The sequence below is a fragment of the Calidris pugnax genome, unplaced genomic scaffold (genome assembly GCF_001431845.1).
Source record: "Calidris pugnax isolate Ruff unplaced genomic scaffold, ASM143184v1 scaffold68, whole genome shotgun sequence".
In the NCBI taxonomy this organism is placed as follows: Eukaryota; Metazoa; Chordata; class Aves; order Charadriiformes; family Scolopacidae; genus Calidris; species Calidris pugnax.
This window is the reverse complement of record NW_015090921.1, coordinates 4,559,643-4,630,868: the sequence shown is the minus strand read 5'-3', so window position 1 is coordinate 4,630,868 and position 71,226 is coordinate 4,559,643. Positions and strand designations below refer to the sequence as shown.

Here is a 71,226-nt window from a genome sequence, read left to right as displayed (position 1 = left end):
AAATCCGGGCTGAACATTGTGTTTGTGCCAAATTTCTACTTGTAGGGACTGTTAAAAAGCAACAGTTAAAGGCACCAATGAAGGGAGGCAGAAAAAAATGGGCTTTGGTGTATCTCAAGGCAGCTGTGGAGAAGGACCCCCATCCAGTAAGGCAGAAGGGGTGACAGTTTTCTGAAGTTGGGGGCACAGCCAGCCAGAGAGGTGCCAGCTGGGCAAGCCAAGCAGCCCAGGAGCAGGAGCATCAAACTGAAAAGCTGAGTCAGACGAGGATGGAAAACAAAGACCTGGCAGAGCTCAGCCTGTCAGATTTGTCTGCCATCCCCGTCTGAAGTCACCTCTATTTAATAAATACATCTAATACCCGCTGGGCTTTGGGGCAGCCTGAAGATCTTAATGAAGGTTTTTAATTTATTTTCTTTTCCACAGACACTCTGCTTTTGATGTTGAATAAACTGTGATTTATTTCGTCTAAACCAATCCCGACTGTTGCTTGGGTTATGGCTGCAAGCAGTCCCAAGGACCTGCCAGTTGGTTCTTCTGCCTTTAAGGGATGAAGTTGCCCTTGAGGGTATGTAGCCCCCAGTTGCATTCAGGCTTTCGATGCGGAAGGCACAGGTGTGTACGTCCTCCCAGCTGCCATCCTGGTTGGAACAAGATGATCTTTAAGGTCCCTTCCAACCTAAACCATTCTATGATTCCATGATCCTGTCAGCCTTCTGGTAGTATCTGAAACCTAGGCATGGGGAAAAGCCTAAAGATGAAGGAGACCTGGAGAAGGGAAAATGAAGGTTGCTATCCCTGAGATTTAAGCTTTGGAAATGTCATCTCTCACCTGATGCCTTTATTTCTACCTCTCTAGCTTCAGATTCAAGGCATCAATCCCTGTTATCAAGGTCGTCTTCACAACCTGAAGGAACAGGGAAAAAAAGGAAGCTTGAATCCCAGAGAATACAGCAAAATCTATGCAAAGAAGCTCATTTTTTAATTTCAGAAATGCAGAGGATCAGTGTCACTAGTATGAGCTGCCTGAAGGGGCTATTTTTGTTCTTTAGAAGCTTTCCCCTCTATTCTAACACAGATTAATTATGAATATTTATGTATATAGCACCAAAAAAATGTGATAAGCAGTTTGCAGGCTGGCTTGCAAAATATGTATACCATATTGCAAAAATTAGCTCTCTCTTCTGGGCTTAGTGCCTGGTCACTCATTCTTTCTAAATGGCAAGCAGAGAACAGAGACAACACGCAGTCGTAGCGCTGCCGCCTCTATTCAGAGCAAGAAGGAGCCGGTGCAGGCAGGAACTGCAGTTTGTGTGAAGATCAGCCCCCTGTCACTCAGAGCACACTGCTCTTAAAACATTGACAATCCTTTCTCTGAGCTCGGCTGGGCCATTGCCCCCCTTTAACAGGCAGGATTTTGTTCTGCTCTTTGGTGAGACGGGGCATTTCGGCTAAATTTGCAAAGACCTGGCACTGTTTTAAGATATATCTCAGAGCTTGGTGTGTCTGTCTTTCGGGTGAGACAGCTACTGAGCTCCTGAGCCTTTCTGGCCATCAAAACTTGCAGAGCGCTTTATGGAAAGAGGAACATTAAGCCTTCTGTCCAGGCGAGACTCCTACCAGGGAAATCACAGTATGACGACTTCAAATTACTCCTCTGCTGCTCCAAAAAATAGCACAAATTAATATATGCTGTTAAGAAATCGCCACATGCTGCCCTGAGGCGGACAGTAATGGAAAGAGTGTTTTTAATACAGATGGTTTGTTAGTTGTCTAATGCAAATAGGCATATTGGAAGAGAGGAGCTATTGCTAATTATAAAGTAAGTTATACTGTCCTATGTCTTGTGTGAGCTGCCGAAGAACTATGCAGACTATCCATAAGGAGCAAGTACAGTGATTTTAACAAGCTTTCAATCAGGCTTTTAATATATATTGAAAAAAAAAAAAAAGAAAAGCATATTCCGAGTTAATAATAAGCTCTGCCTTTTTTAAATTACAAATTCAATCATCTATTGGAGTCACAAGTGGCCTTTCCTTCACTGTATCTGTTTATGAGTCTGCATAATCCAAAACATGTCTATTATCTTTTGCAAAGCCTGTAAAGAGAGAACACTGCAGTGCTTCGATATTAACATTTAGTGCGATATTTGTGAATTAAATTGTGGATATAGCCAAAGAGAATCTGTCTGGACCATTCACAAAACGAGCTTTGATATCCTTTTAGTAAGTAAAAAGCTGAAGGGAGACATCAATAATTTATTAGCACTTGGATTACATCCTCCGGTGCTTGTAGCTTGCTGCCTTCTTAGAGGAAAAGAGGACAAAGGCAATATTGTCTCTTGGGTTGTAAAGTCTGTGCGTACTCTAATATGTTGGTGCTGACAAAGGATGCCTCATTTCGAGGGGCATTCTGACTCAAATAATACAAAGGACTCTCAACTTGATGGTCATAGCACCAGGGACCGCAGGGGGATGAACAACCAGCCTTCTCCCGCCATCGTCACCTCCTGGTACTGCTCATTGACCTCTTTTTACTTCTCAACCCACCTCTGCACTCCAGGTTTTTTGCTTCCACACAGTCTCCCTCCCATTCTCTTAGATGTCCCTGCCCTGCCCTGCCTCCTACCATCTCTTTCCTGGTGGCAGTGATCCTACTCTCAAGCTGTAGGCTCAGTAATGTTATTGCCACGTTGTGCAGACACGCCAGAATTTGCACTGACGTTCGCTCATTCCTTGCAGAATGAAATGTTCTCCTTTCCCATCCATTTCTCTGGCTTGTGCCTTTCAAATTTGGCACATGTCTCCTATTTCTTTATTTTCCTTATCTTGCTCCTTCCGATGTGCTATTTTCAGTACCTGAACAATCACCATCCCCCACAACTTCTGATTTCCCAGCTTTTTCAATCTTTGAGTCCTGAGAAACCTCTCCTAGTTCTGAGTTCTGTCCCCATCACTGTCACCAAGAGCTGCATCTCCTCTTACTGCGCTCCCTCGAGTCATTCCCAAGAAGCACTTAGGAACAAGCAGAGGCTATTCCTCTACTAACTGTATCACAGCAGAATCCAACCTCTCTTTTGCTGCTTCCTCAGACTGTTGTTCTTCCCGTTTGGTGAGGGAGGACATCTCCAACCTCCACTGACAAAGAGAGGACAGATACTGTCCTCTCAGCCCTAGGAAGGACATGAAGGGTAGGACATGGGCAGCATGAAGGACCTAGAACTGCCTCTGCCCCCTTCTCTGTGCACAGGAGTTTTGTTTTCTCCAGATGGTGACATTTCCTATTTCATGTATGCTGAACACACCTGCATAAAATTGGACAGATGGATGCTCTGAGAGTCAGGCAGCAGCAAAAGGCCATGCCTACAACAGGCCACCAGCATCCTCTGAGATATTGTGCCAAGCCTGAGCTGATGCACCCTGCTTTTCAGTGGGAGCGGGTAGCTCAGCTTAACACTACCCAGGTCCTGTCCACAAAATGCTCTGCAGCAAATGAGGACAAAGAATTTTAAAAAATACTGCGGAAGCACCCCAGCTTTAAGGAGGTGCTATAGACAACGACGGTGACTTTGATTCCCCAGACTAACTCTCCTCAGCTCTGAGGGGCTTTGTAAATCACGGGGAGTAGCAATGGAAGAATCTGTTCACAACACGTTGTTATCTTAAATAGGAAAGAGAAGTCCTTAGACACAGTGGCTGACCAGAGGAGCAATCCCAGGCTAGGCAAATCACTGGTGGCTCCAGGCACCAAAATATGGCATGTATGGCTGGAAGAAGAGCAAACACCTTTGGTCCTTAGCAGGAATTACCTAAATATCATGAGGCTTGGCCAGCTTCTTTCCCAAGTTAAACTCGGAAGCCCCAATCTATCCATTGACCTCCACGGCTCACGACTTCTGATGCAGAACAGCCATCTGGGCAGTGCCACTCCAGAGCCAAGTCGATAATTTGGAGAGTTCCCAACGTTTTCCCATGGGAAGAAAGCTGGGCAGTTGCTGCTGCTGTATGTCTCTAGAAGGCAGCCTGCCAGCGCTCAGGGCTGTTGTCCAGTGCCAAAGAGGCTCTTAAAATGCGTGGCCCTCAGTGACAAACCAAAATGAAAAGGTGCACACGCGCATCTGAGCAATCAATGCTCCCACACAGTGACATTGAGCAAGCACTGGAGTGATCTCTGCTGCTTCCCCTGGAACTGTGTTGCTGAAGAAAAGGGCTTTTAAATGTTGGTGTTGTGAGTGGTACTGCCTGCCACTAACAGGAGAGGGGCTCTCTGCCCCGTGAGCTTTCCTCTGGCCACCGCCAACTTCTTCGCTGCTGACATAGGCAACTGTCATGAGATCACGATAGCTGTAAATACCTCTGAAAATGAAATAAAAAAACCTCATCCAACACTGGAAATAACGCCACCGCCAACTTCTTCGCTGCTGACATAGGCAACTGTCATGAGATCACGATAGCTGTAAATACCTCTGAAAATGAAATAAAAAAAACCTCATCCAACACTGGAGAGAACTTGTTGTCAGACAAATAATGAGCATCAGAGAGCACTCTAGAAAGATGCTTCCACATCAGTCTGGTAGAGAAGTGTGTACAGCCGAAGCCTTCTGATGACTTCACTTCCATCATGAAGTACCACCAGTGAGGGAACAGTCCAGTCCTGGTGCCACACATACACCAACCTTCACAAGCACCGAGCCTCTGGAAGGAAATGGTGCAGGTTCCTACCCTGCAGGAGACTGGAGGACTTGCATTCTATGATTCTATGATTCTATGTCATGAGCATCAGAGAGCACTCTAGAAAGATGCTTTCACATCAACCTGGTAGAGAAGCGTGTACAACCGAAGCCTTCTGATGACTTCACTTCCATCATGAAGTACCACCAGTGAGGGAACAGTCCCGTCCTGGTGCCACGCATACACCAACCTTCACAAGCACTGAGCCTCTGGAAGGAGATGGTGCAGGTTCCTACCCTGCAGGTGACTGGAGGACTCAGTGTATGAAGGTGGCAATAGAGTCCATACATATAGACTCTAAGGACTTCTTCAGTGTATGAGGTGGCAATAGAGTTCAAAATGGGCACTAGGTACCAGTGCCACATCTAGGTATTAGATACTCCATGTGATATGACAGAGTTCTGGCAGTTTCCTTAGAATATCCCTCTTTCAGGGGTTTCTTCCACCTTGCTGCTCTGTCCTTTTAGACAGCTGTTTCTCATTGGGCTGCTTGTCTCTCCCCAGCCAGAAAGTTGGATGAAGGGTTGTGTGCTGCTACTTGAGAAGCAGAAATACACACCACCAGCAGACTCCTCTTGGAACCCACAGCTTTTCATGTCACTCCTGAGGAGATGGGAAACCAGTTCTGGCCTCAGAAGAAGACTCCGTGGGCAAGTACTCATGAAGATGAGGCACAGCTACCCAACACTGCCCTTTGCATTTCCAAAGATGAAGGCAAAACCTCTGTGCGACTGCAGTTAGTTCTGCCAGACCACTTAAATCATCAGCACATTATCACCATTAAAAACTCTTGGCAGATCCTGCAGCATTAGCACAGCTATTCAGAGTTAAGTACTTCAGGCTCGGGTCCCCTGGCAGGAGGAGACAGCTGCTGTGCAGGCACCGATGCTGAATATTGAGCTCCCTAAAGCCACTGCATCGCAGAGGCCACGCTTTCCATTCCCAGGGGGTGAGAGCTGGAGCTTGGGAGAGGTGAGCTTCCCGTGGTGCTCCTTTCAGCATGTATTCTGGCTAGTACAGATGGGATTTGGATAAAGCACGCGTGCATCACTCTCGTCCTGTCCAGGTGCAGAAGTATAAGGGGTTTTTCCCCGCGATACAACAGTAAAAAATCTGAAGAGAAGAAAGGAACAAATCCTGAATTGCCAACAAAGCAGCCAGTTCTTGGGATTTGGATAAAGCACGCGTGCATCACTCCCGTCCTGCTCAGGTGCAGACGTATAAGGGGGTTTTCCCCACGATACAACAGTAAAAAATCTGAAAAGAAAGGAACAAATCCTGAATTTCCAACAAAGCAGCCAGTTCTCCAGGAGATTTGCCACGGAGGATAATCATCTGAGCACATCCAGTGCTTTAAACTGTCTTAAATTGCATGAAATATCAGGCTTAGGCACTTTGACAGGCTTCCTTTAAAATCTATGACAGTAGACTTGAGCGCATCCACCACATTGCTCAGATTTTGGCAGACACGAGAGGCACTGTCCTCAGCCCAGAGAAGCTGAATTTCAGAAATTCTGCTCTCCTCAGCGGCAGGAGGGGCAGGGGGCACTGTCAGGCAGGGTCAGCTCGGAGACCGTTCTCATTTAAGCCTTCTGTGAAGCAGTGATTGTCAATGAGGATGCATTCACCATCTGTGCAAACACTGATTTTCACCTGAAGCACTCTTCAGAGGTGGTGTCTGAATGACCGGACCCGAGAAACACATTTGCTTGACTGCCCTTTGTGATTTCCACAGCAGCTCTGCTCTCTGGAGTCTCAGCTGCGCGGCAGTTTGCTTTTTAGCTTTAGTTTTCCAGGAGGAAAACCCAGTTTGATAGGGATACTGAGCGAGACTGATATGGACTGAGCGAGAAATATATTTGCTGAAGATGTGTGTTATGGCAGGATATTCCCATTTAGTCTGATAAAAATGGCATTTCTATAGAAACAATTGATAAAACAAACAACACAGAGGAAATCCCATGCTAACTGTCAAAAGCCAACATAATGTTCGGCAGATGCATTGCTAGAGATGAGTAAATACTCTGCTGGTTTGGGCTGTTAAACCACACAACCCTTCCTCCTCACTTACACGGTTAAATCAATTCACATTGGGCATGGATGCATGTTTTTTATCGGTGAGCACGTAGAGGTTTGATGTAAAACATCCCTGCCTCACCTAGTCCCAGGGATGGCCAACAGCTTTTGCTCGGTGAGATGTTTCTGCCACAGAGTCCCAGGGCTCCACCCCAAAAGTGGACCAGAGCTGCAGAAAAAGCCACTGGAGGCTCTGTAGGTGGATCTCTGAGGACATTTGGACACACACCCATCTCTGCTCACCTATCATGTTCCCCCACCAGCAAGAAAGCCACCATTGATGACTCACAATCCATTTTTGCTCTCATGCACGGACATTTATTTAAGAACATGTGTAGTTTTTTCACTACTATGGACAGTCCTGACATGCTGTGCATGATGCTGCTGTGGGTAAGTCCCTGCTTGGCTGGCTCAGGGCTCTCACTCTGCCCCATTGATTCCTGCAGATGTTGGTGTTGATGTGCAGTGCATTGTCAAGAAATGGTAATACATCGTTTGAGGGATGATGTATTACCATTCCTCCTGAGTTCAACACTTAGCTCCTCTCAAAGTTGAACCTTTAGCACATGTGATAACTTGCGACTGGACTTTTTGTCCTACCAGACTCAACTCTTTTTTACAAGGGAACACAAGTAAGTACTTGTATCTTAGACCGACCCCTTACTATCCTCTGTTCTCCATTCCCAAGTAGACCTGAGTGTTGCTCACCACCCTGCTCTCAAGCTACTCTGTCTTCCACTTCAGTTTCTGTCTTCTGGCAACAAACCACTAGGATTGTCTCCTTTGTCACCTGCTTCTTAGACAACTTGTCCTAATATTTATTACCTCTGCAACACAGATAATCATAGAATCATAGAATGGTTAAAGTTGGAAGCGACCTTAAAGATCATTGAGTTCCAACCCCTCTGCCACAGGCAGGGACACCTCCCACCAGACCAGGTTGCTCAAAGCCCCATCCAGCCTGGCCTTGAACCCCTCCAGGGATGGGGCAGCCACAGCTTCTCTGGGCAACCTGTTCCAGTGTCTCACCACCCTCAGGGTAAAGAATTTCTTTCTAGAATCTAATCTACATCTCCCCTCTTTTAATTTAAAACCATTACGCCTTGTCCTATCGCTACACTCCTTGATCAAGAGTCTCTCCCCACCTCTCCTGTAGGCCCCCTGCAGGCACTGGGAAGGCCATTAATACTAATACTGTTGCATTTATAGATTTACCCTTTGTAATCCCACCAAGGCCACCTCCATATTGTCTCTGTCATTCTGATTCCTTCCCTGTTACACTCCAGCGAGAAAGCTTTTGCCTGTGGCTCTCATGGCTCTCTCTGCTATGGAAGACCAAACCCATCCTCCAGAAAGTCACGTGAAACTGTTTGGTTGTGGTGAGCTAGAGGAAGGGGGGGGAGAGAGAGATTGTCCAGGCTTGTGACAAGACCGACAACCTTTTAAAATCTCATAAAATAGCTTTCCTTAAGAGAGGAACGTTTGAGTTCACCTCCAATGACTCTTAGAGATGCTCTGGTGGGAATTTCTTTGCTAGAATAGATTAGCAGATCTACGCAAGTGTGTTCGTACTTATAATTTATAGGATAAATATGAAGACGCACAAGCATGATTTATTGATAGAGCATAAGCTATATATAGTGCCCTTAACTCTATTATTAAAACTAAAGGTAAATAATTAATGGAATGAAGAAAAGATACATAAAATTCTGGCAGTTTTGATGGGAAGCATTCCTGTCTTGCAGTAATTAAAACTGAATACATTCTGAGTGGTTTTTTATGTCTTTCAAGATTATTTGCCCGCTTGAAATGCCTGCTGAGAGTGACTGCGTGTGGCCACAGAACCCGTGCAGCCAGAGTGAGAGAAACCAGGGAGGAAAAATGCTTATGGCTGCCAGGCTCAAATGCCACCCCGAGCTCAGGGTAGGATTACCGTTCGTGGGTATTGATCAGTTCTGCCTGATTGACCCCCAGATTAGTTTCAGATTAGCTATAACTCAAATAGCATGTGTTAGTTTTGCTAAATTCAACACTGACTGTTCACATGAGAAGTAATACAGAAAGGTACAGGCTTTCTTCAGCAGAAAGCAAGAGGCAAAGTTAACATTTTTTATAATTAGAATCAGAGGACTACTCAGGCAAAACAAAATTCAGCTAGCAATGGGTGATGTCTCCATAGGCACTTCTACTGGGCTTAAGAGGAAAAACAATGGGCAGACCACCTCAAAGAACCATAGCTCAAACAGGCCCTTTCATGACTCAGGACATCTAGTTACTGAATTGACTCACTTAAAGACACATAGGGTTAATTATCCTATAACACCTTTAGGATATCTTTTTTCACTGGACGAATAGTCATTCATTTACATAATTTCCATATTAACAACATTAGTAAGGTCAAAGTGACCTCACAACTAGTTATTAAATTCCCTGGAGTCAGAACAGCTCAATCTCCTAAGTGGTTGTCTGTCAGTCTAAACAGTCCCGACACTTAACCCAAACATGTTCCAACACAACCAGTGCCAAGGCCTCCCGGTCTTATGGTCCAGGTAAAAGAACTCAAATGTCTTCATTGGGGTCCACGGAAAATTGTTCCTAAATTCAGCACCAGCAAAGCCTCAGAGAGCCAGAGGTTCTTCTGCTTGCACCAGTGCCTTTGCCAAACCCTCTGTAAAATCAATGGTGCTCCAATGGTGGTCTGAAGATGAACAGTGCAATAAACTAAAATCCTAGTTCCACCTTTTTCCTCAAGCAGAGGCATAATTCATTGATTTCAATAGATTTTGGAACACTCCTACGTGATCAACAGAGTCCTGGAGCCACCAGCAACGTTGGGCGGTTCCACAGGGAAAGGAGTAGAAATTGCTGCTCTTGAGGTTTAATTGCAAGAAACTTGAACAATTGTTTTGAAGTGTTTCTTACATCCCAAACCAGCAGAAACTGGGAATGACAAAATTAAGTGGCAGATGGTGGTGGTAGGGTAACAGTTGATGTCGGTGAAGTGGAGAATTGGACATCACATTTCTCAGCAGTCAGTGCTATTCCTGAACTAGGTTTGACTTTAATTTGATTCCAGCTCCTTTAGGGCGCACAAAGCAGAGCTCCACCAGCTGATGAGCTGCAGCCTGGCAGGGCAGCGTCAGAGAAGCACTCCAAACACTCTCGGGGCTCCCTTCTGAGAAATCTCCAAATTTAATTAAGAGCAGCTCTATTTATTCCTCCTGCTAGGGGCACCTATAAGCACCAGATGTAATAGCAGCAACTGCTCAAGCACCTGTGCCAGAAAAAACGTCCACTCACAAGGCTAGAACCAGAGTCACTCTTGGCTGCTTCATCAGTTGGTCTAATGGGGCATTTTCAAGTGATTTTGGTGGTTCCTACTTCAAGAAGTGCTCGACGACCTACAATTGCGCGGTCATCAACTTCACCACCTCAGAACAGCCTTGCTCATTGGAAGATGCACAGCTGAAGGAGATGTTTTCTGCCCAGCATTTTCACCCGAGAATCTCCATTTTGCCCAAGTTCAGCACACCCCCTGTTCCATGATGCTGTGCTTAGGACTGGCTGGCTGCTGACAGGATAAAAGTTTATCTATATAGATTTAAGCGCTTTCAATGCTCGTAACAAATAAAACTTGTGCCTGGTTTTAATTCTGCTGTAGCATCAGTGTTTTCTGAAGGGATAAAATGAGTAAGTCCCTCCCGGTGGCCCACGGGGTCCATCCCAAGCCCCCTGACCCGTGTCTGTGCTCACCCCCACAGAACCCATCTCCCAGGTAAGAAGGTTGAAAAGCGACCAAGCGCTCCAACTACTAATGACCAATATTAAAATCAATGCTTCTGCAAGTTATGACAGCTTTCCAGTAGCTTTTAATAAAGCCTGGCATACATAATAAATGAATAATCAGACATGATTAACAAATTACAGCTGCATTTATATAGCTTTATGTATCTGCTCTCACGAAATGCCTCCGGTCTCAGGCACATCAACGCCCTCTCATAATGAAAAGGCACAGATCGCGCATTTACATAAGCATATTTCTATACGTGCAGACACACTCTATGCGATCCCGGTGCCTTGTACTTAGGCCTGTGTGAACTCGCACAAGCCGAGGGTGACCCTGGGGAGGTCGCTCAGCAGCGAGTCCTTCTCCCCCCGAGCACCAAGGCGCCAGTAGCGGCGGGCGGCCCGCCCACGCCTTCTCCCCGGCCAGCGGGGGAGCCAGAACGGGACCTGCCACGGAGTCACGGCGGGACCGTGCCCGCGCCCCCACTCCGCGGGGAGACCTCCACATCGCCGCACGGCCTGAGCCCCGAGGGGAGGAGAAAATGGCGCCCCCCAGCCCCCCCCCGGCAGAGACAAGGGCGGGCGGAAGTGACGCCTCGCCGGGCGGAAGTAACTGCCGCGGGGCAGGGCGGAAGTGGTGGCGGTGAGCGGCGCGGCCCGAGCGCAGGTGAGGTGCGGCCTGAGCCGGGGGGCAGCGGGGCCTCCCCCCGCTTGGGGGTGCGGGGGCCCCAGGGCCGCGGCGGAGGCAGGCCGAGCCTCGCTCGGGGCAGCCAGCGGGGCCCCAGGGCTTCCCCTTTACTATGTGAGGAGGAGCGTGGCTACCGGCGCCGTGTGGTCTCCGGGGCAGCGACTGTCCGCCCCCGCCCGGGCCCGCTCTGCTGCGGGGCCCTCTTTCGCCCAGTCCCTCCGCCGAGCGGTTCCCCGTCAAGGGGCTTGGCCTACGCGTGTGTCTTTCAGGCTTCGATTCAGACTCGTTTAGGGAGAGCCCGTGAGGGCTGTGAAGGTGGTGGGAGTGTCGGGATGCATCAACTCTTTTAGTTTGTTAATGGCAGCTTGTTGCTTTTAGGTTTATTTTGTGGTGTGCTGGTGCTTCTTTATTGCAGAGACTCTTCAGACAGGCTGGGGAAAGCAGTGTTTCCTGAGACAAGGCCCTCTATGCATGTACTTGGTACGTGCCTCATGGGCAAAGAAACAGTCACAGAACCTTACGTGAGCAGTGTGGGTTGTGGAGCACCTTTGAGGAGACATTCTTGCAGCCTTTGACTGGGTTTTACCTTCTGAGGGGAGAGTCTTTACAAAAATCTGCCTTTTCTTTAGCAGATTAAAGTTGCCGCCTGTCTTTTCAAACCTAGATGTTTTAGACTGTCAGTCATTACAGTATTGTCTGCAGAAAGCATTTTTGTGACAGAGCAAAGCGTGTACATCACCACTTTGCAAAGTAGCCAAGAATCCTGAATGAGGCTTTCATTGACTGCCAATCTACAGCGGAGAAATTGTACCTTTTCATTGACTGCTGAGCTGTTTTAGGGAGGCTGAGGTGTGACTCTGCTTCTCCTTTTAATTTCTTACCTTAACCTAGGAGGTGTGAAGAAATGTGTTAATTTGAGGCACTGTTGTGATAGCAGGTCCTTGTATTCTTCTTTGACCCAAACCTGATAATTTTAGCAAAAGAATATGAAGTTGGAAATTTGAGGATTGGGGGGAAAAATGTCAGAGTTCAGAAATCAGTAGGAACTGGAGATGATTCTTTGCTTTCACATGTACTTGCTACCTTTTCTCTTTTAACTGTGTCTAGTTGTGATGCAAGTGTCTCCTTTGGGCTGTAGGCCTCTACTGCTGCAGAAGAAAAATGGATTGTACATGCAGATGAGCTAGAATAAAAGAAAAGTCATAATAGTATCGGATTATATCAAGTAAGTACAGTTTTTTATAGCCTGGTGGCACCTGTAAAAACGTTGGACAGGAGTGGAGTGGTACTTTGCTCAAGCAGATGCTGGACCTGATGCTTATGTTGTTTTATGTCTGCTGAGAAAAGTGGCAGAGGTTGGTAACGTATGCCTCAGGCTTAAATGCTGCTTCTGGAAAGCATTGGAAGAGTATTATAAACCTTATTTTTCTGTAAAGGAAATGCCATCCTCTGTGAAACACTGGTGCTGCATTAATTGGTGATTAGGCACCCTTACTGTCCTGATTTGCCTCCCTTCTTAGGCTTACACTTCAGCTGAAGTTGGTTAATGCAAAAGTGTCTCTTGGCACTTGAAGCAGTCTGTGGCTTTATTGCCTTCCGTGCTCTCACACCTTTTATTCTGTCTTAGACCACTGCTCCCAGCTGCATTTGTAAAACTTCCTGTGGCACTGACAGCCTTTTCAAACAGTATCTGTGGAAAATTCAAAGCATGACAGAAAATGATTTATTGAGACTCTTAGTGCAGACAGGGGATACAACAGCAGACAATAGTGTATTCACATAATCACTATGCTGTGGTGCGTAGAGGTGCTCTTGGTCCTCTGACAGCATTTCTGATCCCTTATGTGCTTTCCTGGGACAATATCCTCAGCAGGTTGTGTGTGGTGGTCCCTCTAGGCAAGCCATTTGTGTGTGGTTAGCTTTTAAGTAGTCAGCTGCAAGATTGGAGATAACCAGACCATATGATGCTGGTGTTGGTGCTGATCATCAGTAGTGTGTTAGTTTTCTTGCGCGTTTCCTCTGAGCACTGGTGGATAAGAATTACTCCTTACAATGGCCAAGTGAGCATTGCCAATGGGCTTAGGTGGCTTCCAGCAGGTGTGGAAAAAGGTACCATTAGAAAGAAAACTACTTTCACTGCATTGTGTCTGTCTGCAAGTGCCATATGTAAGTAATTTCTAGCTTATTGGAGTGCAGAAGGACCAAGTCAAAGGCCTTGACTGTACTAAATTTCCAGACCCAGTTAGAACATGGAAAGCACACATTTGAAGCTTTTATCTATTTTTGCACCACGCTGATGCCCACCTCTGTATTACCATCTTGTAGCTCTTTCCATTTAGTTGGCCTCTATATCCATGTGGAGGAAGAATTGACTTTGAGGAAATGATTCCTGGAACAACATCTAACCTCTTTAGGCAATGAGTGCAAAGTTGGCTTCGTGTGCCTGACAGTTCCCCAGACAAATGAAGACAGTTTCAAGGCCCGCTATGTTTTTGATGAATGTTAATAATATGCAGAGACTCGGACAAGTGTATGTACATCCCTGTGTGGAAGAGGCTTATTGCAGCAAGATTAGCAGCACGCTTTGCTTATAACTGTGTGTTTTGTGTCTGGTAATCCTAGCATCATCCTCATTTGGGTTTTGAAGCTTGTGATGATAGGGCATGAAACACTTGGCTTCTGATGCGTGTTATGCTACTTATGCATATCAAAGAGGGACCTATCGACTGAAGTGTGACTGCTGGAGCCCCTGTTGTGGCAGAAAGCTACACAAATAAAGCAAGTAGGTGCACATTTCTGCTAGGAATGCACAAAAAAGGAGCTGCCTGTGGAAGTTGCAATCTTCGCTGTGCAGTTGTAAGGCAACTGGGCTGAAAGGGAGTGTTTCTGCATTCTCAGTGTCAGTCAGAACCACAGTGACATCCCAGGTGTTTTTGTGTTAAGTCCTTCTGCGACAGTGGTGAAGCACCATAGCAGGGTGCTCCCTTCCCTTCCTGCCCTGAAGTAGCCTTTGCTGGTGGCTGTGTTCCACAGATGTCCTTGACTGTGTTGGCAGAGAAGTCTGGCTTTTTCCCTGTGTGCTGGGGGAGGGTTTTATTGTTGAGAAGGTACAGGGAAGTTCCCCTTGCTGCTGCTTGTGCCATATGTAAGCTTGGTGTAAATGGAAGTTGTTGTTCTGAGACTCTTGAGCTGACAGCTTTCATTAAGGCCAGCATTGTGAGATGTCTGAAATTGAGCAACTAATTCATGATGCTGGCATCCGATGAAGGTCTGGTTCCTCAGTCATGAAGTGCTGAAGTGAATGGAGACCCTGGAAACCTCTGAAAATCCACTTTTTTGGTGCACAAAACTCTTAAGTCTGAATGGTTTTAGTCCAACTTTTGCACAAAATGAGGGGCAGGAAGAAGAATTTCACTGGGTCTTACCTGACTGGTGTTTTTACACTTGATTTAAAAAAAGCCAACCACCAAATATAAAACTCCCTGGACCTCTTTGTGCTCTTGGAACCAGCAGCATCACATCTAACCAACCTTGGTCCAGAATGAGATCCCTGAAAATGCTATAAACATTCCAAATGTAGATCATCAATACTGCATGAGGCAATTCTTGGGTCTGTTAGCATCCTTCCCACAAGGTATCTCCCCACATATTTTACAATAAAGTATGATGGTAACGTAAGACAAAACATTGGCTTCAGGGCAGTGACTGTGCCTGCACAATGGCAGAACACTATTTTGGTCTAAAATTAAGACAGATTCACTTCCAAGCCTTGTGTTTTTTCATGCATTTCTCAGCTATTCATGTGGCAGATAATTGTAGTTTTAAAAATCCATATCCACTTTCCAGCTTCACAATAAATCATCATTGAGTCCTGATGGGCTTTTAAAAGTGGAAGAGATCAAATATGTACAAAATATTTCACCATACCAAGTGTGGGAGGGTGTCAAGTCTGTAGCGTTAGTGCTGATCAGTGATTCAATTAGTGTGAAACGTATTTGCAAACACTTTACTGGCTGCCTGTGAGAAATGGATTGACAGTCCTAGGCTCTGGGAGTAGGACATGAGGAGTAATACTCACAAATATTTTCATGCCCGGTAGATGGGAAGTGGAATGGGTGCCTTCATAGTAAGTTCTCATTTGCATAGAGGTAAAAGTCTGTATAAATGACCACCTTTGGCTTTCAACCCAAAGCTGGCCTGGGCAGTGAATGAAAATGCTTGGAAAAAGCATGGGTTCTGCCTATAAGAGGGCAGTGAAAGAATGAGAGAGAACTAAAGCAGGAGGAATAGATAAAAAAGAAAAAAACTTTTTTCACTGGGGAGATTTCAGTGAGGGTGAGTGGACAGGCTTTTGCATCTTGACAGGGATAGTAATGCTGTCATCCTGAAAAGACTGTATGCTGAAGCGGAGAGGTTTGCGTGATACTGGGCCTCTGATGTTCTTGGTTGGAGTTGACATCAGAGTAAGTCAAACCTGTTGTCTTGGACCAGGTGCTTCTCTGGCTTTGCAAACCCACAGCCGTGTTGTTGGCATTCTGGCAGCGATACACTTGTTGGCTGGCTTTTTGCTGGGTGGATGCCATTGTGCTCCCAGCCGGCTGGTAGACCAGGTGTTGGCTTGTCTAGTAGTGTGTTGTTTGGCGCTGAAGAACAAGGTAAACAGTTTGTCTGGGACTCTGGTACAACTAGTTGTGTCCTGGAGTGATCCTGAAGTAGAGCGGCTGCGGTATGTACAGGAACAGCAGAGTGGGACAAAAATGAATGTTTTTTCTTTGCTGTCCCCATCCTCTTCCCAGGAAATCCAGTTCTGTAACGGGTTTTCTATGTCTTCAGTAGGTTCCATGTGAACAGCACGCAGGGCTGGGCTGCAAGAGCAAGAAGGCAGGATGTTGTCAAGACCAAAGCCTGGGGAGTCCGAGGCAGACCTCCTGCATTTTCAGAACCAGTTCCTGGCAGCCAGAGCTTCACCTGCAGTGAAGATTGTGAAGAAGGCCGACAAGAGGAAGGGGCAGGAAGGGAGCACAGATGCTGAGAGACCCCCACTGCAGGACTGCAAGGATGTAGTCATGTTGGATGGTAATTTCCCTTGTGGAGTTCTTTGAATTACTAGAGTTCTCTGTCCCTTTCATTCCTCAGTACTTCCCTTTTTACCTCCTTCTCAACCCAGTGTTGCTTTTCCTCTGCACGTGTGTCCTCCTCGCAGTATTGTTTGTTCATAGCCTCGTGTCCTGGTTTGAGCGACACATGATTCATTTATCTTACAGTTCTTTTACTTTTCAGTAAGGTCTCTTCTAATGCTAGGGGAAACTGCACTTTTAGAACACTCCAATGTCTGAATTTGTAAAAATATTTACTTATGAGATACCTATGGTATGCAGGTTTCAAGGTCTTGGTGTTTTTGAGCCTTGCCCGGTGCAAGGATGGAGAGGAGCAAGACCAGACACTTGACCCAACAGGATTATTTCATACCATGAATATCATGTTCAATACAAATAAGAAAGTTTGCTGAGGAGTTCTCTTTCTTCCTTGATGGCTACTATCGTGAGAACTTCTTGCCTTTGCTGGACCCCTGAGCCTTTCCCTTCCTCCATAGTGCTTGCAGTGTCTGACATTTGCTGTCCCCTGCTGGGAGTGCACAGCTTCCTGCTGAGAGAATTGCCTGAGCATAGTCCTTGTATATTTTATATTGGGATCAGGATCAATATTGGTTCTTCACTATTGTTAATGTTAATTATTTAACCTTATTCTATTAAATCTGTTTTTATTTCAGCCCTTGGGTTTCCTTGTTTTTCCTGATTCCCTTTCCCAGGTGGGGAGGGGTCATCAGGTGATAGAATAATTATCTAAATGACAATAAATAGTTGTGGGTTCTTCAAACCATAACACCTTGCTGGAAAACACACTTGTCTACCTTTCCAACATAGTACCATTGTCTACACTTATCAGCTGTCTGTGGTACCTTGCCAGCCTCAATGCAAGAGGTGTTTTCTGTGATTTGTACCCATTGGGCACTCAGTGCTTATTTTGCCACCTATCCAGACCCTGTTCTTAGTGTCTTTGAAGTTTAACTCTGCTGACGGCTCCAGCTTTCAGCCGCCAGATCTGGCTTGATAAACCTCCTTCCTGCGGTTTTGTTTTCCTCTGTGAGTAGTAACTGTAACACTTCTGTCATCTGCTTAATAGTCTGAGAAGCTCAAGGTGCTTTCTTAAAAGCAACAACTTAAGTCTTGGTTCCAGGTAAGGAAATGTGATCCCAGTTGACAGATAGTGAAAAGGTGGCCTTGACTTGCTCACGGTCGTACGAATCACTCACCGTTACAGCTGGCAGGGGAGATGTGCTTTTCTGTGCCTGAACACAACCTGCAAGCACATTATTTGTTTCTGCACAGCCTTACTTCTTCCCTTAGTGCTTGCAGTCAGGCCTCAGTACCCTTTCCCGCTTATGCAGCTCTTTAAAAAGACATTGTTGTCAATAAATAAGTAATACAATTCTTGAGGCTGTTTCTCTCCATTACCCAGCATAAATCAGAGACAGAGGACCCTTAATTGTCTTACTTCCTCATCTTCTTTATTTCTCTTCAAAGCAACAATAGGTGCTATTAGAGAGCCTTTGGTTTAGTACCTGTTGCACAGTAGTCATATTTGAGTAACTTGACTGCTTTTTTTTTCTTATTATTTCCTCTCCGCAGATTTTCCTGATACTCTCCCAGCTCTAACTCCAGCTCCTCCAAAAAAGTCCAAGATCAAAAGTGCCTGTGTCCGCTTTGAGGATGAAGATCCAGAGGAAAGACTGGAGAGTCATGATCAACACATTACAGCAGTCTTCAGCAAAATTATTGTATGCCTGTTTTGGTTTTTTTTGTGATGGTCTAGTGGGGTTTTTTTGAATGCTGTGAACTAAGCAGTGTCACAGTGGACAGGGATGAAGGGTTCTGTTGCTGCTTTTTATTTCTGTAATGAAGCAGTTGTACCACTGTAGACCATTGTCCTGGAGCACCTTGAAAGAAAAAGCTCTTTGGGTATTTTTTTTTGTCAGTTAAATACGAGTTTGAACCTGCTCTCCCGTCCAGGCTGCCTACAGGTCACACTGCTTGCATGCAGGCATGTGTTTTAGTGTGGATTTGGCTGAGTTTATGGACTCAGGAGATGGGGGAGGTTCTCATTTCTCTCCAGTGGCCCAGGTTTTCCTTTAGCTGATTATTTGAGTGGTGTGTGGAGTTTGGCAGCCCAGCCTTTTGGAAAATAGCTTCACTTTGGCTCTAAATAAGCACAAGGTACTATGAGCCTGCCAGTGATGTAGCAGAAAGCTTGTGAGCTGCAGAGCTGAGAAATTTTTGAGTCCAGTCTTAGCTAAATGGTATAAATATGTCTGGCTGTTGCAGAGGTTTCTGCATGGTTCAAATTTTTTGCTGCAGGAACGAGACACGAGTGCAGTAGCAGTAACCATGCCAGTGCCCACAGGAGACCCGTTTCCAAGGACATTTCACCGCTCTGAGATAAAAAGTGAGGTAAGATTGGGAGCAGTTGTTTTGTGCTACCATCATTAGCTGTTAAAACTTCCCCATAACAAAGCCTAATGCTTGGTGGGTGGTAGGGCTCAGAATCAGTGACTTGGCATGCTGGAGGTTAGGAGCTGGCTCAGCTTATCTCTGGCATTACCACCTTAGTGTAGGAGAGAGTTCTCCCACCAAGCTGCCATCGAGTAGGCAGTCCATGCCCTGCAATTAAATAACATTGAAATCCTTCTGGTTTTGGAAACAAGGCAATCACCTTCTTTAGTGAGGTGGATCAAATCTGCACCGTTGTGATAGAGTTGCTACTTGTTTTTTCTCTGAGGAACAATCTCTGTTAATTTGTCCACCACGTTTGATTAAGCCTGTACTTACTGAAGTTGCACCTGATTCCTCCTGGCATATTTGAGTGTGGTTACACAGATTATGTTTTGCACCTTTTTTGGATTTTGACAGACTCTTTTTTTTCTGAGGCTGTAAAACTGGAAGCCATGGCTGCTCTCATGAGCCATTGCTGTAGTAGCGAGAGCTGCTGGCTGAGTGGGAGTCAGATGCTGGGAACTGGTATGTATTTGGTAGCTGTAGCTTTGAAGAGGTGTTTTGAAGGACAGGTGGGGTTTTTTTTATTTTTTTTAAGGAAATAATAATACTTTTAAAACTACCAGTTCTGTTTACCTGATGCAGGAGTGCACAGAGCAGCTACCAGATGTTCAGACTGCCTTTTAAGCTTCTTCTCTGGACTGAGAACATACAAGAGTGTTTTTTCTTAGTCTGCTGTGGATTTCCTGTGCATCCTGTGCAAGGCTGTTTAGAGCCCTGCCCTTCCATCGCCTAGGCAAGCAACAGAGTAATTTAGTAAGGATTATTTTAGCACCACTTGCCCACTTCTTACTGTGTAAATCTCTTCACCCTGCTGCTCTCTAATCACCTTATAAGAAGTCTTTTCCAAGCATGTGGTGAGCGCAGTACAGTACAGCCTCATTTATCCTCAGAAATGCAAAGTATTAAGCTATGCAGGGTTTCCAAACAGCAGGAATCTTGGAACTGTTGTGTTGGGTGATATTTTAGGTGTACTTGCTTGACTTGAATTCTCTTATAATTAATCATCTTCCTTCTCTAGGTAGCAAAAAAAATTCATGTTTCTGTCTGTGTCCTAGCATTAAACTGTGGTAAAAAAGGAATAGCACAAGTGCAGAAAAGACCATGTGGCTGCCGGTGGCTTCTCTGTATCATGTCCCAGAGTCTGATCTGAGGGTGTATTTAGGATCAGGTCTATACGTTTTTTAGTGACAGGTGTGAGGGGGAGTCTGAAGAAGAAAGTGGTGACATGTGACTTCCCTGTTTGCAGGTGAAGGTGGGATCTGGAAGAAAAAGCATCTTTGCACAAAAAATGGCAGCAAGAAGAGCTGCTGAAAAGGCAGCAACAACTCCCTCTGCTGCCGAGTGCCTGCAAATAAGATCAGCTGCTCCAGATGCCCTGGATCCCGAGGGATCATCAGGAGAGACACCTCTCCCCAGCATCAGGGAGGGTAAGTGGAGAAGGTTCTATTTATTCAGCCTACTGTATTTATGTCACCTTAGTAATCCTAACATCAGTGTGCCTTATTTTCAAGTTAGGGTTGCACTGTTGTCCTCAGTTTAGGAATCTCAAGGTCACTTGGAATATCTGTGGCATGACAAGGATTTGAAATGTCTGAGAGTCAAAGTAACATTCAAAAAATTGAGGCAGATTTCTCACTATTTCCTTTTTACTTCACGCAGGGCCAAACAGATTTATTTTTTGAGCTTCTTGTCTTCTTTTTCCTCTATTTTTTTTCTTGTTTCATCATTGATTTCCACAATTTCAGGAAGAGGGTTCTTCTTGTATTTTGAGACCACTGTGATGCAGGTTCCCACTCCTACCTTGGAGCTGAAAGCTCAGTCTTCCGTCACCGGATCCGCTGCCGTGAGGCTGTGGCTTTTCTTCATAAGGAATGCTCCGAGGCAGTGCTGATGAGTCAGTGCCACCTCCAGCAGTTACTTGTCTGACAGCAACGTGACACAGAAAGATGAAACCAATTCAACCTGTACCAGCATCTTCAAGCTTGCTGTTTTTTGGGTTGTTTTGGTCTTGGGCAGTCCTGTTTGCTTAGGACCGCAATGTGTCTGGGTTTTTTCACAGTGTCCTCACATTGAAATGGAGGCCAGGTGTCATTTGAGGGTTATTGCTGTTGGGCTAAGGTTTCTGTCTGCCCTGACCCCTGTCAGAGAATTGGTAAGAGAACCCTGAGATGTGCCGTGCGTGCAAAAATCCACCATCCAAGTCAATATACTGTGCTTATTGTGTATCCTGTTACGATTGTGCGTGCGTGCTCCTGTCTGAGAAATCTCAAAGGGAAATACAGCAACCTGGTAGCTGTGATCCTCCTGAAGCAGAATGCTTCTAAAATGCAGTAGCACAACAGAGGGATCAGAAAATGGCTTGGCCTCCTCAGGAGGATTGTTGCAGCAGGATCACCAGAAGGAAGAGGAGAAGAGGGGGGCCTCAATTTATTGTAGTAACGAATATTTGTGCCTGGTAACCCTCAGCTCAGTTGTTGACAGTGGGGAAACTTACTGAATCTTTTACCAGGTCACTCTGGCTTCTCATCTCTTTCTGCTCAATATGCAAGACGACTCCTGTGGAAATGACATCGAAGCTTGCTGATGTTATGATGAATGTCGTTACTGCTGTTTGAGCAGGTGCTTGATGCTTTCAGGGTTGGCTGGTTTAGGGTCATAGGGGTGTACCGAGTTATTATGGGGAGCATAGGAACAAAACATAAGGAATGAGGCCACTAAGTCAGGTCCTTGTAGAGTGGGCTACAGGACAGCTGGAGGGTCACTCTGATCAAAGGAGCATGTTACCCTGCTGTGACAGTTAGATGAAATAAGCCTTTTTAAAGAATTTAGATCAGGTAATAAAGGAGACTTGATTTTGTTCAGGGTAGGAAAAATGTGCCCTTGTGCTGGAACTTCTGATGTGTTTAACCCTTAAAGGTGAGTGCAGGACATTGTTAGAAGCAAACATGCTGTGTTAAGAACGAATCCTGTATTGCTCTGGAAACTGGGTTACATAATATTTTAATTATTTGTCTCAATCAACAAATATTTACTAGGTCATGGTTCATCTGACATACCAAAGTGCATTCACGTTTTCTTGTGCAGAGAAAGAACCTAGAATTCACTAACTTGGAAGAATGCTCTGACTCACCAATTGTGAATTATGCTCCAGTTTACTTTTTCTTGCTGTTGCTTTGCATTAAAGAAACAAAATTCCTTTCCCCCATCCTTCCCCTAACTCTTAAAGAAACAAAGTGACAATGATGTTTTGTTGTGACATGGGGTGAAAGCCCAAGTAATTTAATTCTGTTTGAAACTAAAATAAATGTCTTTACTCTTATTTTAACTTGTCTACCAATGTAAAAAAAAAAATTAAAAAATAAATTATGCAAGCCTGGTGATGATAAAATTGAGATTATTTGTATGTTGTAGAACTTAAGTCACTAACTGCTTTCTCTGTTGGATCTTACAGATAAAGCTGGTGACTTTTTTACCTCTCAGCGGCCTTGTCTCATAACGGGAGAGGGTCTTGGAAGCCAAAAGAGTGAGCAGGAAGCTCAAGCTATTCACAGAGAGAACCTGGAGAAGCTGCAGTCCATGTCTGAGGAGGAGATACTGCAGGAGCAGGAAAAGCTTCTGGCTCAGCTGGGTACGTGCTTCCCAGGGTGAATTCTCCTAGAGGCATGGAAGTGTACTGAATGTGTAGGTGTCCTGAAGCCTTACCAAATTCACAGATCAAAAATGGGAGCTTGGAATTCCTATCCATTGCATATGTGGATGATCAGGCTTCTGTAGACATCAGTAGCTTAGGAGTAAGATTAAGTGTGAAGGAATTAGAGAGCTTGTTCCTCATTGAGAGAGGGCTTAACTTAAGTCTGTCTTGTCTCCCTGTTGCTGTGGGATAAGATGGTCCATGCACTTCCTTACTTTGCACATCAAATACCTGTTTACATATATGTGTTTTGAGGTCCTAAAATGTATTCTCTGAAGCAGACAAGAAAGCAAAGCTATTCTTAGGATGGCTGTAGCAACACGAGGTGAGAGAGACCCCTTGGTCTTCCCCTCCAAAATACCTAACTCTTGGGCTGGAACTGTCAGTACTTGGATAGGGGAAATGTGTGGAAGATTTAAAGTTAAATCTGTATTTGGTAGAGCAGAAAAATTTATAATTAGTCTCAAACTTCTTGAAAGAGTGTTTTAATTACCTGGCTGTTGGGTGCAGGGGTCTGGTCTCTGGTTTGGAACCCTGTCTGCAGTGATGCTCTGGGAATTTGTCACTGACAGCTGATGACAAGGTCAGGGAGAACGCTGAGTGTGGTATGTGTGATAAGACTTTGTGATCTAGGGCACGGTAAAAGTTGTTGGTATTAATTTAAATGATTTTTGTATGCAGATTTTGATTTTGATCATTGGTTTCAGTGGTTTTGGAAGAGCCGACCTACAGATGTAGGTGGCAAAGAAGGGTTTTTGAAATTCTCATCATTTCAGATTGTGAAGCATCAAATTTAGGTGTGAGTGGCATTTTAGATGCGTGTCTCTTGTGTGTTTAGTTTCAAGATCATATTAATGGTCTTGACCTCAATTCAAGCAGCATGGGTATAACTGGAAGTGTGGCAAAGGACCTGTGCAAAATAACTGTAGACAGAATCTTTAGGTAGATCTTTCATTTAGAGAGCTGAGCTCTCCAAACTGCCTGAGGGACATTGTGATTGATTCTTTGCTCCTTGTCCCAAACGCTCTATCCTTTGTGATATTAATGAAGTGAATACTTAGGGAGTTTTAAAAGGATAGGATTTATTTTAAGTATTTTTGAACAACAAATTATTTTCTAAAACAATGCATTTGTTTATATGCCCTATGGGTTTAAATTGTCGATCTTTTAGTCCTTGAGGCCTTAAGGAAACTGGGAGTGGTTTTGGCAGTCCCAAAATATCTGTGGTTAGGGAATTATGCACAGTGAAGCAACTCTTAAACTAAACTGGTGGCTTACAGATGAACTCAGAAACAGGACAGGCACAGAGATGTGGATCAAAGAGACTTTTTCTCCATGTTCAGGAGTGTGAATAATTTGTGGGTGTTTAATGCTGCCCAACCTCTCAATTAACCTCTTAGTTATGAAGCAGATGAGACTTGATGGTGTGGAGTATGAGGGTGGGTAGGTGATTCCATGCTGGGCAGTGTCTTCAGGGTCTTACTGCTGATACTGTTCTGGTTTTGCTCCTAGAGGCTCTGGGCAGGAGCACACTTATTTTCTGACACACTGTGCACAGATTGAGATGATCAGTGACTTGTCACTGTGTGAAATAATGAAGTAATGAATACAGTCTTTGCTGTGTACAGTGAAGTGTGAGAAAATGAGAGCTCTGCTTGCGTTCACAAAAAAATATGGGTGCTTTAATGGGACTGGACTGAATGCCTCTCCCTCGCCACGTGAGGTTTAAACTGCATCATGAGGAGAATGTGGGATAATGTGTGTGCAGTTTCAAGTGTGGGATAGATCCCTGCATCATCTTTAAACTGTTTCGGAGACATGGGAGTTGTTTCCTTTTTGGGATGACTTCTACCTGGTACAGCACATTTCTGAATTACTTGACCTTTTGTCCTCCAAAGAATAAATAACCAATGTAGGTGTTATATTCTGTGGCTTTATGCATCTCTGACACTGCTTATCAGAGTATCTTTGTACCTTTAAGGGGCACAATGCACAGTCTCTTACTGTTCACCTCTGGAAGATGCTGTTGGACACTTACCCTAGGTGGAGAATATTCAGAGAGAAAGTGCGCTCTGTCAAAAACGATGTGGGATATCTGTAGTAGATCTGAAAGGAAAATTATGATCTTCTGACATTTTCCTATTTTAGAGCCGTAGGAATATTATCTGTCCTTCAAAACACCCCTACCTCCCAAATGTTCCTCTTTTCCTCCAAAGCATGAGGAGAATGGCTGCGTCTGTTTTCTGTATGTTGTCAGACCGTAATTGACTCTCAAGATGGAGAGTCGGTTCAGAACTAACGATCTTCTCCTAACATAATACCTAGACCATGCACCGCAGCTCTAGTGCAATTCAATAAAGAGCAGGTAATTCTTTTTGTGGTGTCTGTCCAGTGTATTCTCAGAGCATTCAGATTGATGCCACTGAGCAGGGCAGGCAAGCTGTGAGACCTGGGTTCCTCCCATAAACCACAGACAAGAATTCTCTCCACAATGAATAGTCTTGTTTAGATGTGCCTTTTCAGTGACAGCAAGGGGGGGAAGAGACAATTACCTCCTTGTTTGTAAGTTGTGAGAATAACTAGAATTTTTTTTCTTGCTTTGCCTTGAAAGACATTTATCAGCTCTTTCTGTACTGTCACCTCACTGGTCAGTTGTACCAAGCTTATGTGCTGAAGAGGTCATAAAGCAGTTAAGCGTCTCAGTTTGAAAAGAAGTGACAGTTGGTACAGAAGAGGAGGCTTGTGGAATGGGAATCAAAAGGCTAAAACATAAATAGCAGGAGTTATAGGCGCATCAAGTATTTTGAGACTTTCTGTCACTTCTCTGTCTGTCGATACTTGCAGATTCCAGTTTAGTGGCTTTCTTAAAGTCACGACGTGGTGGCAATGAAGGCCAGAAAAAGGAACTAAAAATGGAACAGAACAGAGTGGAGGAGTTTGTGGGATCTCTGCCTGTGGCTCAGCATGGTGTAGGATCATGTCTTTCCACGCAGGAGTCGGGTCTGGAAGAATCTGTAAGAAATGAAGAAAACAGGAAGGTAGAAATCACAGGTAAGAAACGTAGTGCATGTTGTCAATGTTTTGAACATAAATGTCAAGTTTGTATGGCGTTTGCGTCAATCCAGATTGGAGTGATATGAGACTTTCTTAGTTATCCAACTTGGAATTTTATCATGGTATTTAAAAAATACATGTATTTTGGGTTCAAGAAAGAATATCTCTGTTATTTCTAGCTGGGCTCTGTAGATCAGAAGAGCAATACTCTGTGTAATGGAGTTGAGCTATTCAGCGGGAGGTCTTTGGTTTTGAAATTATTTCTGAGGTCCCTGAAGGGAAAACGTTAAACTAGGCATCATTGCTCTTCTCTTCAGCTGTGTGAACAGGGGAACCAGAAGAGTGTGGTAGTGAGATTCATCTGCTGCTTGAATAATTTCTTTTAACTGGGATGTGTTGGGGACAAGAGGGTGTTGGGTAGGTGGGAGTTAATAATTTGCTCACAGGATAGCACAGGGAAGACAGTCAGCCTCACCTCAGGGAAATTGCTCATAATTGCATCTATGTCTTACCGTGACACCGCTCCTGATGGCCCCGCTCTGTGACAGAGCCTACGCGGTGATTTCCACAAGATCTAGTTCTTTTCTTTATGGTGTGGATGGAGGTGTAGAGTGTTCTTCTGCTTTTTTTGGAAGAATTGTACAGACCTGTTGCCTCTTGCGACAGAATTCCTTAATGAGGAGAAAGCTGCTTTATCCCCGGCAGCTAAAGTAACCCATATATTCTCACAGCAGAAAAAAAAAGTGTTTTCTCCTTAACCTTCTGCTCTTATTGTTGCTTTCCACACTGCAGCTTTGTCTTTTGCCATTTCTTTTTCACTGTGGTGACTTTAGGCTGCCGTTCTCATCTTCCCCACCCTTTTGTTTATAGCTTGTCTCTCTCCCTCATTTGCATGCTTCCCCTTCAATTTCATGTCAATTTTTGTCTGTTTCCATCTCTGTATCCTCTCTTCTGATGTATTTTTTTGTGCCCCAGTGCAATGTGCAGACTGATTAAAGTCGTCTCTGAATCACTCCTGGATTTCAGCTTGGTGTTTGCAAGAGATAACAACTGTTTACCATTTTCTTGATGAGAGGGATGAGTCTGTGAGTGTGTGTGTGTACAAGTGCAGGAGAAGGAACGCTGATTAGCCTCTTTATTGAGGAAAACACTTCACTGAACAGTCCTTTTGCTGTTTCTCCCCAAGTTTTACTTTTCCACAAATCCATCTTAATCAAAAGGACTATTTTTAGTTCTTTTTAGTTTCAGAACAATCGAGTGCATGAGTAGCACCAGGTTAAGTGACATTCTTCTTACTCACCTGGGAGCAACAGAAGTAGGTTATTCAGTGGCTGAACAAGATTGTAGTAGTGCTTTTGGGAATAGCTCAGTGTTCAGAGTGTTGTGTGCTGACAACGTCTTTTGCTTCCCATGGACGACTGCACAGGAAAGGAGAAGAGGAGTTTTCCCAGGATATTTGAAAAAACAAAGAAAGGATGAGCTGCAACACAGTTATAAAACCAAGGGGAGGCCTTTTCAGCACCTGAGTTTATGCCTTCAGCCCACCTTGGCCAAGAGCAGATGTAAAATATTAATTTGACGTTAGCACTTAGTGTTGGGATTTTGCACCTGTTCATGCTCAGAAGTAAACTCGTCATGAATAACCCAGCAGAAATGGTTATTCTGAATTTCCCCAGGGAGAGGATGACGACACAAAGCAATGGGATTGCTCAAAAGTCAAACCTGCCTCTCTAATGAGATAAAAGGCTACTGTTTCTAATAAACAAGATGGTGAAGCCTTTTTCCAGCAACTTGCAATCTTATCAAATGAAAAAGTAAATTCTGGCACCGAGACTAAAGGTGCTCAGCAAAGCAGAAAGGGAAGAGGTTGGCTGATAAGCCATTAATCTAACCCAAGTCTGAAAAAGTTCAGTGCAAATGTTGCATTTACACTGGCAGCTTGTGTTTCTGTAAAGGGATTTCTCGGTAGCTGAACAATCTGCTGATGCCTTGGAATATATATCAGTCTTTTCTTGTTGACAAGATCATAATACTAAGGGGTGGTGGTAATATGTGTAATCCTATTCATAGAATGATTAACTCAACCCTATCAGTGTGATTAATGGAGAAAACAATTTGTTGAATTACAAATGTCAATGGATTTCATTCTTCTGCTGATTTTATTTCCTCCAGTTTTGCACCTACCACCCACAAACATTCCAGTTCCTTACATTTCAGATGCTTTTTCCTTCTCTTCAATTAAAAAGTGTGCTGAGCCTTTGGCTGAAATTCTGCAGAACAGCTTTCTGGCTGAGGAAGATAACTCTGTGCTTGGTTCCTTGCCTGACTCAATACCACATTGATCATAAAGGGTGAAGCTTCATCCTGGAAAGGCTGAGTGCCCTTCCTGAAAGTTTATCTGTTAATTGGAGGAAAGTAAAAAGGTTAGGTTTCAGGCCACTTATCAGCAGGAAAAGATCTGATGAAAGAAGAGCATCTCAGTGGGACTCCTTGTTTCTTGCAAGAGAAGACCAGAGCACTAGGATGAATAGCTGCAGTGCAAATGAGTTCTGGGCTGCTCCAGCAGGAATGATGCTGCTGCTTTTCTTGCCCTCAGACTGCCTGTTCCTGTCCTTATGTGTGATTTCTCTTGAGATAGCAAAGACTTCTTACCTCATTTCTTCTGGTATGGGACAGTATCCTAGTAGCAAAGCATTTACCTTTCCTAGAGTTCACATCATTTCCGGTTACATCTTTTCTGTCCTTCACTTGAGAGATTCTTCCCCAGGCTGATCTGTCTCTTTCCTAGGGCAGCTCTTGTGATGTCAGGCATAAATGTCTTGTTTCTCAAATTCTTCTACTCAAAGCTCTTTATAAAGTTAAATCAGTAATTTCTTCCTTTATTACTTGCACCTTTGAAATTCTTGTTCAACTGTCCAGTTTCCTTACTGAGCTGTTGTTTCTCAGGCAAGCTCTGTAAATTTTCAGCTGTTTTGATCTTTTCTTCCCAAGCTGATCTCAAGCCTTTAGAGGGGGGGACACAGACTGAAGAGCAACATAGCAAATGTGACAAAAGCCCGAATAGTAGTGTTTGTGCCCTCGCCAGTGTATCCAGGCTGAAGTCCTACTGGCCTCCAATAATTTGCTTGGACCTCTCTGCATTGATACTTTTGAATCATTTCACATCTCCCCAAAGACACTCCCCCCCGCCCCTTGGATTATATTAGTTTGCTTTCTCAAAAGTAGGGCTGATACTATTTTTCTGCCCTGATTCTGATCATTTGCCTTGTTTATGTCCCGACTTCTGTTCAACTTCTCCCAATTTAGCCTTGTCTGTGAATTTCATTACTGTGCTGTTTACTTCCTCTTCTAGCTTTCTTGAAAGATGAAAACAGCTTTAAACCTTTGATGTTTATGCATCAGCCAACAGTCAGTTTGAAAACAGTTTTATTCTAATTTTACATGAATCCTGTATTTGATGCACTCTTTAAGCCAAGTAGGTTGGCAAAGAGGGAATAGTATTTTCTTCCATGCCTTGGAAGGTAAGACTGACCTTTTTCCCCCCCTCCCAACAAAGATGATGATCTGCCTGTGAAGCCCAAGAAGGAATGGATTCACATGGACAATGTGGAGTTTGAGAAGCTGGAATGGATGAAAGATTTGCCCTCGCCCCGGCAGAAGAAAACCAAAAAGGTTTGAACACAGAAACTGATATTTTTCATGTTTGTGTCTAGATCATGCTTCTCAGCAGTAACAAGTTTTGAAAGCTTCAAAAACTAGTCATCTGGTTACTCAAGATTTCATCAGGCTGAGAGATTCCCCAGTTTGTTCTACAGAGTGGGATGTTACATCGTCAGTTCAGTTTATAGTGCTCAAGACAGCTGGGAAGTAAGAGTCTAGCAATTGTAATCTGGGATGAAAGGTCTGAAAGCTAAGAAAAAAAGCAAAGGAGGGAGTAAAGTTTTTTGGGTGTGAATTTTTTTTTTTTTTAAGAATTTGAGGCCTGACCTGGGGAGTTTTTGAACTGTTGCCTTCTAGCAGTTGATGTAAAAAGTGGTATTTGAAGTGATGAATGGAGTGGAAGGCAATAGAAATAATCTTTTTTTCCCTCCACCCATTGTAGGGAATGCAAGCTCGATTCAGTTTAAAAGGAGAATTGATTCCTGCAGATGCTGATTTACCGACACATCTAGGCCTGCATCACCACGGAGAAGAGGCAGAGGTAGGTGTAATATAGTAGAAAGGGCACAGCCATTTCCATTTTCTATGTTGGATTTGGCAGATTCCTTTTGTGTTGAGACTTTTTAGTGACAAAAAAGCTTAGGAAAGTGATGACGGGTGATTTTCTTTTGAAACTAGCTCCTGAAGAGAAGTTGGGTCTGCATGCAGTAGCTGCTTTGCTTTGAGAAAACTCCATTAATGTGTTTTCTCTTTAATGCCATTAAGGATCTGTGGTGTTGGAAAAAAGTTCACATACATCCTTTTCTTAAGAAGTTCAGTTTTCTCCTGTCACATCAATGATTAGACTCTCTTTTGCAATTGCCACAAAGCAGCTAACAACATTGCATTTCAGTTTATCTCCTGCTATGCAGTATTTTACATTTAGTCTTATTTTCAGGGGCCTGATTTTACCTATAGCTGAGCGTGGGTGTGTTTTGTTTTGTTTCTCCCGTCCCCACATTTAGAGGGCTGGTTATTCTCTCCAAGAGCTCTTTCATTTGTCTCGCAGCCAAGTTATTCAGCAGAGGACGCTGGCTCTGCAGGTCTTGGGTCGTATTGTTCAAAAGGTAAGTCATTTTCCATGGAATTTCTCCCCATAATTCAAGTTTCTGGTGGATCAGGGCCTAGATTTTCTGGTACTAGTTGTTTGCCTTCTTTTATTCAATGAAGGTGAGCAAAGTCACCAGCTGGGCATTCTTTTTCACTGACAATCTCCTTCCTGTTAGAAAAGTTAAGTTTTGGGACATAACAAACTGAGTTTCAGGTTTCTCTGGAGGGAGATGCTTCCAAGTGTTGTTCAGCAGCAGCGCTGCAACTTCAGTTCTCTTGCTGCTTTGGCCACAAATTATTTTTATGGTGTTAGTTTTGTGATAAACGAGTCCTTGGCAATGACCCTTTCACTCCTGTTGTCTGAGCCAGCTTCATGATGTGTGTTTTCTGTAGGACGTGAGAATGAACCAGCCGACTCATAGAGTGATGTGCCAATAGCATAAACTAAAATTAATATTTATTTCTGTGCACACTTCCACCTATCTCTTAGGGGAAGTGCTAACCTTCCCTCCAACAGCAGTGGAGGCAGAGAATAAGAAATACCGAGTTTTTGGGAAGAATGATGGGGCAGGTGAAGTCAGAAGATGGGTTCAGATTTTAGAATGAAAGGTGTCCTGCATTAAGGAACTTTAGTTGCATGCATCTATAGAATGAAAGGAGGACAAGATGAGGAAAAAGGTTTAGCTGTTTTGCAGTAGAACGGGAAGAGACAAACATGCAGAATGTGGAGATGTACCTGATTGAGATAAAACAGCTTTAACACTGGCTCTGTGTGGCACACGTTTCAGGCCAGGGCTGGAGAGTTTGCTTCCTCCTTGAAGGGCAGCGTTCTGCGTCTGCTGCTTGATGCTGGGTTTCTCTTCTTGCTGCGCTTCTCGCTGGATGATGCAGTGGATAATGTCATGGCAGCATCTGTTGGTGCTCTCCGGGCTCTGCTGGTGTCACTTGATGATGAGGTGAGACAATCATTAAGTGCCTGGGTTTGATTTCATGCTGAGCTGTTTACAGGAATCAGAATGAGAAGACGTGGTAAGTAGCTTGAACAAAGGTTTGCTGGATAACTAAGCTTAATTGTCAATAGAATGTCACTGCTGTGCTTTGGGACAGACAAGGGAGTGTGTTATCCCAGTCTGACAGATTGAAACATCATTTCTCCTGCTTGAATTAGCTCTGCCTCATGACTCAATTCAATGCAGGATGCTGAGGTTCTCTTCCTTTTAACATATTTATAATCTAGACCAGACCACTACTAATGTATGTGTACAATGTAGTTGTTTTAGTATGGCTTCTCTTGTCGTTGGCTTCTTGCTTTGTAGTTTTCTGGTTTCTGAGCAGACTAAATATTCTCCTTACTTTCTTTTATGCTTCATAGTAAGAGGGGAAATGGCCTCAAGTTGCGCCAGGGCAGGTTTAGATTGGATATTAGGAAAAATTTCTTCATGGAAAGGGTTATCCAGCATTGGAATAGGCTGCCCAGGGAAGTGGTTGAGGCACCATCCCTGGAGGTGTTCAAAAGATGGGTTGACATGTTCCTCAAGAATATGATTTAGTGATGTGGTTTTTTTATTTTTTTATTGCTTATTTCTTATTTATTTTTTTGTCAGAGTTAGGTTGATGGTTGGACTAGATGATCTTTAAGGTCCCTTCCAACCTAGACGATTCTATGATAATTATGCTGTTTTCTTTTTCTCTTTTGTTAGAAGGTTGAAACTTCTTTTGGGTGTTTAGAGATACTAGAGAGCCCTTAGCAGCAAGATTAAGATTTCTTCCTGGTTGGACAGAAGCAGTCCATTATAGAAAACGCATGCTGTGGGCTGTGTTTCAAGTTACTTCCATGAGAGCTGCTCCTGTGTCAGGTTGCAAAGGGGCTGGTGTTAGAGAAGAGTAGGTAGATCTCAAGAAACCCCCTGCAACTTCTCCCAGGCCTTTAGAGCTATCCCTAGTGGGGAGGCAAAATAAATGAAGGACTGGGTAGCTTTTTTTCCACATCTTGCTCCTTTCCTAAGCTATGAGCCTAATGGTGTTCTGCTAGAGGAGTCCTGTCCACTCTTGGTAGGTAATTAATGCTCTGAATCAGCTTCTTAATGTGCTTTTCTTTCTTCTGATATTACTCTGGTGTATAACTGTCTGCAGTGCTCTGGTTCTCAGATGAAAGCTTGTGGCGTGATGTGTTGTGTAAGCAGGGATCACTGACTCTCAGTGCCAAAAGCAGCACTGTGATTGCTGTGTCAGTCTGTTTTCTTATTTGGAGAGTCCTTCCTAGAGTCTCGTGCTGCTCAGTTTTAAAAGGTCCCTGAGGAGGGGACAGGGCTGGACTTCTGGCCTTTTGCTGCAGGATTGGTAAGACAAACAGGATTTGTCCCACTCTAAACACAGATCAGCACGCATAAACATGCTGTCAGAAGGTTTCGTTAATTTGTCAATGGCTGTAGGAAGGAAGTACCTTTCTCTGTTGCCCTTGAAAACCCGGATACTCTGTCTTGTGCTTTTCCTTCTCTTGGTGTGAGGAAGGCTTTAATCTCAAACTCTGTATTCCTGATGGACTCATGGCTTCATCCCCTGAAGTCAGGCCTGTTCTGACTATGTTATTCACTCACTTTGTTTAATGTTTCTTTTTTTTTCTTTCTTTCCTTCCTTTCTTAATTTTCTTTCTGAAAATAACTTGTGCTTCCTTGGCACTTCCATTTGAAATCTTTCAGAACAGCTCAGGGTTTAGTTGAAGCTTACCAGTTCTTCTCTGACTAATGTGGTAGTTATTTCTGATTGCCAGTTCAGGAAATGGAAATTTAAAGCAGTTATTAAGTAGTGCAAGCACTACATTTGACTGTCTTTTATATTCTAAAACATTTTGGGGCAAGTAGTTTTGCTATGGGAGCAATTCCGTCTTTGAAGAGTTGAAAGCTCACTTGTTGCAGTATTACCTTAGGACTTGAGAGTATCTGACACTGTCATCAGCTGTGAACAAAAAAGGGTCTCTTTTATTTGCTGAAGCAGAGGGGTGTTCAAACAAACGCTGAATCAAACATGAACAGATATACCAGGGAGTCTTTATTTTAACATACTGACTTTTATGTGATCATTCTGTATTATTTGTGACCCAAGTTCCACACAGGTCCACAAATGGCAATAGAGACAATAAAAGCTGAATGGCAGTTTAACTTCTGAAGTCTCTGTGGTTTACTTATTTATTTTTATCCTAAATGTTTTTCACTTAAGCTGTACTTCTGTTACTTACGTAGTGAATTTAATTCACCTCACAGTTTCTGCTTTTTGTTTCCCAGTGTGTGTGGGTCATAGGTTAAAATCATTTCCCTGAAGAAACATTGCATTGTATTTGTACATTTTTAGAATAACCTTTATTGTTCTCCTGTTTTCCTGGGATTAAGTGAGAATTAATAAAGCATTCCGTAATCAAGAGCATCCTTGAAAATTTTGTCTTCCATGATTTCTTTATGAAGAATTTTATTTTATGTGCTTTTACTCTCCTTCTAGAAATATCTTGATTGGACTTTCTCATGGTACCAAGGGATGGCTGCATTCCCCTTTGTCCCCAACAATGAGGAGGAGGAAGACGAGGAGGAAGAGGAAGAATTAAATGGAACAGAGAAGTCTCAAGATAAAAAATTAAAGGAAGAAAACAAGCCAGATCCAGATGTGGCCCGATACGATGTTGTAAAGGTAAACACAGAGCTAGACTTGAAATTTTTTAAGAAAATGGGCTTTGAAGAATGGCTGTGTGTGCTGTTAAAACGTCTGCACACCTGTGTGTGCTGTTAAGAATGTTCTGAACAAGAACTAGAACTCTTCCCTGGCTCTTGGGTGTTATGTTTCTGTCATATATTAGCGGGAGGGTAATTTCATTGATCTCTGAAAATGTTGAGACTTGACCTGTGTGATTTCAGTATCATTAAGTGTCTTGAACTTCCTCTAGGGAAATTAGCAACAAGCACACTGGTGACCTTGTGAGGCTTGCTGAAAGACTACATACAAACATGATTTTCAAGCTTGTTTATTTGAGCTAAAAGTGAAAAGGTTCCAGACACTATTAAAGTGTCTGTATGCACTTTTGTAAAGTTAAACATGGACATTACAGCTTGATAGTTCAGAACTAGTTACATTTGTACAGTGACATTCTTTTGGTATTTGACATAAGGTGGCTACTTAGCATTTTCCCAATTTCATTCTTCATGTTTCTATTTCTCAGATTTCACTGAATTTCACTGAATTTTAGAGTTGGAAGGGACCATAGAGATCATCTAGTCCAACTCCCCTGCTGAAGCAGGATTGCCTAGAGCTAGAGCATGTTACTCAGGACTGCATCCAGGCGGGTCTTGAAAATCTCCAAAGAAGGGGACTCCACAACCTCCCTGGGCAGCCTGTTCCAGGGTTCTGTCACCCTCACCGTGAAGAAGTTTCTCCTCATATTTGAGTGGAACCTCTTATGTTCCAACTTGTGCCCGTTGCCCCTCGTCCTCTCACTGGGAACCACTGAAAAGAGTCTGGCTCTCTCCTCCTTCAACCCTCCCTTGAGATACTTGTAGGCATTGATAAGGTCTCCCCTCAGCCTTCTCTTCTCCAGACTAAAGAGTCCCAGCTCTCTCAGTCTCTCCTCATAAGGGATAAAGAGTTACAGCATTAGGAAGGAATTCCTCATGTATTTAAGCCTAATCCCACATTCCTGAGATCTAAAAATAACAATCTTTGTTATCTCAAACCCAACCTTGGTGGTGCTAATGCACCTCTCTTGCCTGCTGCAATCGTTAAAGACTGTGATCCCATCACTTGAACACAGCCTCAAGCACATGGGTTGAATGGCACTTGTTTAAAAGCTTCACTGGGAAAATGAATTCCTGTACTTGTGCATCTGGTCTCATTAAGAGGCTTCATGATTTCAGATGTATTCTACTAGGTGACACTTTAAAAAGCTTAACAAAAGAGTTGAAGACAGAAGAGATGAGATCGGTTTCTGATTCTGGAAGGAGCTGCGTGGTTCAGTATAATAGATTTTAAATTGTTCCAACGGGCCTGAACTTAGAAGATATTTGGGATCAAAATCTCCACTGTTATAATTGTTGTAAAATTCCATTTCACACCTGCTTATTGGCTGTTACAACCCAGTACTCCACACAGTTTGAAAAGGAGTATTTAAACTAGCAGCTGAGCTTGGTCAGGCCTACAACTACAACCTCACTTGGCAACAACTTTTTAAAAGTGTTGGTACTACGACCTTAGGTGTTTTGGAGTTGCCTTTCCTTAGAACTAGGAATACATAACCATGTCATTTAAATTGAAGATTTGTTTTTTGGCACCACCCCCCATCATGGTCTTCTGCTTTGAAGGTCATAAAGTAAAAATCACATCATCTCTCTTTGCTAACTGCAAAATAACGATTGGTGTCTGTTCTCTGCCTCTGTCAGCCTTCACTGACAGACAAGCACTATCAGACAGGGTGCTGCATTAGGTGGAGGTGTCCAGCCAAAGCAATTCAAGGAGCAAGAGAGCCCTTTTCAGCCACATTAGGTTTTAGTAATCCTTTATAGACAAGGTTGTTTTCCTGATCCCTGTTACTTTCAGTTTAATACTCTGGAAGACACAAATATCCAAACCCCACCATCTGGGGATTCAGAACAGAAGTTCAATCGTTCCTGCTCTCTGGAGCTCTTGCTCATTTGCTGGCCTACTGGGAAATCCACGGAAACATCTCTTTGTTTCCCCACTGGTAATTTTAAAACCTTCTCTCTGAAGAAGATGTAATTGAATCTGCTTTTGTCTTCCAGCAACTGCAGTTCAGAGAGCAATGGTCAAGAGCATGATGGGTTTCTTTTTTTTTTTTTAACCTCCTTTCAGGGACTTCTGAAGACACGGATCCAGCACCGGCTGAGGTACATCCTGGAGGTGGTACGACCTGTTCCAACAGTAGTCCTGGATATACTGCACATCCTCACCCACATAGCAAGACACTCCTCTGAAGCATGCAGCCAGGTAAAATCTCCTGTTGTACAGGAGCTCTGGAATGGTAGAGAAAGGTTTGAAAAAGGGAAGAAGGAAACAGGAAAAGCTAGGGCAAGGAGAATTATACAAACTTGTGTCTTTTGCACGTGTTCTGCATGTCTGTGTGATTGCATACCTTTAGTTATTTGTGCTGCCTGCTGTTTCTCTGCAGCTCCTTGACTGTCCTCGGTTGATTGAGACCATTGTCAGGGAATTTCTCCCTACTCAGTGGGATCCCCAAGTGGCTGAACCAGGGTGTTTGCTTGCCAGCCTCCATGGAGTTCCTTGTGCCACTGCTATGAAGTTCATCAGAGTGTTGGCATCTGGAGGCCGAAATGCAACAGCCAGGCTGGTGAGTGATTCTCAGAAGAGCTTTTTTGATTGCAAAAGCTTTTTTTTTTTCTGTGCCTTAACTGTCTAAGTAAAGATAGAGGATTAATTGGAGATGACTCTGAGCTGAAGCTGAAATAATCATTGTGAAGAAGAAAAGCATATGTGTATTTTGAAGGAATCGTTGACAGCATCATAATGATGATGCCTTCTGCTGTGTACCAGTAGAAGAGCTGTCTCTAGCTTTTCTCTGCTTTTTTTGTTTTACGTAGCATATTTATGCAAAATCACAGCACAGCTCAGTAATACTGACCAACAGCAGGTGTTTAGAGCACACGTTGGTGTGTGATGCTCTGTACTCTCCCGTGTTCCTGTGATAGGCACCTTAGGATTGTATAAACCAGAGATTTAGTCACTATCCTTTTGTCTTACAACCCTAGTTGAACTTTCCTGCTGTTCATTTGTCTTAATAACTCTGAGGTCATTTGTCAGTATTTCCATCCCCTCTTATCTACTTCTGGACAGGTTTTCCACTTCAGAGATAATTGTGTTCACTCATTTAGGTCATCACACTGGTGCTATAAATGTGCAAAACTACCAAGAGCAGCACCCATTACAGTGCAACGAGCACCTCGTAGAGGTTTTGGTTCAGTATTTTTAATAGCATCTAATAAATTGCCATCCAGGAGACTGCTCACATCAGCAGAAGAACACCACTCTGTGCTGTAAAATACATAGAATAATGTGCTGATAATGGATAGTGGGGTGTTTAAAGGCTGTTAAGTGGTGCTAGGAACATAATAGAAAATCTCTAAATTTTACTCTCTTTCAGACTTTATGTATTCCAGGTGTTTCAAGGCATGTAAAAATGGCTTACAAGGTTCCTGCCACTCAGACTTTGGTTCTGTTGCACTCTCATCTGGCATGTTACAGGCACTTAGGCTTGGGAATGGAAGATAATAAAAAACTAAATCAAAATCATCAGTGTAGGAATTTATTTTAGCTAACAACAAAATTCTTCCATCTTCCTACTCTGGAAGTAAATTTGACTTTGCCCCCTGTTCTGTAGGAGGGATGACAGAATTCAGTTTGATTCATCAGCTCCTTTGCTTTCTTGCTGGTGTGCATTGATTTCCCTACAAGATGTCTCTAAAGCATTTGAATTTTAAATTATCTATAATATGTCCTTGTGTTGTGAAAAAGACATTGTTATCTCATTTGTTTAGACAGAGCACACACCAGCTTTTGGATGTGTGGGAGAAGGAAAGAGAAGCTCCTTTTTTATGGTTAAGCAAAAATACGCAGTTGTTGGGGAGGATAAAAATTATTTCTAGAGAACTGCAAATGAGTCATGTCATGCTTAATTCAATATTAGAGTAACCTCAGAACATTTCCAAGGCATTAAAATTCCATAATCTTATAAAAGTAATAGGCAGGAGGTACTCTTTTTATAAAATAAATAGAATAATAGAAAGATTTATGTTGTAGGACCTCTGAAAGCCATGTAGTGTGACCTCCCAAAAAGACTATCTGCATCAATTCAATACTTTTGTATACATGTTTTTTCATAAGATACATTTTATAAGTGATCTTGACTAATAGAGTTCTATTTATGACTATGTAGAGAAGGATAATTATATATTTTTTTAAAAAGTCAGTTAAATGCTGCAGAGAACATACAAAACAAGAGCGTGTGGGAGCTAGGGGAACCTCAGTCAGTAGTGATTTAGGTGTAGTTGATTTGTGTTAGGAAAGGATTAGGCAACACCTAGGCATTCCTTCCAGTAATGCTTCTCTCTTAATAGCCATTCATCATTTATTGATTCTTCGTAGTGTGCTCTTTAAGGTTGCACAAGACAAAGACAGATTTGAACAGAGCAAGAGGAGTTTAAAATGAGCTGAATTGAAATCTGCGGCTCTTTTGGTGTGTCAGAGTAATGAGATAATGATGCATGCGACTGTCTCTTAGCCCTTTGTCTTTTTTTTTTTTATTATTGTCTTTTGAGTTTGTTTTCTTTTTTTACAGCTTAACAAATTTGAAATGAAAAGCCGGTTAAGTCGATTTATAGCTGAAGAGCCGCTGGATCTGCTCCTGCCGAGGGAAGAGGCCATCAGGCTGAGCACTGAAGCCTTCCGATTGTGGGCCGTGGCGGCTGGCTACGGTCAGGCCTGTGATCTCTACAGGTACAGGCCAAAGCTGGAGAAATGGGGGTGGAGGGGAAAACAGAGAAAATGGACATCCTCTTCCAGAGGGGCAAATAATAGGGATTTCCAGGCTTGGTCTCTTCCTTCAGGGAGTCTTATCTTCCGTTCTCTGGCCTCCTGCAGTAAAACTCACAGTTTCTGAAGGTATTTGTGTTAAGTACTGTCTTTTTTTTCTTTTTTTCTGGTAGTTATTTATCTCCTGTATTTAAGGACTGTTTTTTTTTTTATTGTTTCTCCTCTGTACTGTGGGAGACCACCATAACTTTTTATGCCTGCATCTTTTCCCCCTTGAAGGCATGAATAACCTGTGCTTATGTGATGTCGAGACACATAGTCTGCAGCACGGCTAGGACTGAATCCAATGACCAAAAGGCAGTCTGTGGGCAGCAGTCCCCAGCACACGTGCTGTACTGGGATAAGTCTGACCTACCTCCAGCATTGAATCTTCCTCCTATAATTGCACTGACTTGGAAGCACAGAGATTGGCTGCACAGTTGCTCTGAAGAAGAGTAAAAGGGAGGTTCCTATTAATTTTCAGAATGGAAATTCTCTTTCCACAGTAGGTTGGGCTCCTTCAACAATTGGGTTGTTCTCCAGCCCAATCAGGTGCATTGGTTAATGAACAGTAAAAACTGTATATAATTTTTTAGCACTGTAAATAATGTTGAGGAAAGAAAAAACAGCAGAAGAGTCCTCAAATTTGCATGATTATAACTGCAGATACTTTGGCGGAGAATTTGAGAACTAAGGAAACAAGAATAAAATAAAAGTAGTTTTTCCAAGAGATTGTCAGAATGCTTGGAGGCAGAGTATTAGATAGGTCCCATTTGGGTCAATTTGGAATGACAATATTCTTCCTTTGTCATCTTTTTTCCATGTCTCCTTGTTTTTGTTATTTTGGTGGTGGTAACGGTTCTAATAATTTCATTTTAGCAATCTTTATAAATACATGATGGGAGGGTGTAAAGAAGGTAGAACTAGGATCTTCAAGTGGTATGAACTGAAAGTACAAGAAACAATGGGCACAAATGGAAGAACAGGAAATTCCACTTAAGTGTAAATAAAAAAAAAAATACTGTGAAGGTGATCCAACACTGGAGCAGGTTGCACAGGAAGTTCGTGGACTTTCCAGCCTTGAAATACTCAAAATCCATCTGGACATGTTCCTGGGTGAACTTGCTCTAGCTGACCTGGCTCGTGCAGGGATTTGAACTATATGTGATCTCCAGAGCCCCCTTCTGACCTCATCTATTCTGTAATTTACTATAGGGATCTCTACCCTGTGCTGGTGAGGATACTGCAGTCCCTGCCTGAATTGCTCAGCGCTTGTGGTGGGAAGAGCCCTATGGTTGAGTTGTTTGTCCAGCGAGCTACGGCAGTAGTTACTCTCCTGATACATGTGACGCAAACAGCAGGCTACACGGCAGAGCTGCAGGCCAAGCTGAGCAGGTAGGCCATCTCCATCACCACTTGTGTCTACCTGAGTAGTTGGCATCCTGTCTTCCCCTTCTTTGGTTTGAAGACCTGGCTATCACTTTTTTACTTTATTTTGGATGGTTTACTGTCCCACACATGAATCGGTGCACGGTGGTGACACATCAGAAGGCATATCTAGTCTGACACCTCTATAACTGCTAGTCTAGTAAGAGGCAGGAGTAAAAATCTGTGTTCAGCTACATCCTGTCTTCCCCTTCTTTGGTTTGAAGACCTGGCTATCACTTTTTTACTTTATTTTGGATGGTTTACTGTCCCACACATGAATCGGTGCACGGTGGTGACACATCAGAAGGCATATCTAGTCTGACACCTCTATAACTGCTAGTCTAGTAAGAGGCAGGAGTAAAAATCTGTGGGGCAGAAGGGCAGTGTTCAGCCAAATGACTTGCTTAAAGAAGCTAGGAAGTTCCTTTGACCTTCCCTTTGGGGAAAAGAAAGTAATTTCCCTGAGGTTTGGAGGAAAGAACCTCTTTGCAGATACCAGGATGAGTCAGGATTAAGAGATTGTTTTGATTGACATGAAAGCAACAGGATTTGCTGAAGACACGGGTACCTTTTTTGGTGAAAGGCAAGAAACTAACTAAAGGTGGATACTGAGGTGGTGTGTCTGAGCTGTATATAGCTATAAAGCATAGCCCAAGGACAGAGTAGTGTAGGTGAAGAAACTTCAGCTTTTATGAATAAATTCTGCATTTGTCCTTTCTGCGTAAATTGGTCTGGTCTGTGGGAATGTGCAAAGACTTTTTTTTTTCCCCTCATGGCTGTTGTGGGGTGTCACCTTCCAGACTACATACAATTGGAAATCTTGCTATTAAAAATCATAATTTGGAGAGACAGTTGTTTTGAAGGTGTATTCACTACCCTGTGTTATTGTTCCACTGTGTTTCACATGAATAAATTCTGCATTTGTCCTTTCTGCCTAAATTGGTGTGGTCTGTGGGAATGTGCAAAGACTTTTCTTTTTCCCCTCATGGCTGTTGTTGGGTGTCACCTTCCGGACTACATACAATTGGAAATCTTGCTATTAAAAATCATGATTTTGAGAGACAGTTGTTTTGGAGGTGTATTCACTACCCTGTGTTCTTCCATTGTGTTTCGGTAACAGCTCAGAAGACAGTGAACAGGTTCCACCTCCTCCAGTAGCATGGAATCAAGTGTCAGGCTTACAGCCCTTCCTTGAGACCGGTCTGAAAAAATCCCTCCAGGAGATATCCCAGGCAGAAACTTGGCAAACTCTCCAGCCTCTGACCACAACTTATCTGATCTACCTGGGAGTTTATTACAGCTCTTACAGCCAACAGGTAAGGCCTGAAAAATGCAGGGTGGCTTTTTACCTCACCAGCGTCACGTTGTATATTACCTCTGAAAAACTGAACTTACAGGCAGTGCTGAAAAAGAGAGATGCTGAGGACTAGACTTTGTTTACTACAGCTCATATCTAGGCTGTGTGGTGTTTAGGGTCAGATAAGTCAGCTGATCCTTCACATTAGTGGTACCAAATATCACAAATATCTCAGTCGAGGTATGTGGTATTGCTGTGACTTTTCTGATTTACTGCAGAGATCCAAAGCATGAAGCAAATATGACCTAATTTAGTTTGGCAGCCCTTTCTCCTTGTGACCTAAATCAACTTGCACATTTCTTGCATTTGCTGCGGTCTGAGAGCTTACATGTGGACAGCTAAACTGCAGTAATCTGGTTGGAAAATTGAGCGTTTGAGGGTCATGCCGTATGAACTTCGGATAGGAAACAATAAAGATAAATTTATTTGCTGTTCCACTGACATTCAAGGTCAAATTCTGTAACCCAGTTACAGTTGTAGCATGTGACCAGAGAATCACAGAATCTTTTAAAGTGAATTTTCCAAAGGTGACACATCACTGCGATGCTGTTGCAGAATAATGTATTATACTTTAGCTACCTTAAAGATAAATGGATGTTTCTTCTTTTCGGCCAAGCTGACGTGCCCGAGTTCTGAGCTGGGAGAGCTGTCTTCAAAGTGTGGGGGTAATTTAATGGCTGTAGTTAGTCACACTTCTGCAACTCCTCTGAAACTTGTCCTAAGTGACTGAGTTTGTTCGCTGTGTCTGGGGTGGAAAATGCCAGTATCTTTCAAATACGTCTTCAGTGCACCAAAGTTTGGTAGTACCTTTCACATGCTGTCATTAGGCACTGAGCATTAGAGGACCAGGATAACCAAGAGGTTAATATTCCTTTTCAACCTCTATAGATGTTCCAGAAGAGTGTCTGACAAAATAATTTAAGTCCTTGAACTACAGCATAATTTTTTTTTTATTTCCACTTGAAAAGAATTTCAGTCATCTACCTGTGATTAGCTAATCTTGATTAATAAAAATAAAGTTGCATTTAGCATGTTTGAATGGATGTATGCAAAAAAAAAAAAATAACTCGTCTAGTAAATAGAATAGTGTACTCTGGCACCTCATAATACTTTTGTTAGGCTACTAAGAACAAGAACTAAGGTTAACATCTTCATGCAGATTTTACTGAGTTCTGGAGGAGGATTTCACCTGGGGAAGAATTAGATTTTAAGTTATAGAAGTGAGTATTTCTAGATCCTAAAGCAGCATTCTAATGAAGGGAAAGAACATTAAAATTTTCCAGCATGTTCTTTCAACCTGGAATATTGCTTAATAGGGTTGAAGAATTCGGATGGTTCTCTAAAAGCCACAGATCCTCCCCTGTGCAGTGTTCATCCGCAGTCATGCTTTAATGGGTAGGTCAATTGCACTTTATACAGTGGATTTTTAATTTTTTTTGAGACCCTCATGGTGTCACTGCTTTCTCAAGGTAGTTCTGATCACCTCTGTGTCATCTTCAAGTGGAGAGATCAGTATGTAGATGGTATGGGGAGGGGGTGTAGACCCTTAGGGCAATCAAGACCTTACTTCCTGCCAAGTAAGAAGTCTCTGTGATGCATTTTAATACTTGAGTGTGAGAGCACCTTAAGGTGCCAGCTCTCAGCTTCCACACTGCCAGCAGTGAGGCCAGCTCTAACCTAGAGCAGTATCCCTGTATAGATGATGTGTTCTGGCAAAAAGATAATTAACACAGAGAAAGCAATTAAATCAACTTGTCTTTTTACCCTCACTGGAACGCCTTCATTCACCATCTATTCCTGTCTTTCTTGATGTCTTTTGCAGCCATCAGTCAATCCAATTGACTGCTTAGAGGAACTGGAACGTTTGACATCTGAGGTGCTGCAGCCCCTTCTCAGCCAGCCAGCCGTGCACAGCATGTGGGACTTGCTCAGGTAAAATCATTTCACTGCTAAAATGCTGTTGCCAGAAGCCAAGGGAGCCTCATTTCTATCCTGTACTGTGTGGCAGTTCTCCCTTTCCTTTTCTTTCCTCTGTACGTATGTGCCCCATGTGTGTGAATTAGTGGGGCTTTCTCTACCCTGCTGTGTCCTCTCTCCTCACAGCAAATATGATGATCACAGAGGTTCTCCAGTTCCTCCTTTCCTGCTGGTGCTGCTGCAGGGTCTGCATCTCTGTCCTTCCATGTAGCTGTGTTTTTCATACCAATTTCAGATTGGCTTTGGTTCTTCTTTGGCTTTGTGGGTTTAAAAAAAAAAAGAAAGTAAAAAACCCTTCAATTTGAGTCCATCTTACACTAGGGAAGTGAGTGTATGCATGTGCATCTATCATTCACATGCTCTGAGTGATGTTGTTTGTATAAAGTAATATAGACTCTTGTCTTTAAGCTCCTGCAGAGCTACTCTAAGGCCTTGAAAGCCCCTGTAGGAAAATTTAAGGCCAGATACCAAACTGTTCTTTCAGACATTTGGTCAACATAAGCTTTGTGTCTGGCTCTAGAAACTATTCAGCACTGCAGATATTCTGTCTTTCTGCTGTAGAGGGAGCCTGCCGACTAGCTTGTGATCAGCCCTTTGAGAGAGGGGGAATCTGAAAGGCTTAATTAACCTGTTGTCAGGGAGACATCCTGCTGCTTCTGAGAACATCTGATATAAGGGCCCTTGAACTCTTGGATTTCAAGTGGTATTTGGATGGTCACCAAACAGTTTGGCCCATGTTCTTTCATGACTGAGATATAAAGCTTTTAGCACCAAAGCTTCCAGCACAAGGGCACTCATTAGACCCTTTCCTTCTTGTCCTTGAGGTCTGGAAACAATGGATTTGGTCAGGCTGTAAAAGCCCATCGACGAGATGGCTGTTCTTAACCCTGGCTGGTAAAAATGAGAAGTCAGCTAATCCCTGCCTTAATATTTTGACAACCTTGTCTAAACAGTCTGGTCAGGTTAGGGCCAGGAGTTCAGGGTGCTCTGTGAGCCCCACATGTGTTCACGGGACTCCTACATGGATAATGCCAGTGGAAGTAAGAGCAATGCATTTAAAGAGTTAATTCTGTCATAGTATAATGATATGGATTTTTGACAGGATTTGCCCTACTGCTTTTGCCACTACTATTGAGCAACATTCTTGTGGTCGCTCTTCCTTGTAGCGGTCTTGCCTGTACAGACACTGTATGTCTAGTGTGGGCCCCTCAAGCACTGCTGGTCTGGAGAGTTCTGATTTAGCTGTGGAGAGTGAGCACACACACCAGGAGTGTTATGCACGGTCACCTTCATGTACTTTTAAATCTAGATTCTTTCTGAATAGACTGTAAAAATACACATTTCATGAGTACATAAGGGGCAGCGTTTTTGCAATGTCAATTTTAGATTTAAGCTGGCTTTTTGACTTTGCCTGCTGGTTTATTATTGAAATGTCTTGAGTGCGTGGGAGGCTTCATTAACTTGGTTTACGTATGTACAGGGGGGAATGTGTATTTCTGCTAATCAAAGGCCCAGTGCTTTAAAATGTTTGACATCAGAGATGTATCATTGCATCAGTATTTCTGCACGTCATGAACAATTTAGCTGAAGATTAGAATTCCTGACAGTTCACTAGTATTGGCTTGTGTGGTGGTAGTGCTTACTTGACCAGCAGTGATACTAGTGTTTTTCTTGCACAGTCTTTGGGGCTTCTGTCGTACTGAAGTGTGTGACACAGTCCAGGTAGTAACATTTCTACAAGATAATTCTTCAGGAGTATGAGAGCCTTTGACCTGATCCCTCTCTCTTTATCTGTTCACACAGGCCGTGTTCTGCTTTGTGCAACCCTCTGTCCTGTTCCCCAGCACCGGAATCTGTCTCCAGCATTGCATCTCTGAGCTGCACTGGAGGCAAACCTCCTTTCAGCCTGGTTGGCTCCAAGTCACCTTTCCCTTTCCTCACTGCCCTCCTGTTTCTCATCAATAGCATCACTCACATTCACAAAGGCCTGACCAGCAAGGTGAGAATAGACTTCTTCACTGGAAGTTCTAGGTGAATGATGATACACTTGCAAGGGAGGTTAGTATTTGTATCCTCCCAGGCTTAAGAGCAGTGTTAGTAGGACTATTAAAAAGGAATTGTTGTGTATTTTTATTTTAAAAGTATCAAACTACTATAGAGAGAAATACCCCCATTTTCAGAACAGGTCCTCCTGGGCTTAAGAGTGGTGTTAGTAAGACTATTAAAAAGGAATTGTTGTGTATTTTTACTTTAAAAATATCAAACTACTATAGAGAGAAACACCCCCATTTTCAGAACAGGTGGGACAAGGATCTGAAAAATATCTGTCTGTGAATTCTGATATCCAGTTGACACTGGGAAGATGGATTTATAGAGCAGGTGATGAATGATGATGACACCTAAAGGCTGGATTTATAAAGAACGTTGAGAGGGCTTAAATAACTGTTGTTTGGCTAAAAAGAAAAAAAAATAACTGAGTGTCAGAGGAGAAAAGGGATGTTTGAAGCATATATAACAAAGAAACATGGGACAAAATTAAACAAGCAAGTGGGTGCTATAGTGGTTGAAGAGAACTTCTTAAGCCACTGGCCAGACTCCTGCCTTACAAAGCACTATGGAAAATGTAGGCAGTGATTATTGGTACCTGTGGTGGGGATGGTCATGGTGGATGCAGGTGAGACCTGAGGCAGAAAAGCAGATATTTATCAGACTATTTTTAGTTATTCCTTTTGGAGTAGCCAACAGGAATTCTCATGGGAGAAGTTATGGGGTAGGCCTTGGAGAGGGCTATGGCTTATTTTCCTCCAGCCATGAACTGTCTTAGTAGTATTTGTCTCCACTTCTGATTCCTTTATAGTACAGCTCTGTGCTGGGCTTTGGAGGCTTGAAGGATTATCTGCATCAAAGCTGGCAGAGTGGACCTCCCTCTGTAACTCCCTCATCTGCGTGGATCCTGCGCCATGAATATCATCTGCAGTACTTTGTGTTGGCGTTGGCGCGCAGAATGGTATCGTTATTAGTCTTTTCATTTCTTTCACCCAAGGAATTGACTCCACCTGGCCTCTCCCACTCAGTGTGTCAGACCGGTGACTGGTCTTTGCATCCATGTTCTTTCTCATGGAAAAGTCACTGGAGGTCTGGTGACTCTTCAACTGTCTCTTATGCCCCATTAGCAAATAATATTTTTACGGTTAATGATGTGGGGATTTTGATCCAAAATACTTTGGATGGCAAAATTAGATTTTTGCCTGTCTTTGGGCCACAGTGAGAACAAAGTTTTCAAGTGTGCTGCTAAAACAACCTGTGGTGGGGATGGTCATGGTGGATGCAGGTGAGACCTGAGGCAGAAAAGCAGATATTTATCAGACTATTTTTAGTTATTCCTTTTGAAGTAGCCAACAGGAATTCTCATGGGAGAAGTTATGGGGTAGGCCTTGGAGAGGGCTATGGCTTATTTTCCTCCAGCCATGAACTGTCTTAGTAGTATTTGTCTCCACTTCTGATTCCTTTATAGTACAGCTCTGTGCTGGGCTTTGGAGGCTTGAAGGATTATCTGCATCAAAGCTGGCAGAGTGGACCTCCCTCTGTAACTCCCTCATCTGCGTGGATCCTGCGCCATGAATATCATCTGCAGTACTTTGTGTTGGCGTTGGCGCGCAGAATGGTATCATTATCAGTCTTTTCATTTCTTTCACCCAAGGAATTGACTCCACCTGGCCTCTCCCACTCAGTGTGTCAGACCGGTGACTGGTCTTTGCATCCATGTTCTTTCTCATGGAAAAGTCACTGGAGGTCTGGTGACTCTTCAACTGTCTCTTATGCCCCATTAGCAAATAATATTTTTACGGTTAATGATGTGGGGATTTTGATCCAAAATACTTTGGATGGCAAAATTAGATTTTTGCCTGTCTTTGGGCTACAATGAGAACAAAGTTTTCAAGCATGCTGCTAAAACGATGCCTGACTATCTAAGACAATCAGGGGCAGCAGAAAGATCTCGGTATGAAAGCTGACAGTTCTTCCTGTCTGCCTTAGTCTCTCACTTCCCAGCGAGGTCTATGTCTCGATTGACTCTCCTGTCCTTGTTGATTGCCTTGTTGACAAATGATACACTGCTTTTATCTGTTGGTTTGTTTCCTGTACAGGCAGGCTCTTGTCCGGAATACACCCAGCACGCCTCCCTCCATCACTGTGTTGCCATGGCATTGCTAAGCCGACTGTTGCCAGGGAGTGAGCATCTGGCTCACGAGGTCCTACTGGATCTTGCCTTTAATCCAGAGTTTCTTCCGTAAGCTTTGCATTTTTTCCTTTCTGTAGTCTGGCACGTGGGAAGATTTGGGAAAATTGAAAAAGCATATGTTGGCACTGCAATTTTGTCATCATTTTTGGCCTTTCACAGGGCCTACATTCAGATTTTAGTTACTCATTGGCATATTCTCCAGTCACAGAGTCTTCTACTCAGACCAGCAGTGTGGTTGCAGATTTCTCTCCAATTTACTGATGTTGAGAAATGTGACCAGTTTCTTTTGATCTCCTCTGTGGCAAGAGTCCTGTGATTCCTGACAGAATTGATTCTCACTAAGGCCCAGCATCTGCTGTTTTAAGAGCAGTGAGTCTAGAAAATACATGGGAGTTTGCCATAGCCTGAAAAGCTTATTAAATCTTCCTCAAACCCCTATTCTACAAGTTCTTACACAAATTTTTGCTATATTGACAACTGTGATGTCTTCCACCTTGCACTGGAAAAAATCATGAGCATCTCAAATGTGAAGCCTCCCATGTCTGGCCAAGAAAATGGTAGCAGTTTATCATGTTCATCACAATCTCTTTGAAATTTGCCATGGTGCATCCCTGTAGGAGATGGGGCCAAGGTGCTGCAAGGAGATCCTATAGTTTTCCAGAAAGAAGGAAAGTTTGAGAGTGAGTTTGTTTGGGTGGATTGTTGGGTTCTTTTTGTTGTTTGGTTAGTTTTGATTTTTTACAAATACCTGCTATAGAGCATTTTGTGAGAATTTGGCAAGTAATCTGAGATCATGGTCAGTTTTTGGTCTGTGATTGTGGCACGAGGATTTGACAAACACTGTCCCCCTCCTCTGGTTTCTAACTGCTGGTCTGTATGGCACCCGTGACCTTGCCATTGCCAGCTGCAAAGCTACTCTTTGGAGAATTATCTTACTGATTCACGTAGGCCTCATATGATGTGTAGTATTTCATCTCAGCACCCTGACAGCTGTGTGGGTAAGGAGACTGCCTCTCCGGACAAGGGGTTGCAGCATCCACACCAGATTACTGTAGAGGTTTTTCATGGCAAGGCCTCAGTGTTGCTAACTCCTAATGTAGTTCTGTGCATTTCCTGTAAATACCAGGGTAGCTGATGCTTTACAGGCTCTTAGTATTATCATAGCTGAATGCTGTAGAAAGTGTTGTGAGTGCTGTGCATATACTGCTCTCTCTGATCCAGGAAGATTGTAGAGATGAATTTCTGTGGTGTCATGTTTGTTTGGTGGGTTTTTTTATAAGCTTGTGTTTGGTTTTGTTTTTTTTCTTACAGGGAAGGGAAAGCTGGAGGGCCAGAAGCAGCTGACTTCTCTGATATCCTGCATCTGGGTACCAGTGCCAAACTGGCACAGCCTGGCTCTGCGGCAGCATTTTTTTCAAAAGCTACTCGTGGTGCCCTGCTGAAAGAATCGTACCAGAATCTGCCTTTCATCTGCTCCTGCTACCTTTCTCATTTTCTTCACTTGCAGCCTACCCTTATGCGTTCCCAAGCATCCTACCAAGGACGGAATTACCTCATCCAGTCCATGCTGCTTCCTGAGGTCAAAGGGCCCATCCTGCCTTCAGACTGGCCGTTCTTTCCACTTATCAGCCTCTACAACAAAGTGACTAATGCAGAGACACGTGGGGCTGTACTGAACTCTCTCCCGCTTGATCTCGTAAACACTGTGACCTGGAACCTTCAGTGGGTCTTGCTGCTGGAAACCTGGCGTGCTAAAACCCTTCAGAGCATCCCTACAGCTGCCAAACTCGCACGGCTGATGTGTGTCTTCCTCACAGGCAGTGACCTCTTTCTAGAAGCACCGATTCACCGTTACACAGCTGCCCTTCTCTCTGTGTATTGCCAGCCCAAGGCGTTGGACTCCCTGAACTTGGATGCTCCTCTCCCTGGTTTGGCATCCTTTCACGATCTCTATATAAGTCTCCTGGAGCAGTTTGAAGGTGTGTCCTTCGGAGATCCACTCTTTGGAGTCTTTGTTCTTCTGCCTCTACAGAAGCGTTTCAGCGTTCATCTGCGTCTCTCTGTTTTTGGGGAGCACACAAGTATCCTGAGGGCACTAGGAGTGCCGCTCCAGCAGGTAATCCTGGCTTGTCATAGCTGCCTGTCACTGCATATTTCTGAGTTATTAGGCTCTTGCCTGTGTTTCTCCAGCCTTGATTTGGGCATCCTCCCAGCACTTCCCCTTCATCCTCATCCTTCCTTGTGCAGTGGAATAATCACACTTTCTTTGCTTAGAAGCTTTTTGTTCTCACTGAAGAAAGTCCAAGGCATGGAACGTAAAATAGAATAGTAATGGAGAGCATGTTCTTTTCTTTTAGGGCTGTGACAGCAGTGTATACATTTTTATTGTTGTTGTTACTTCTCTTTTTTTTTTTTTTTTTTTTAAATTAAAACATTTGATTGACTATAAGTCTGAAGAATAGAGTCCAGCCCCTGTAGGTGCAGGCTTTTGTCACATAATCATTTTCAGAAACCTGTTGAATTTTGTTTTGAGAGCAGATAGTTGTGTATACATGGAGGGCAGGAGCTGTGAAATTGTTCGGTCTTCAGTGGAAACTGTTCCACACCCTGCTTTGTCTAAAAATTGAGAACATCTTTGTAATTTATGGCCTGCATATATAAGGGCTGGTCTGCACCCCATGTTCTTCTGCCAGCCATAACCTTTCCCTTAAATAAGTCACCTCTGGTGAAGATCTTTTCCTTACCCAGTGCATGGACAGACTCATTTTTCCCTCTCAACTGTGTTTCCCCATTGAATTATACTGTAGCTGTGCTTTGCTGGGTAACTCGGCGAGAAAATTTGAAGTGCAGGACTGCATTTCTTTTGAACAAGCAGAGCAGGACTGCATTTCTTTTGAACAAGCAGAGCACAAGAGATGGAATTTACCTGGCTTTAAGTTCTGTGTCAGTTGACAGACAACACCCAATCTAGCCAAAATGTTTGCTAACTCAAAGATAACCTTTCAAAATCTGTTTTCTAAACATCTGTGAACCAGCAGTTTATGTGAGATCAGTACTTTCCATTGTGCAGTTGCAGTGCTGCTGCTCTGGTTCTAGTATCCCTGTGGCCAGTTTTTCTATATCATTATGGCTAGATGAGTCTTTATTTCTTAAACCAGGTAAGCCAAGATATTCTGGCCTGCCTCTTATGGTAAGCTCTCTTGTTCTCTTGATGTTCCCATTAGCCCTTCCCTGTCTCTACTCCAGTTCCACAAATATATGTAGGAAAAGAGCTGAACACCATATTTCAGGTGAAAGCGTTAATTCTATGTCACATGCTTTATCTTGTCTTGATCCCCCAGTACCAGATCCCTTGGTACCATCAGAATTGTGGCATACATTACAATGGAGAACATTTCAAAGCAGATTGTTTTTTATGTTCTGAGAAATTTTTCGAAACACTAATTACTATGTTTTGGAAAATTTGAGCAAGATCACTTGAGGAAGTGGCGTTTGTTTGGGTTTTTTCCTTTTTGTCTTGAGTTAAATGTCCTGGCAGGCGGACTGCTTTTTGAATTGAGTAAAATCAATTATTATCTTTAATCATGTAAAGAAGATGCTCCAGAGCGAAATATGTAATTTTAGCCCTAGAGAACTTATCTCAAAATTGAGAAGAATGAAAATCGGACTTCTGGAAAGGGGAGAAGCAAACAAAACCCAGTTGTTACTAAAAGCTTCTCTAAGCTATTTTTCAAAGCTAGACAGTGAAGTCAGAAAACGTTGGAAACTTTGCTTAACAACAGCATTAACTCTGGCACATATATCTGCTCTCATTCTCTGGCTAAATGCATAGGTCAGTGTAAGCCTCTCTGGTATGTTGGCAGGATGCTGTTGAAAGGAAGCACTCTGTCTTCTCACTTTGAAACCACTCTTCTTACCTGTTCCAAAAGCCAACTGGGGTGATTTGACCAGTAAAACATCTCTCCATAAAGCCGTTGAGGTCTCAGGGATGCTTTGTCAAAGGCACGTCACATCAGTCGGTGTGGGTGTTCACAGCTCTGCTCCAAATGGGTGTTTGTGCCACCGAGGCACATCCTGTTATACGGGAGTGCACACACAAACAGCTGGGGAAGGGCACCCTAAAGTCATGAGCTTCCCCTCGCTACTTAGACCCTGACAAAAATTGTAATGTTTCCTCTGTGTGTGTGTGTGTGTTTGCAGTTTCCTGTGCCCCTCGAGCGATACACCTCCCCTCCTGAGGAGAACCTGAACCTCCTGCGACTCTACTTCCGAACGCTGGTCACTGGTGCACTGCGCCACACCTGGTGCCCTGTTCTTTATGTGGTGGCTGTGACTCATGTGAACAGCTTTATTTTCTCCCAAGACAGCACTACGCAGGTAGGTAATGGATAGCAGAGCCTCAGGGCTGGAAGCTTTGGGTTTTTCATCTGCTCTTCACAAGGACCCGGTGTGGCTTGTGGTGAATCACTGACCCTGGGCTTGAAAACAAAGATTGTGAGCAAGTGTTTTGAGTACTGGTCAGCTGTTTGAGAATCCACATACCCTAAAGCACTTGCAATAATGGTAGTCAGTCCTACATAAATCTTTGAAGTCAGCAACTACGTGGGCTATGGTGGTGGTGGGGAAAGAATGAAACAGAGAGCATGAGGGGAGCTGATTAGGCAGAGAGAGCTTGTAATAGATTTACCCTCTGCCTGGGGCAATCTTAAGGTGCAGAGTACTCTTTCCTTTCACTTTGCTTGAATAACCAAGCAGAAGCCCTTCTGTGGCCTTGGGGCCTCTAGGAATGGTTACTTGTGCTAATGATTGACCTACCTGAAAGTTGAGAAGTCAGCTGAGTTTCAGGTCAGGGGAAGGAGAGAGGCAGGATCCAAGCAAAAGCCATCTCAAGCCCTTTCTGATAGAACAGGCTGCTCTTTGGAGCATCATCATAACAAGCAAAGCATCCTCCTGGATTGCTGTACACCCTTGGGCAAAGGTAGCATTGTGCCATATTAAGCAAAGTATGATTTTTGTTCCCAGGAGATTGATGCTGCTCGGAAAAGCATGCTGAGGAAGACGTGGCTGTTGGTGGATGAGGTAGGATCTCTAAGGTTCTGTCTATGCCACTGGCACTTGTTTTTCAGATACGGTACTCTTACAGGTTTACCTTTGGCTTTTGAAATTTGTGTTTAACTACCTCGCTAGTTTGAGGAGAGACTAGCAGCGGAATTTTGACCTGTGATGGCTATAAGTGCTGTTATCTAGCTCTTGTAGTAATTGAACTCAAAGCACTGAGCCTGTTGGAACCGAAATAAATCTTCTGTACTGTATTTCCATGCCTCTTGCCCCAGCAGTGTTCTATCTGGATAGCAAGAGGTCCTAGAGGGATGATTCTAGCACAACTATGAATAGGTGCTCATTGGATGCCTCCCTGAAAAGAACAAAACAGATGCAAGGTATAGCTCTTTCTCAGGGAACTTGCCAAGGTCTATTATTTGTGTGACAGAACTGGGTTGTTTGGCTCTTCATGTTTAGCTCCCAGTCAAAACTCCATTTGGGCTTTTGGAAAGAAGTCATTGTTGAGGGGTTGTCGAAGAGACAGTCGAGTTGTGCTCAGAAGAGGAAAACCCATGCAAATCAAAAGTGAATTTTCTTGGAAGAAACTCATCTTTCATAACCCTTCTATTGAAGATGGTGCATTAATTATGTTGGGTATGATGGGGTTGTACTATCTGGCAGGTTACTATGTTGTGTTGGAGACACGGTGGGAAAAGATTAGACTTTTCAGACATGCTTAATGGCCTCTGTTTCTTTCTTCAGACTTTGAAAAAGCACCTACTCTACTACAGGCTGCTGAATGCAGAGAGCCCTTTGGGATTTGATCTTTATGAGCAGCTGCCTCCCATACGACTGAAGTATCTGCAGATGGTGACACAGAAGGAAAATAAGGAGAATGCACCAGCGCTGGTCTCATAGCAAAACACTTGTGCAATGGAAGAATGGAAGAGCTTGGTTTATCCTTCACTGATGAAGCCATGTGTAGTTCAGATGGTTTCAGTGTTGTATTTGGACACTCTTGGCTTCTTTGCAAAGTGAAGCACTAGTAGAATGCTCCCAGCCCTGCAGAACGATTCACATCATCTCAAGATATGGCAATATGTGTGTGTGGCTTCTCTATGATGAATGCTGGAGCATTTTCCTCCATTCTCTTTCAGGTTCTTCTGCTTCTCCCCAGAGAAGGTGAGAATGTCTGAGAGGCACTGGATTGTTGAATAAACTGAAGGAAGTTGAAAAGCTATTTTGTTCAGTCAGGCTGGAAACTGTGGGTTCTCAAGGTGATGTCTGTCTCTTCCAGATCTTTCCCTTGCTTTTTTTGTACTCTTAAGTTTTGAATGGTCCTTTCCCCACATTATCCCCTGCAAATAAAATGACAATATAGCAGGGGCGAAGCTGATCTTGAGAGCTTTTCCTTTTTATTAAAAAATATATATATATACAAACAGCTTCTCCAGGACAGTGTTCTGTGCACACAGTCAGTCACACAGATATTGTGTCAGATTTCTAAGAAATAATAGTTACAATAGTTCCTGGTGCAGTAGTACAAACACTGGGTATCCTCCCTTGGCTGTGTTTTGGATAGTCTCTAAACTGCTTTCTTTTCTCCCTTAATTTGGTTACATGTATAACAAGATCAAAAATAATTTCTTTGCAGGGCAGGATGCTTGGCAGTAACTACTCCCCATTAGAGGAAAAAAAAAACCTATCTGCTTATTTAAGTAGAATATGTATTAGTTGCCCTCTAAGAAGAGGAGATCGTAATATACATTTTAAAGTGGAGTTCCTAAGCTTAAACCTAATTTTAAGAATTCCTAATTTGATCCCACTTCTACATCCAAATTCTGTATTGCAGCCTCAGACAAAAGGGCTACAAATACAGTGCCCTAAAGGCTCATCACAAGTGTCAGGTCAAGTCCAGAATTTACCCTAGGTGTGATCTCACTGGATGTTTTGTTTATATCCAATAATGTTTTGCAGAACAACAGACACTGGCAGACTTTCGTTTGGAGAACTTACTTTTATGAGCAAAACTTGTTATTTCTTCTGTTTTGTTCTTACACGTAAATTCCTCTGGAAGGTGCAGGGTGATGCCTACCCCAAAGGTCTAAGCTTCTGTCTTATCTAGCAAACAGGTCAAGCTAGCTTCCCTCCAAAGAAACCGTGCCTCTATTAACCTTGCTCCAGTGAATGTCATTATAAGAGTGTGAAACACTGTTAATAGGCCAGCTGGTAATTGTTCAAATTGTTCCAGACAGGAAACAAATTCCAGCTAGCAACTTTATGGCCGTGGTGCTGTCTTTGCATTGGCAATTTTCTAAGTGTACCAGTCTGCCTCAGGTTGCCAGAAAATAGACCATTTCATCTTTTTTCTTACTTATTTCGGATAGGACTGATGTGTCATTTTAATCTATCTTTTTATTTTCTTTTTTTTTTTCTTCCTTCTGTTACAGCTTTTGATCTGTGGTTTCTCTCTGCTGCAGGTCAATGGCACATAAAGTAACAAAAGCACAGTGGTCAACATGAGTTTTTTATTTATTAATTATTTTTGAAATATTCGATGTGATTAAAAGTTTAATCAAAGGCATTGAAGTTTTTATTCTGTCTTGATAGCAAGAGCCCAGCGGTTGTCTTGTCAAGAGCAATGGATGGTAATATTTAAGGACTCCTAGCTGCCCATTGAAGAGCAGACTTCATCAAGGACTTTGCCTTCTGCTTTTCAGAACTCTAGTTATAAAACCTTTTCCAGTCTTTTGTGTGATGCAAAGTTGAGTTTTGTAATGTGTACAGGGTGTAAATAAATATTTTGATAGCTCTGTAGGTGTTTTTTGGAACTGTGAGAATGCTCTCCTTTATTTAAATCTTTCTTGAGTTTGAATAGTTCTGGTTGCAATTGTCAATATCTGGGGTGCTGCTGTGAGGAAATGCATTAAGCTTTGAAGCTCTGTAAGAGAACTCTTTAAGCCAAAAGCATCATCCTGCTTCTGTGGTGGGTCAGTAACAGGGGGTACCAAGTGCTGTGTACTTGGGGGGGAAGGTGCAGGGTGGGTATTATGTCACCTGTCACGTGCCACAGGTGGGAAGACAGTCATAAACTGTCCGTGGAGGGTATTTGTAGGTGATGAGAGAGGGGGTAGATTTCATTTATTTTGTGAACTCTAGGAAGGAAAAGATCAGGCTGTTGCCTGATTCTCAAAAGCCCCTCTTGTTCCCAGATGTTTTTCAAGCCATCAGTCTATGCCCAGAAAATGCCTACATCTTTCGACATGAAATTCTGATGCAATGGAGGGAAGGAAACAAAAGGATCCCAGATTGTTTTGCAGGCCACACTTGTGTGCAGAACATTCTAAGGATGCTGCATGTGAGCCATAAGCTTTTGACACTGGCTGTCACTTGAGATGGTGCAGCAATCCTAAACTTAAATTTTTTACGGCTTTGGGCAGCCTTCTACCAATTTTCTCTGCAGAACACTAGAGGGCATTGCTTTATCTAGTTTAAATGCAAACTTTCTCAGATTCAGTGCAATTGGGACTTAACCAAAAAAAACCTAACCCTTAAACCTGGTTTGAATTTTCTGAATTTTCAATTTTTGCATCTACTTTTGGAGAAAATGTGGAGAATGAAGTAATTTTTGATGTAATTGGTTGCTAAGCATCATTCAGTGCTTTGCCAGCAGGAGTATTTTGGAAAAATCCTGATGGAGGAAACTTAAAACTTAAACTGGATGCACTGTGAAGCAGGACCAAACTGTGCAAGTTCTGTTAATCCAGTTTAACGCTGACCAGAGTAAGTGAGGAGATGAAGAAAATGAAAACTGTCCCAAAAATGGATGTAACTTCTTAACTCCTTAGCAAAAGCTTAAGATTTCTTGGAGAAGAAAATAATTCTGCTGATATAAGACTCACAAATAGACTTCTAGGTTTGAAGTGGTCTGAACACAGAACACCAACAACCAAATAAAAAAAACCCAACAGATGCTGTCCTTTAATTCTTAGAAAGGAAAAAAAAAAAACATCCCCACTGTCTTTGGTACTTTGTGACTAAAAAATGCTTGGTTTCATTGAAGTTACTGATGTTATCCCATGTAGGAACAGTGGGAATCTATGCTGGGACGAAGTCAACCAGAGCTGTAATGGAAGGCAGCAACAAAGTGGTTTTAAAAACAAGTGATTGATTGGGCTGGGGATGAGCTGAAGATAAACCTTCTACTATTGCTGTTTCTGGACTAATGCATTCTGGTTGGCCACTTAGTATCGGGCAAACCCTTGGCACCTTTTGCTGATGGACATGTCATGGACAGAACAAGCCATAGGATGTGGGTGCGTAAATATAGCATGGGTCAGACAAATGCATTTCTTCTGGTATCAGACAAAAAGTAGAGCAGAAAGGCACGTTAATCCTCACTTTTGCTCCTTCCTGGTTCTGCAAAGTTCTCCTTGGAAATCTCTAATCAATAAAGTAGTGCTGCCTCCAGCTGATAATCAAATTTGGGGGCAAAACATGTTTTCTTTCCCCTTACAGAACCTCGTATAAGCTCTGTTCACAAAGCTGGGCCTCTGATATCCCTTCAAAAATAACTTCATGGTAATTCACTGGCCTTTGCCCTAGTTTATAAAAACTGGGGTTTGTTTTCTTCCCACTTTGAATGCAGAATGAGCTGTGAAGACATGCTCTCAGTGCTGTTTCGTGTGATGAGTGGTGTTTGTACACAGGGGTGAAATGGCCACTGTGTGCTCCCCTTCCTCCCTTTTTTTTTTTTTTTTTTTGGTGGTAATCTTGAGTCTCAAAAAAGCTGTTGCAAAAATACTGCATGTGGATTTCTGGCCAGCCCCAGCCCAAAGAGGAAAAGAGCCCGAAGAGTCCAAATTCAACCCAACTGAGGTTGTGTGGTCTGAAAGGACCAGACGCTGCACCAGCAGTGTTGTGGTGAGCCTCCAGCAGACCCCTGAGCAAGAGCCATGTGGAGGTTATTAACGAACAAAGGATGTTTTAGAGTGGCACCTGGTGTGTCTTTAGGTCTGGTTCTTTATTTTCTGCCAGGGCATAACTAGCAGATACCGACAGACACCTGTGGCTCCAGAGACCAGAGCAATAGCCTTTATCCTACCCCTGGGCAGCTATTTTGCAGTGCTCTGTTGTCTGTTGAGCAACCAGCTCAAAAGTCCTGTCAGGATGATGGGTGTTTCCAGTAAGGACTGTATATGGAGATCATAATGAAGTCTAAGGTGTATGAGGAAGGCCAGGGACACCTACCCTCTGTGTCCTCCTGCCCCAATCTAACCATAGATGACAAACCAGACCACTGGCACTTGTGAAGCAGTGGCTTTTCCCAGCCACAAAAAATAAAAGGGAGCTTGTGTGACCTAGAAAGCATGTCAAAGCATGGCTATGTGCGTGTGTGCTGAAGTCTGAGGTTGGTATATTAATTGCTTGTTGGGCGGGAAGGCAGTTTTCTGGAAGATTCCGGGGCCCTGCCCTGAGGGGCGGCAGCTGTGGGGCCGGGCAGGTAACGAGGGGCACCTGGAGCAGGGAGGGGCAGCGCCAGCCCTCAGAAAGCTTGTGGAGGGGCAGCAGCAGCAGCAACGACCAGGAGGAAAATACCATGTTTCATCCATTTTCATCTGCTTTTTCCAGAGCACCGAGTGGCTGGCAGGGGCTGTGAAGGCTGCAGACCAGGTTGGCAGTGTTAAAACGTGTTTTGTGTGTGGGGGTGGCCACGTTGGGTCAGGGCTTTTGCCCGGCTGAGGTGATTGCTGTGTTTTTGGGGCTACGCTGGCGGTTGCCTCATGCTAATGAAGGAAGGAGGGAGGGAAAGAAAGAGGGAGGGAGGAAGGGTTGCCTGAGTTCTCAGTTTTGTGCTTATTTGCCCTTGCTTTGTTGGGGTGGTCTGTGGGGTCCCTGGGGTGCACTGAGGGGACACTGGCCGGTCCCAGGCTCCTCCGGCTGCTCGCTGTGGAGGCAGGAGAAGTCCAATTCTTGGCGGTCGCTGAAGGGGATGAGGGAGCAGGAAAGCAGGTACTGGAGGTTCCACCACAGTGCAACCTCACTCCCCAACTGTAGAGATTGGTTTGAGGCTTTGGGAAGGAACCAAGGGAAGGATTGAGCAAGCTGGTGAGTGTGGAGGGTGGCTCAGCTTTCAGGTGCCATTGTTTCTGGGCCTCGTGCTGAGGTGAGGTTTGCGGTTCATTCCTTGTCGTGTGCTCCTTCCATTTTCGTCTGTTTGCCATCCTATTTTGAATTTTCCCCCATCATAGTAACTTCTAGTTCCTCTCCGCTGGCTTTTCTCACTCTTTTAGCTGTTTCCAGAAACAATCAATAATTTAGTAGTTAAGCCGGAGAACTGAGATGCAACTGCTGAGTTTGAGGTGGAAGCTCATGTCTCTTGGGGTGTTCATCTGAAGGTCTGGGCAGATATCCATAAATGATGTGCACGACATGTCCATTTGGAAACCTTACACCAAAGGAGGCTGTAACTTTACTTTTAAGACTCAGATTGCCTGCTGCGTAGGAGACTGAAGCTTGTATATCAAGTGACTTTTCTACACCATTACCCCTTCTAACACAGTAAGTTTTTGCCTCACAAAATCAATGAACAGGTCTCCAAAACAATATTCTAGGCTTCCTTAGTGTGTGGGGGCTTCTGTTAGCAGCTTCCCTCATTGTGCACATTCAGGGTGGCTCTTTGATCCCTGCAGAGCAGCAGGAAGCCCGAAGAACTCCGAATTAACTTTAGGTATTGTGTTGCTGGTAGTGAATTGTGGTTTTGGAGGGGGGTTGGTTTGTGTCACACCGCACCGATACAATGACAGCCACACAAGTGTGCTGTGCAAATGTGAAGATATGTTGTTAGCATCCTTCACAGAAAAGCAGCTTGCCACTCCTGGCACCAATATTTCTTTCGTATAGATTATCAAAAATAAATTTAGAGTGATACAAAAGTTTCTGCTAAAGCATCATGTTTCTTGTCTCTGACATGAGTGTCAGCTCACTCACAAAATGTTAGTTGTGCTGCCACCCAGAAGATGCCACAGATGGTGGCTCATTTTTGTTCCTCTTGGTACTGTCTGCAGTAAGATTGATCAGGTTTGGATTGATGAAATTATTTGGGCAGGAGCCGGCATTGCTCTTCTCCTGTCTGTCCACTGTGAAAAGGAGTGGGAGGAAAGGGGATGTAAAGTATACTTTTCAGTGTGTTTCACTCTCTCTTTGGTACTGTTTCATGAACACTTAAAATATTTATGGAGGAGAGCGTGGGCTTGCTGACCATGCTTCTTTGCAATGAGCTCTTATCAGCGAATTTTATATTTTATAGCTGTCTCTGAAGCTCAAAGTTTGGTGGTGGTGATGGGACATCTTTTTTGTAACAGTACAATTTGCAAGTTAAAAATAGGTTGCAGAACTTGGGTATTTGTATTCAGTGAATAACTGCTTCTGTGCATCACGAGTCACACAGTTTGACTCTCTGCATGTGCTGGTGCCATGAAGACCCAGCATTGCACTGTTGGAAAAGTTAGCATGTGTGCCCATGTGCGTTTTGCAGACCTTCTCTAGAATTAATATGCAATTGCCAATATTGTCTTATGGACAATAAATTGTTTGTATCTCTGAATGAGTCGTCTTCTACCAAAATACTCTAAAGATTAAGAAACTGTTCTGTATTTTGCAACCTGACTTTCCCTTTGAAGCTGCAATCTTAGCTTACTGCTTTCTGTAGCTATTTATTTCGGTCAATCCTATATGTAGCTGCAGATCAAAGAATGAAGCAATAAGCCTATAGCTAGCATAGAATGCTTGGCCTTTATTTAAACAGAAAATGCAGTTTTATAGTCATACTAAACACCGGCCAGGAACATTTTCTAGAATACAGTTTCTGGTCTAAACTAGAGAGAAAATATGATTCACCCCAGAAAGATCAATAGCCTGAGGTGAGAGAATTTTTTGTGATGTGGGAGACCCTAATTACTGGGCTCACAGCTGTTCTGATGTGAAAGATGTTCCTGATTTTCTGATGTTTCCACCCTGTTCTCATGCTACAGTGCACTTAAATGTGACTGTGTCAAAATTGTACCAAAAGATTAATTTTTACTTTTTGCTTCATCCTCAACAGACTACTTACAAAGAATTAAATGTTATAGGAAGAAGATTCCTAGAATGTGATAAATGTAGTTTGTGGTTAAGTTCATCTGAGCTTCTTTTTTTGGTAACCACATATTGTTCCACAAATTGTACTAAATCAGTTACTAGAAGATGCTCCCACAGCCTACTTACTGTGTACCGTGAGCTACACTTCACTGGTTCATTTTTGGCTGGCCAGCTTTGTTCCCAGTGTGAGAGGGACAGGAGAGAGTGAGCATGAAAGAGTCCTACTGGTGTTTTGCTCTCTTGACTTCAGTGCACAATGTTTTATCAGGACGTTACATGCATTAAAAAAAGAAACCTGCTGTCACATGTGCTTATTCTGCAGGCTCATCAAAAAAAGGAAGCTTCACCACAAGAAACTACTTGTTCTTGGATCCTTTTTTTTTGTATTTGGCTTTTGGTTAGGTAGTAAGACTGTTGACGTAAATAAACGGTGAAGACCAGGAAAATGGTAACCTAGTAAGCTTTCCTGGTGAAGAAAACGTGGATATTCTGCTTTGGGAAGATGCAGGTGAGAACAACTCTGAAATAATCTGCAGATTAGCCTTGATCTTTTCCCCAGGGAATCTACTCTTAGATTTTAATGGGAATGGAATCATAGCCTCTGTTTAGTAATGTCAAAGGATCATGAGAGGTAAGTGCTGTAAGTAACCATAACTGAGTGCTGCTTTGATAATGAGCTCTCCTTTTCATCTAGCTGCAAAATAATAAGTTACTTGCCTTGACAGATAGTTGTAAATTTCAACTCAATTTCAAGCTCAATTCAAAATCAGCTTTTGCTGTTAGCATCCAAAGGCACACCCTGACTCAGGCATTCTTTTATATGTGTGCAAACATGCTCATGTTAAGATGCTTAAGAAGCTTAATCTTTCTGGTGACAGATGTGATTTTCCTCTTACACTTTTATTGGAGTAAAAAATCCACACTATTTTACTGCGTCCATATTTCATGTCCTCTGTAGCTCAAGCTGTGTGTGCCTGCAGGATTATATTGCTGCTTTATTTCTCAAAGAGATAATTATTGGCTACGTTGGGAGACTAACTCCTTGCTCAATAGCACAGTTGATGCTTTTATTGTTTGGTTTTGTCTGCTCTTCCATCCACTGCTATGGATCTCCATATTGAATGAACCCCAAGGAGTTCTGGGACCCCTAATGATGCTATTTGTAAAGAAGTTTTGAAAATGAGATGTGCTTATGAGTCATCCTGGGCAGAAGCTGGAAGTTGTGCATAGGATGAACCTGTGTGTTTTCCTTTAATGTCTATCAGAACCCTGTACTTACGTGTTGAAAATTTACTGCTTTGGACGACATATAGTTTCACCTGCTGACCATTGATGTGTTTGGCAGCCATAACTCTGGCAATATTGAACTGTCCCTGTCATGTCTCTCTTTGAATATTGTCTGATAGGCTTATTTAGTGGTAAAGATGTAAGCTCTCCTGCATTTGTAGTTTATCTGTTAGCACTCAAAAGTTGGGAAGCTCTAATTTCCAACTCTTCTAGTGTGGAAAGCGTTTCATGAAAATTGAACCGTGTTGAACACCATAATAAATTCCTTATCCATTGTACTATGCATCCCCAGGTTCCTTAGCAAGCGTTAAGGTTCATAATCCCCTTGTAGGAGTGGCAGTGAGTGCATATACAAAGATTGCTTCCCCTAATGCTGAGACAGGGGGGATTCTTTTAGTCATGTATTACAGCACACAGAAATGCCACACACTACTTTAGCCTGGAGAACAGAAGAGACCACTGTATTTAGATGAGTCTGTAAGATTGATTTAGGTAGTTACCTAAATTGGATTGTTTCCAGACCAGTGGGATTAACAACCCTCTTTTTGCAAAAAACGTTATGAGATCTTTAATGATTACACAAGGTCAGGACCCAGTTTTATGTCTCATCTGAAAGATCATGAACTTATAACTACTGATCTGTCATTGTCTGATCTGACTATCTGCTCTAGAGACTGCTTTATTTTAGAAGAGATTTGTGTAGCCAGGAGTCTAAATGCCATCAAAGCTTTTAGTCCTTGCCATATTGCTTGCCTGAGGAGGTTTCTAACAAGTTTTTGTTCTGATGTATCTTTCTGATTTGTTTTTCCCTTTTTCACGGCAGGCCAAAGTGAGGCTGCAAAGAATATTTTCCAGTTTGTATGTCTGTCATTTGCTGCTATGCATAGTACTGCTTACTGATCTTGGTCTGAAAAATCAATTAATTCCTGGGTTGTTCAGGAGGGTATCCAGTTCCCAATGCTTTTTCTGGGTGAGCTCATCTTCCTGTCCACATGGTCACCTCTCTAAGAGGCACCCCTCACTCCTTCTTACTGTAAAACTGCACCCATAGCAAATTGCATAAGTGCAGCAGGTATGTATACCATGCTGGTCCTGCTTTAAGAATTTCAGAGTTAACTGTTTTTTGTCTGTGCATGTGTACACACATTAAAAAGCCTCGAGGAATCTTACAAGCAAAACCTTTCTGGTACCCTAGCTCCATTCTGAAGAGGCACGTGGTAGGCAATTAGAGGAGCTCTCCCTACCAACTATTCTTAGCATGTTATATATAACTTAGCAAGTGTTTTTCTTTATAGCAGCGGTATAGAGTAGGGACCCAGCTTACAACTTCATTGTTTCTGTGGTGCGACCATCTGATTTCCACCCACTCACGCACACATTCCTATGTGGCCATAGGATTTCCATGTTGCCCACAAAAGCACACTTGCTGTAGTGTTGTTTGATAGCACAAAAGTGTGTATTCATGTGGTTCTTGTCAAGCGCCTGTTTGGCCTCCAGCAAGGAAACGTGTCTCTGCAGTAAGATCTCCCTGACCAAGCCAGATGTTTTCTGAGATGGGAGAAAATAGACAAAGGAAAATGTTTGTCTATTTCAGGGTGCCCAAAGAATGAGCTGTGCCAAGTCCTTCTATCTGTTTATTCAGAAGTTTTGTTTAGCCCAAAGAGGACACTGCTGCACGTCATCTGTGCTTTTAGCAGCTTCGTTTCAGCAGCAGTAGGGGAGGTGAAATTGAAATCAGAAGGTCTTAATTTCAGAGAGAAATAAATTTGTTCAGAGACAAAAGGCTTTTCTCTCTTGAGTCACCAATATATTATTACCCTTGATTTGATATGGAATCTATTTAGGACGCTGTAGTCATGTGATTGGCTGGCAGTCTGGATAACCTCATCACTGATGTGTCCGTGACTGTGAGTTGGTCACACCATACTGTTTGACTTGTGGACCAGTCTGGATAACCTCATCACTGATGTGTCCATGACTGAGTTGGTCACTGTTTGACTTGTGGATTCTGAAGGTCAAATGCAACAGCCTTGTTTGAGGAAGCTGGTTGGCACCAGCAGCTAAAGGAATGGATGAACTTGTAATGAAATGTAGGAGCAAATCATTCCTTTTGGAAGAGGTGGGTGGAGAAAGGAAGCCAAGTACAAAAAAAAAGAAAATATCACTGATGACATTGTACATCAGTCAGAGTTTCTGAATCATTTGGGAAGGTAAGTCAGCAAGGCTTGCTTGCCTAGAGGAAACTTCTTGTCCCAGAGCTCTGAGCTGGCACAGCAAACTTGAAAGGCTTGCTTCATGCTTTTGTTGCCTGTGCTATCTGCTGCGTTGTCCAAATGCCTCTTAAACACTGACAGGCCTGGGGCATCAACCACCTCTCTAGGAAGCTTGTTCCAGTGTTTGATAACCCTCTTGGTAAATAAATGCTTCTTAATGTCCAGTCTAAACCTCCCCTGGTGCAGCTTTGAGCCATTCCCATGTGTCCTGTGACTGGATTGCCCTTATCCAAATGCATTTGAGGACCTTCACATCCCTGCAGCTTTGAGCCATTCCCATGTGTCCTATGACTGGATTGCCCTCATCCAGATGCATTTGAGGACCTTCACATCCTTCTTAAATTGTGGGGGCCAGAACTGCACACTGTTCAAGGGGAGACCACACCAACCCTGAATGTAGCGGGATAATGACCTCTCCTCATCAGCTGATGATGCTGTGTTTGATGCATCCCCAGATGCAGTTTGCCCTCTCGGCTGCCAGGGCACACTGTTGAGCCTGCTGTTTCTCTTAAATTGTGGGGGCCAGAACTGCACACAGTGTTCAAGGGGAGACCGCACCAACCCTGAATATAGTGGGATAACGACCTCTCCTGACCAGCTGATGATGCTGTGTTTGATGCACCACCCGATGCAGTTTGCCCTCTCAGCTGCCAGGGCACACTGTTGAGCCTGTTGTTTACCAGCACCCCTAGGTCCCTTTCTGCAGGGCTGCTCTCCAGCCACTCCTCTCCCAATTTATACTTGTGCCTGGTGTTACTCTGTCCTAGGTGCACAATCCAGCATTTTGACTTGTTAAATTTCATCCCATTAACCATAGCCCAGTACTCCAATCCACTGTTACTCTGTCCTAGGTGCACAATCCAGCACTTTAACTTGTTAAATTTCATCCCATTATCCATAGCCCAGTACTCCAATCCATCTAGATACCTCTGCAAGGCCTCTTGTCCCTCAGGAGAGTCAAAAGCACCTCCCAGTTTGGTATCATCAGCAAACTTGCTTAATGGCGCATTCAACTCCTGCATCCAGACTGTTGACAAATATATTGAACAGAACCGGCCCTAGAATTGAACCCTGTGGAACACCTTTAAAGTTGATGCTTCAACATTTGATCCTCAGCTTGCATCCTCACCCCCCAAGTTTTTCCCCCATCACTCTATCTAAAAGCAGTCTATAAACACTAACGCACTAAACAGCCTGATGCCTGCTTGAAAAAGTCTGTTTCTTTCTCCTGTTTGCCAGATGGGGAAAACACAGCACAGACTGCTAAGGTAGTTGCCCAAGGTCTCACTGGAAGTATGTGGTGGAGGGAGAGTAATCGCTGTGCCTTTCCCTCTCCTGTCACCATAACAAAGTTCCCCTCGCTGCTTTTGTCAAGGTTCAGCCTTTACAGCTTTTGGGCTTCCAGTGACTCTTACACTGGGAAGCCCAAATAAGATTTTTTGATATTACCCTACCTCAACATTCACCTTTTAAAATACATTGTTTATTTAGTGTAATTTCAAACTTTAGTCCCTGACCTTGCACAGAGCTTGACTGCAGGAACTGCTCTTGCTGAGCCTTTAGAATCCAGATGATTTAGAATCCGTGATTGACTCTGATGCTCCAAGTGCACACGTGTGCCAACCAACACAACTATGTTTTTAGGCTGATCCTTCAGGAGTGAGGTCTGGGGAATCCTGCTACCCTTCAGACCTTCTCTAATAACATTTGAACTCACAGGTCACTTTGAAACCAACGTAACAGAACAGAAAGCAAGTGTGTCAAGTCCCTGCGTGCTCCGTGGGAACTGGTGGCTGAGTAGAAGAGAAGTGGGCATCTGTTAGTTCCTCTGCTGAGAGAACAGCTCGGCTATTTCTGCCCATGTGTGCTCAGTCTGGTAGGAGCCAACTGGCCAGTTGACACATGCCTACTGGCACACTGTTTGGTAGCTCTGCGGGTCCAGATGGGCCACGGAGAATCCTGCCTTTCTGGTGTGCCACTCTGTAAAACAGAGAAAGGCACAGGAGCCTGAAAATACCAAGTCAGGTTCAGGTGATGTGGATGAGAATGTAGCAGGAGATAATGCATAAGAAACTGAACTTTCTCCGTCCCATTGTTTATGGAATAAGATTTTTTAAATTATTTTTTCCTTTGCATTAACCTCTATATCTGCAGCGCATATGTATATATCTCAAGGAAAACACAGTGCTAATTGATTGGCTGGCAGAAATACAGAAAGAGAGAATCCCAAACACTTGGGATCCTGTTAAAGCATTTTGTAGGCAGCAAAAGTGATAAAAAATACATTTGCACTGATATGCATGAAGGTGGTATCACAAGGTCTGCAAGAGAGCAGGAGGGCTGTATATGTAAGGAAACAGTAAATGGTAGCAATGAAGCTGAGAAGCAGTGTCCTGGGTAGAGATGAGTATTGCTGAAGGGCTTGTTCTGTGGAAGGCCTTGACTAATGATCTGGGAAATAACAAATAGCCCATTAGTTCACTGATGCTGCTAATGTGGAAAGCATTGTGAGTACCAGATAAATACAAAGGCAACTAAGAGTCTTGAAATCTGGACAGAAGTCAATACAGCAGAACTCAAACAGGGGAAGTCACATAAAACATGACTTAACTGGAAAAAGAAACCTGTGCAAGAGAGGCTGAGAGACGTCAGCTTGGACTCCTTAAGAAGAAAGTGAGAATTGGAGTAATTTGTCTTGGGTGTGTACAGACAGACAGCCTCTTCCCTGTATTACTTTATGTAATTTGGAGCTGACATCCAATTGAGAGCCCATGGCAAAACTCTCCTGAACAAGACTACCCTCTGAATGAGTAGAAAGAGTTTCAAACACAGTGTACCGCGTAGTATTTGAAACATGGTGATGTGATCTTTTGAGTAGAGCTCAGAAAAGAGCTAGAGAAACTGAAGAACTGGGAGGTCCTGTTTTGGAAAGTTGAAAAGAACAAAGTAGGCTGTTGCTAAACTCTACAAAAATAATGAAAATCAAAAGAGCAGCTTTATATTAGCTTGTAAGCCAAAGAGGGGGAGAAATAGTGAAGAGAGAAATTGTTTTGGGAGTGTTCCCAGTAGAGTAATGGGGATTAGTGGGAGGAAAATGTGCACAAAAATCATACCTATTATTTTTTGTTTTGTTCTGAATAGTAGACTTGTACAGAGCAGGCATAAAGCATCTACACTAGAGTGGTCAAAGGTCCAGAATTTCTCTGCTTATCTTGTGGCTTAGAGGAAACTCAAAGATGCAATTTCCTTGTGAGCTTGGAGGCATGACCCCTCTCTGGTCCTTCGTGTTTGCACTTTGATTGTGTTTATTTTCAGTTTCTTTCTGTCAGGAACAATTCCTCACGTTCAGTGTATATTTTGATGGGGTGTTCAGGTACACATGTATTTTCCTGGAAAACCTCAGGCATGTCGAGCTACAGCAGAGCGACGTGCTGTGGTACCAGATTGTGTGGTGCTGTGAATCCCTTCTGGGCCAACATGCACAGTTAATGCTAATTTATCTGAATGGGTTCTGGAGGCAATCCATAGACTTCAGAGGGTATGCTGGTAAGTAACACTACTTCATCTCTTCTAAGAATCATATATGTATTTGTTTTTAGAACAAGTTATTTTCTTTCGCTAGGGAAGGACAATGTCCCTGAGCTATCAGTTGATTTTCGGCAATCTGTTTTCCAGAGGTGATCTTACAGCACTTGGCCTCTCTCAGGTTTCTCTGCCCTCTGTAGTCTCCTCTGGGGAGTGTCAGGATGGAAGACAGCACCTTAGTGCCCTCAAATACCTTTCTTTCTGTCACTCTGTTCCCCTTAATTGTTGCAGTTGCTTTTGTTTGATGGAATAATTGTGAACTCACTATGCCTAGGGGAGGGGTAGGAAGAAATCAATCTTCCATGTCATTAAAAGTACAGACACACACACACACCCAAATCAGATTCCCTTGCGGGTATCCATGGCTTTTAATGTCCTTTACGTATAGTTTGATTTTGGCTAATGAACAAACTGTTTGTTTAGCTCTCTTAATTGAAGCGTTAGCTTCAAGGGTTGCTGCTGAAAGAAGGGATGGAAGAAAGGAAAGGGGTGGAAGAAGAATGTGTAATGCCATGAGGACATTTGCATGAATTGTGATTTTTTTTTTTTTAATTATTTTTTTTTTTAAGCTGGAGATGCTGCTGTACTTTGCGATCCTCAAGCAGCTCCTCTGTCATTTGCAAGGTCAGGATTTTCTGGCTCACTTGGAGAGGAAGCTCTCTGACCAATGAGGCATGAAATAGCAGTTGGAGAAGGGCTTGATAAATATTGATTCAGAAATTGCCATGGCTGCTGACTCTGCGATTGGCCTGTTTACCCAGCAAATGGAAGAGGAATGGAAAGAAGTTGTCCATTTCTCAGTGATGGTGGCACATGCATTTTTCAACACTGTCCTAGATATTTAAGACGAAAGGGGCTGAAAGCTCAGCCCAGCGTATTTTTCAGGACAGCGTTAATCCATTACAGCAGATTAGACTTTGCAATCCTTTCTCCTGCCAGGAGCCTTCCCTTCTCAGTTTCATTAAACTTCATAAGGATGGTTATGCTGTCCTGCCAGGAAGAGGAAAGTTTTCCAATGCAAGCAGGATAGGCATGTTGATACTTCAGGGAATATCTGCACAGCATTTGAACTAATATGAGTACATGCTGCCCGTGCTCAAAGTTGAATAATTTACGTTTCTGTTATGCCAGCTATGAGCCTAAATCTGCAGTTCCCCACTGAGTAGTCTATGCCTCCTACCCTGCTGGCTCTCAGCAGTGTAAGTTGTGAAGCAGCAGAGTAATATTTTACCACTTCAGTATTTTGCTTTATGCAGTTGTGTCACTACTAACCTGCTATGAGGAATCAAAAATTCAGGTTTCCTGTATTGCCAACCAGAACCTGAATTAAAGCCAGTATTGGGATAATTAATTCAATCTCAGTGCTGTGCTAATGCAGTTACCAGAATTTTGGGTTGTCTCAGAGTACAGGTAAAAATGAGCTCAGCATCTGCCAGCTGTACGCAGTGGAGTACAGCTCCTTGGGTGAGCTGTTCCCAAATGCCCCCTGAACTTAGGGGAACCCTGGCTAGTGTCACAGGGTTGTCCCTTTCCTATACAGTTGAATATGCTTACGCAGCACTTCCTATCCATACCCTTTCTATTAAACATGAAGTGTGAATATGTGTTGTTTTGACAACGTATACCATATAAATTGTAAGAGGTGATCACTGAGTCCGTTCTGCCACAGGAATTTTAACACCACCTGATCTTTCTGATCTATACTTTCTTCCATTCTGTAGCATGAATAGAATCTGGTTTGTTTCCTTTTAATTTCTGTGGCTTAACGAAGTTACTTCAATTAGAGATGTGCCTGGGGACTCTTGTCAGAATCGGGAGCCCTCTTGGTCAAGTGAGGTAGTACTGGGGAGAAGGTTGAGAAGAGGTGGCTTTTGCTCTAAAGACCTTGTGGCGTAGGCAAAACAAAAGAGAAAAGGAACAGGAGAGAGGAGGTATTTGAGACCTAAGTTCAACTGTGTGGAATCATTTTGTGAATAATTAATTTATTGGGGGAAAAAAATGCATTTTCTTTATAACATCATAATTAGCTTGTATGAATTGGCTGACGTGTTTTGACTGGATTTGTTGTCTGAAAGCCTTAAACTCACTAATAACTGACAGTGAGGAGATCAAGGACTGGCTGCTCAGCACTCCCCTGTCTGATAGCTTAGTTGTCCCATCATCATGGTTAAGTCCCATTCCCCATCTGTTTCTGTGTGCGCTCTCAGTGGCGGAGTGCAGGGCCCGGGAAGAGTTCATTGCTATGGTCTGTGCGCAGCCTGACCTACGGCAACTCCTCTGGCCCAGAATAACTATGCACTCTTCACCAGCCTTTAGCAGCACCAACTCACGTGAGCTTCCTCCTAAGCCAGCCCTGCCCTTTCATGAATGGGACCCCAACCCCGCAGGGACAGAACTTCCTTTCACTAAAAAGTGTCAGGATGGTTTGTGGTCTGGTTGCAGAGCTCTCTTCGCTTAGCCCATCTGAGCTGGCATACAGGTGTCCCCTGCCTCTCCATAATGGATGTTTTTAGCAAGGAGCTGCTGGTCTCTGCCCCTGTACCTCACTCTCTGTGGCCTGCAGGGAATTAGCCCTTTCGCACCCTGCTGCCATGTGCTGGGAGGCACCCCTTAGAGACCAGCAGGTAGCTTCACCCTGACCCTCTGGGGGAGAAAGGGAATTGAGAAACAAAACAGTTTAAAAGCAGGTGTTGGCTGCATAGTCACAGGACCCTGCCACAGGCATCTCCTCGTGTACTCCTTCCTCATGATCTCCTGTCTTGGAGTAATAACCTTCACAGGTCACTGTGCAGTAATTCCACCTGCCCGATAACCTCCTTCAACTTGCTTGGGTAATGAGTTGCTTCTAGAGAGAAAGATTTTATTAACATCTGACTATAAAGAAATATTGCTGTGGGTTGGGGCAGGGCTGAGAGGGGGTGGGGGCAATAGTG

General features: G+C 43.4%; 1 protein-coding gene across 1 annotated transcript; it reads left to right on the top strand.

Moving 5' to 3' along the window:
* Positions 1 to 11,199: 11,199 nt before the first annotated feature.
* RPAP1 (RNA polymerase II associated protein 1) lies at positions 11,200 to 55,840 on the top strand. Its single transcript, XM_014950377.1, has 25 exons — positions 11,200 to 11,259; positions 16,114 to 16,356; positions 17,970 to 18,118; positions 18,696 to 18,788; positions 20,140 to 20,320; positions 22,345 to 22,521; positions 25,429 to 25,635; positions 29,195 to 29,310; positions 29,741 to 29,839; positions 30,303 to 30,404; positions 31,176 to 31,343; positions 33,880 to 34,065; positions 36,235 to 36,369; positions 36,551 to 36,730; positions 38,735 to 38,892; positions 40,183 to 40,362; positions 41,516 to 41,711; positions 43,575 to 43,684; positions 45,533 to 45,728; positions 46,587 to 46,736; positions 47,875 to 48,017; positions 49,281 to 50,085; positions 52,170 to 52,346; positions 52,992 to 53,048; positions 53,772 to 55,840. The coding sequence occupies exons 2-25, from the start codon at positions 16,167 to 16,169 to the stop codon at positions 53,925 to 53,927; spliced, it is 4,311 nt and encodes a 1,436-aa protein (XP_014805863.1). The 5' UTR covers positions 11,200 to 11,259; positions 16,114 to 16,166; the 3' UTR covers positions 53,928 to 55,840.
* The last annotated feature ends 15,386 nt before the right edge of the window (positions 55,841 to 71,226 follow it).

Excerpts from the sequence above, each read along its gene's own strand:
- RPAP1 (XM_014950377.1), top strand. The coding sequence starts at position 16,167 with ATGTTGTCAAGACCAAAGCCTGGGGAGTCCGAGGCAGACCTCCTGCAT. Across the intron at positions 18,789-20,139 it reads GCTCTGAGATAAAAAGTGAG|GTGAAGGTGGGATCTGGAAG; the intron begins GTAAGATTGGGA and ends CCCTGTTTGCAG. Across the intron at positions 29,311-29,740 it reads GGCAGAAGAAAACCAAAAAG|GGAATGCAAGCTCGATTCAG; the intron begins GTTTGAACACAG and ends CACCCATTGTAG.